This window comes from Eublepharis macularius, chromosome 7, assembly GCF_028583425.1.
Source record: "Eublepharis macularius isolate TG4126 chromosome 7, MPM_Emac_v1.0, whole genome shotgun sequence".
In the NCBI taxonomy this organism is placed as follows: Eukaryota; Metazoa; Chordata; class Lepidosauria; order Squamata; family Eublepharidae; genus Eublepharis; species Eublepharis macularius.
In genome coordinates, this window is record NC_072796.1 from 27,069,048 (window position 1) to 27,141,136 (window position 72,089).

The window sequence follows — 72,089 nt, forward strand, 5'->3', positions numbered from 1 at the left end:
CTGCGGCGGGCCGGGGGCCCCCGGGGGTCGCGGCTGCGCCGCTCCCCCCGACGCCCCCCGCCCCGCCTGCGGCGGGCCGGGGGCCCCCGGGGGTCGCGGCTGCGCCGCTCCCCCCGACGCCCCCCCGCCCCGCCTGCGGCGGGCCGGGGGCCCCCGGGGGTCGCGGCTGCGCCGCTCCCCCCCGACGCCCCCCCGCCCCGCCTGCGGCGGGCCGGGGGCCCCCGGGGGTCGCGGCTGCGCCGCTCCCCCCGACGCCCCCCGCCCCGCCTGCGGCGGGCCGGGGGCCCCCGGGGGTCGCGGCTGCGCCGCTCCCCCCGACGCCCCCCGCCCCGCCTGCGGCGGGCCGGGGGCCCCCGGGGGTCGCGGCTGCGCCGCTCCCCCCGACGCCCCCCGCCCCGCCTGCGGCGGGCCGGGGGCCCCCGGGGGTCGCGGCTTGGCCATGCATCAGCCCTGCATCAGCACCCACCATCACAGCACCCACCATCACATGCGCCGCTCCCCCCGATGCCCCCCGCCCCGCCGCACATGCCCCCCAGTCTCTGCAGTTCAGGGGTGTGTGATTTGGGGTCATCCAAAGATTGTTTGGGGGTTCAGAGAGCTTATATTTTCACCACTTCCTTATTCAAAGCCATGTCTAATACTTGTATCCAGACTTATATCCAGAACCAGAGACTGAGGGCCAAGCTACACATCACGAATGACACTTGAACAGCAAGTTTATTTCTCCCTGTTCACTTGCCCTCCACTCAATCCACTTGCCGTTCAAGTGTCATTCGTCATGTGTAGCTTGGCCCTGCATCAGCACCCACCATCACATGTCCTCTTTTAGGGGACTGTCTCTCCAGTTCAGGGGTGTGTGTTTTGGAGTGATCCAAAGATTGTTTGGGGTTTCAGAGGGCTTATAGTTCCCCATTTGAAGTCTGAAGGGGGGGAGGGAACGAGCACTGCGGTTGCAGCTGCTCAGAGAGAACTGCGTCCGAGGCCCGGGGGGGGGAGGAAGACTTAATTTGGATTGTAATCTGTATTTTGCAAGGTCAACCACTCCATCAATATCTTACAAACTTTTAATTTTTTAATAATGGCAGTATGAAGGGAAAGCATTATTTGTAGTGTAGTGTTGTTATATGTTGTTGTTTTTTCTCTCCTTCCCCTGCCCCCCTTCTTTCCCTCTGTATTGTTAGTTAATGTAGGTAATAAAAAAATAAAAAAAATTCAAAAAAAAAAGAATTTTCCCCATGTCAAAAGAACACGAGGAAGGGTCCCCTGTTTTTACTGCTCCACGTATATAGAGTACTCCACATGGAGCAGAAAAAACAGAGACACCCCAACTCATTATTTTGGATAACAGCTTGAGGGGGGAGCCTTTCCTCTACCTACAGCAGTGTTCTGAGGCCATTTGGGCTCTCCTTTATTTTTAACAGCCATTCCCTACAGCTCCTGTGTGGTTGCTGGGGCCCAAGTTGGGTCCATTTTCCTGTAACCAGGATATGAATGAGAAGAGTGTGCCATGGGGTTTAACCCTTGTTTAAGAAATGTTGTTTTATACTAATTGGAAAATGTTAGAGTTTGTTTGATGAAGATTGCATAGAACAAGCATATTTTAATCAAAATAGATTTATTTCTATGAAAATAAAGCACATAATAGGTTTTGCAGTATTCTTACTCCCAGTACAACAGCTTGTCCCTGGGATTAACGTGAGCCTGCCCAGTGTGGTCATATTTAGTATTTCTTTCTGTATTCAGTGCTCAGTGTCTATCTTGTGTTTTCTTATCCGGATATCTTATAGCAAACTGGCTGGCCCCTGTGTGGATAATGAAGCCTGCAAAATCGGTTGATTTCACAGACAAGGTAAGGAATTCTCCATACTTTAGGTATGCAGACATGCAATTAAAATACTTCCTCTGTCAGCCGCAAATCCCAGGGGCAGTGCACATGCCACTCCATGGTAGATTCCGCCTTTCTCCGCAATAGAGATAGTATGTCAAAATTGTCAGTGCTGATGTTAATCATACTTGAACATGTTTTCCTTTTTATTTAGGATCTGAATACTCTGCCAAACAACAGCAAAACAGAACTATGGGCATCCTTGTGTCCCCTACCCCAGTGACCCAAGTTACCATATTAGCAAGAGCAGCAACTCACCATAAGGGGAGGCAAACATGCATGACTTGCACCCATTGCTTCCTCCTGTGCTGCCTGCAGCTCCAAAAGAGACACAACGGGATTTTCAAATCAAAACAGTATGCTCATAACATTTGATAACATCACTAAATCTGGTTGTAGAATTGTACAGACATTGAGGTAAAGTCCCAGTGAGGTGACATCATAAAAGACTTGAAAAGAACATGAACGAGAGAGGGACCACAGATTCAGTACACAGTCATCACTGCAGTGACACAAACTTGCAAAAAAGAAGTACCAGGCAGAGAACTCATGTTGGGGTGGGGAGGATATGGAAGGGTAGAAAAGCCTGGCAAAAATTGTGTTTCTGAAATGGATAGCTAGCAGCAAAACTTCTGGGGAAAAAAATCAATCTTCATATCTTCCCATTGTTCTCACCGGGAAAGCAGTAGAGGCCTGGGATGTGTGGGACCGAGCAATCTTGATGGGGCATGAAATGAATCCATTCCTTTCTGTCCCAACTCCAAACTGGATTACACCATCCAGAAAGGATTTGACCATCCAAGGCATTTTGCTTATATTTTAATAACAACAGTATGTATACAGAAACACTTTATGGATGTAAGAAATACTACTCATAGAGTATCTCAGTAACCTTTACAACAATCCTGCAAGAGAGGTCAGACAGATGTGATGAAGATCATGCATCTTAGTCCATCTGTGAAATGCAAATTGCATGTGTAGCCTCAAGTTTCCTTACAGGCGTGCAGGGAAATGAGAGAGGTTTTTAGTTTTCAACCTCTGCTTGGTTTGGTAATCAAAGCTGTGCTCCTGGTTTGCTATTTCAAGGGGGACATATGTTTGAAGGGAGGAAAGTCTTCTAAAACACAGTTAATAGTAGCAAAAGTAAGCAGGTTTCAATGACTGGAACCAAATACAGGTTTCTTCCCAACATGGCACCAAGGAAAATTGAGGCTGAATGAGCCTGCAATTTGTGTTTTGTAGATGGTTGAAAATTCATGATCTTTGTCTTGCCTGAGCCCTGAGAAATGGTGGCTCAGATGTTGGATTTCAACCAGCTCAGCTCAGAGTTGCCATCTTATTGCACTGGCATCCCTATTTTTTTAAAAGGAAGAGAATGCAAGACTGAAAGAACTCCTTGTTATCAATGCAATCACACATTGCTGATCCAAGCATGAATTGTGCTAAGTGAATCTCCCTTTTCAAAACAGGACATATTTCATCTGAGTTGAACTTTTCATTGTCATCCTTCCTAGACATGAGATATACAGGCTTACTGTGTCAGATAGGCAATTTCAGTCTCACACGGTATTGTATGCCTGTCACTACGAAAGACAGTTATAGAAATCCTTGATGCACTTTGTATGCCTTCAGTGTCTTTTCACTGCTTCTTGGAGAGGCACTTTTGCAAGACAATCAACAGCTAAAAACAGGGCCCTGTTTTGCAATTGTCCAGGCAGCACTTTGATAGCAGTTATAATAGGCAAGTGAAAAAATGAAAAACGGATAGCTTTGAGCCAGAACTGAAGGAGGAAGAGAGGCAGGTTGAGGTCAACAATTGGATTCATTTGGGCCTAAGCTAACCCGATAAGGGCCACCAGTTACCAAAAGTGAGGAAAAGGTGGTTCAGATAGTAGTAGAGATGGTGATAACACAACACCACTTTCTACCACTCTCCCAATGTGGCCCTTGGGTGCATCTAAATGTTGTCTCAGGGTACATAATGCTCCATTTACTTATTTTACCAATCAAAGCACTGGGATTTTAAAATACTATTCTGATGAAAGGCTATTATGATGAAAGGGAAGGATTGACTATTAGGGTTGCCAGGTCCTCTGCTTCTCTAGGTTGGAGGGGGAGGGACCCAGCACCTGCCTTCCTGATTATCTAGGGATGTTCCCCCACACTGGCACAATGACATCACTTCCAGGAATTGACATCATTACGCTTTACAGTGGGACAATTTGGCCCCCAAATTGGCCAAATGGGGCCCATTTGGGGACCAAATCAGCCTGCAAGTACAAGAGTGTTCTCAAGATAGTGCAATTATGTCAGATACATCATCACACCAGCTCTGGGAGCGTGCCCGGGAGGCCCATTCCCTGTCTCCCCCCCCCCACTGGCCAGGTAAGCAGTGGCAGGGTGTGAAAAGTGGAAGTGGGGCACCCCACACTGAGGGAATGAGATCCTTATTATATTCAGGTGTAGGAGAAAAAAAACAGAGTCACAATTCCTTCTTATAAGCTCACATCTTATAGTATGCTTACTCTCTGCAGGTGTGCACTAGCAGTAGATCCTTCCCAGCTCCCCCCCCCTAAAAAAAAACAGCAAGAAGAGACCACAGAGAGAGAGAGAGAGAGAGAGAGATTCATAAGGCATTGAAACTCAGTAGATAAGGCTCTATCACCCACACGTTCCACTGTGCTGGAACATGACTGCCTGATGGGAAAAAAATCACATATACACATCCCCTTTGCTTCTACCAAAATATGCACTTCCCCCATCCCTTTAGTTGGTTCGTTCTATGTAATTGTTGAATGTTAGCATAAAAAGAGCTCTGCTGGATCAGAGTAAATATCATCTGGTTTGGTATCCTACTTCCCAGAACAGCAACCCCAGATGCCTCAGAAGGTCCATTAAGCAACTAGTATTCCCAGGTATACAGCCTCTGAACACAGAGATTCTATTGCCATGAATTTGTGCAATTCCCTTTTGATAGTCAGACTAAACAAGCAGTCATCATGGAAATCCTGTAGCAGTGAGTTCCACAACTTTTGATTATGTTTTGTCTGACTTGAATCTACCACTCATCAACTTCTCTGGGTGCTCCTGGGTGTTAATATTCAGAGAGAAAATTCTTTCTGTCTGCTTTTCAATGCTGTGGGATCATGAGCTGTATTTTATTGCTTGTATGTTTATGACATTTGCTGTTGTTTTGAGAAAGCGGGATAGATTTTTTTAATGATAGATTTGTCCCAAGGCAAAGTAAGCCGAAAAACCTAAAACTTTATGGTGAAAAGATCACCTAACTTCAGTCAGTGAACAGACATTGCCAGCAAATCAGCAAATTATTTCTCCCCTTAATGAAAATGTAAGTGACCAGTGATTATCTCAGTTTCCTTGGCAATTATGTTTTACAAATACAATGCTTCAAACAGTTTTTCCTCTTCACTGTGATTGTCCTCCGGAGAAACAATGTAATGAAATCTAGTGGAATAGCCATGCCCACTATAGTTCCAACCAGGTGCTTAGCCAAAGTGATACACTCACTGTCGTATACTCTGAGCATGATAATGCCGTGATGAATACCAGCAGCCCTATTTTTGGATACTTTACCAACTGTTGACATTTGTTGTAATCACGCCTCCAAGTTAAAATCCTATGGAGAGCAAGAGGGTGTAATTCACACTTCGTGCTGCTTTTGTTTAGACACAGGATGTCATCCGTGCACAGGTTTCGGCAATCTGTTCACATCTGAAAAAAAAAGTTGTTTCCAGCATATGGACTAGATACTCAAATCTTCCTTCAACAAGTAGTTTCGATAGGCAGAAGATGGCAGCCACGAGGAACAATACCAGCTCGGTGAGCCAAATCCATTTCAGCAACACATTTTTTCCACCTTCGCAAATTGTCAAAACAGCATCCAGTCTCACCAGTTTTAGCGAGGCACAACAGTAGCCCAGCGTTACAGGGTTTACAGCAAAATCATTTCTACTATGAAGTTCTCCCCTTGGAGGCAGAAGTAGAATCCCTTGTAAAACTCAATTCTAGTTCCTTCTTCTAACTTTTAATGACTGGCAGAGAGGGGGGTGGGGAGAACGGTCCACTGTGAAAGTGTACATTATGTGCAGTGTGCATTTTGCACATTTACCCTGAAAGCCAGTCCGATGTAGTGTTTAGTGTGTTGAACTAGGATCTGGGAGAGAAGCTTGCTGGGTGACCTTGGGCCAGTCATACCCTCAGCCTAACCAACCTCACAGCATCGTTGTGAGGATAAAATGGAGAAGTAGAGAGACGATGTACACTGCTTTGAGTTCCCACTGGGGAGAAAGGTAGAATATAAACTATGAGAAGAACCACAAGTGACAAAAGGCACAGATTGGACACTTGTCAGCTTCCCTCAAGTTTTGATGGGAAATGTAGGCAGCTTGGCGGAATGTTGGACAAGTGATAGTTGAAAAGTCCATTGGACAGCAGTCAGAGAGCGAAGATGTGAGACCAGGATGCCTACATTTCCCATCAAAACTTGAGGGAAGCTGACAAGTGTCCAACCTGTGCCTTTTGTCACTTGTGGTTCTGCTCTAAGGAAAAATAAAAATAAACACTGCACTGTTCCTCCCATATGGAGTCTGTATTGGGATTTGTATTGGTAGAGGCGAGGATCCCCACTCTCATATAGTGGAGATTTTGGTCCCATTGTGCTTTGTCTTCAAGTTTTATTTTTCCTCATAGAAGTGAATGCTAGTCATATGATTATGGGATCCAAATAAAGGAGAGAGCAGAGGATCGATTTAGTAGGCACTGCTGTCACAATAGTTCAAATATGAAAACGGGGCAGGGCAGAGGGAAAGAGTTAGTCTCACTGGGCGTCAATGTCACAATGACTCAAGTGTGAGGAATGGGAAGAAAACAGGACTGGTCTAGCAGCCACTTATCTGAGAATGGTTACTGGACCAGCACCCCCCTCCAATTCTGCAGTCACTTCATTGGCTACCTATCAGTTACTGTGCTCAGTTCAAGGTATTGGTTATCACATACAAAGCTCTTCACAATCTTGGTCCGGCATACCTACGGGACCACCCCCTTCCTTATGTTCTTCCATGGCAGCTTCTCGCATCTGAATAGGGTTTTCTGCAGATGCCACCCTGCAAATCAGCAACCCGTACTCGGGCTTTCTCTGTAGTGGCCCCTACCCTGTGGAATGGCCTGCCTGAAGAGAACTCGTCTTTCTGCAAACAATGCAAAATTGAATTATTCAAAAAGGCTTTTGTATTGTAGGGCAGGGTCTCAGATGCTTTGCTAATGAGTTAGGGACTGTAGACTTCACACCACTATGTTGCCTTATGTACTTACTATCTGTTGTCTTAAATATGTGCTCCTATGAGTTACTGCTTCATATTGTCTAATGTCAGCCCTAGAACTGCTTATGTTCTATTTCAGCATTTCTTCAGCTCTGTATTGGATTCTTGCTAATGCTGTATCTTGTAAACTTTTGTTTATTTACCCTCTGGCATTGTTTATGGAAATGTCCTTGAAATTGACTGTACTAATCTCACACTGTGTAATCCGCCTTGAGTCTTATCGAGAAAGATGGACTACAAACAAACAAACACAGGAGGAGACAGAAGGGTTAGTGGCTGCTAATGTCGCCACTCTTGAAAGAAACAAATAGGTGAGAGGGCAGACAGACACTACAGGTCTTGTGGCTGTCCAAACATGCAGCTATGGGAAAGACAAGAGCAAGAAGACTGGCCTAGTGGCTGAGAGTGTTTCCTCAATGTAAAAAGCTTAACAACTACTAGAATCTGGGGGAGACAGGTTTGAATCCCCACTCCGCCATAGAAGCTCACTGGATGATCTTGGGCCACTCTCACACTCTCAGCCTAACCTGCCTTACACGTTGGATGTTGTGAGTATAAAATGGAGCAGGGGAGAATGTAAAGAGAAAAGTAAGGTATAAATGTATAAATAAATAAAAACTTTATGAGCAGAAACAACATAATCATTTTTTTAAAACAATGCAAATCCAAACCTATTAAGGAATATTGTATTTGGCTGATACTTATTTCCATATAGGTGTATACTAACTATAAAAAATAACATTCCTGGCTTTAAAAAAATACCAACTAATATATCTAACAGTTTAATTGTAATCTGAGTCTCAAAAAGTGCCCCCCCCCCATTGAAGATGTGTACATTTTTCTGTGAGCTCCTGGTATCTTTTTTGTTCTGTACATGTCACCCACATATTAAAAAAGAAAACTATGAAAAATATCTAATTTGCTAACAGATTTCTTTTTTAAATGGTGCATTTTCACATGACTGTTGCTAGGTAATCCTTTTCATCTGAAAGACAAGGGAAGCAAGGTGATTTTTCTATGACATCTTTTCACAATACAGCTTTTTAATTCAAAAAGAGACGCTCCATGAGTCTAGAGATACAGCACCATAAAATGATTATTTTATAGAACAGAATCCTGTAATTAACAATGGGTGCGGGTTGCCACTAAAATGTTCTCTAGCAAAACTAAGGTGAAGGTTCTTCCTTATGGGAAAAAGGGATTATTTTAAATTTGTTATGGGGGCAGAGGTATCTGTCTGTCTCTTTGTCAGTGGATATCACTTAAATTCTTTAAAAATGAAATAAATGTGGAGTTTTCTCTTGAGGTAAAATATATTTTACCCCACTCTTCTTTGAACTTAGACAATGTACAGCTCCCTCTTCTATTTTATCCTCACAACAACCCTGCTGTGATTGTTTAACTGGTTGAAGGTTGCTAAATAGGGGCATGCATAATGGAAAAAATACACACGGAAATCTCTGGTTCAACTTGTTAAAGCAGCTTCCAGAACACTGAACCAAATCCAGGAAACTGAATTATAAGTCCTTCCCACCTCAAAGTTTGTGTGTTTCGTTTCGTACCTTCCAGCAGCAGGCAGGCACTGGGCTCACCTCACAGAGAAGCAGCTTGTTTTTCCTAAACAGTATTCACTCTATTGGCGGTAAGGGGGAATAAGAAGAATGTGCATGAGTGCATCTCTCCACCCACACTCACCCCATAACTATGGGGAGCTAGCATTATCTCCTTCCCTGCCAATTGGATCCTTGCAAAGAGAGATTCCTCCGATGGTTATTGTGGGTTTTCTGGGATGTATTGCCGTGGTCTTGGCATTGTAGTTCCTGATGTTTCGCCAGCAGCTGTGGCTGGCATCTTCAGAGGTGTAGCACCAAAAGACAGAGATCTCTCAGTGTCACAGTGTGGAAAGGATGTAGGTCATTTGTATCTACTCAGGAGGGGTGGGGTTGAGCTGAGTCATCCTGTAAGAGTTTCCCAGGGTGTGGAATGCTAATGGCGGGAGGCTTCACTGTATCCTGAGGAGGTTCTTTTGCATATGGATTGGTACTTGATGTGCTAATCTTCTCTGCAGGGCTATTGTCGGGGATAGAATGTTTTGTTAGCCTGGTGTTTTTCAGAACTGAACTTAAGAATGAACAGAGCATGGTTTCCAGTTCTGAAAAACACCAGGCTAACAAAACATTCTATCCCCGACAATAATGGTACTTGATGTGCTAATCTTCTCTGCAGGGCTATTGTTGGGGATAGAATGTTTTGTTAGCCTGGTGTTTTTCAGAACAGGAAATCATGCTCTGTTCATTCTTAAGTTCAGTTCTGAAAAACACCAGGCTAACAAAACATTCTATCCCCGACAATAGCCCTGCAGAGAAGATTAGCACATCAAGTACCAATCCATATGCAAAAGAACCTCCTCAGGATACAGTGAAGCCTCCCGCCATTAGCATTCCACACCCTGGGAAACTCTTACAGGATGACTCAGCTCAACCCCACCCCTCCTGAGTAGGTACAAATGACCTACATCCTTTCCACACTGTGACACTGAGAGATCTCTGTCTTTTGGTGCTACACCTCTGAAGATGCCAGCCACAGCTGCTGGCGAAACGTCAGGAACTACAATGCCAAGACCACGGCAATACAGCCCGGAAAACCCACAACAACCATCGTTCTCCGGCCGTGAAAGCCTTCGACAATACAGAGATTCCTCCCTTCCTATAAACTTTGGAAACTCTTGGAAGGGAGACTTCACTCATAGGCTGCAATTCAAAAGAGACTTCTCCGGGGCTAAGCACTACAGAACATGGAACTTACATCTGAGTAGATCTGTTTAGCCTTGTGTCCGTAGACATTCAGGACTCTCTCTAAGTCTCATGGCAATCATGTATCTTCTCTGCCCTTTCAAAAACAATCCGGCCTGTCCTCACAGCGAAAGGGAAACATATGGGAAAAACATGTCTGCTTGGGGGTGTGTGGGGAATTCAGCCAATCGTTCTTCCTGCCTGCCTGCACTGGGGCAATGGAGAAGATCAGAAGCAAGAATGTCCAATTTTGCAGGGAAATGTTGAGCATCAAAAGAAAGGGTTTGGATTCACCCCTCATTGTGGGAACAAAACTACAATGCACAAGGAGACATGAAACTAACAGGCAACAGCAGAATGCAAAGATAATACATTATTGGCACCTTAGAAAAAGGCAAAAAGTGAACATGAAGAAGGATTGTTTTTAATGTTGCTGCACTGCACTGGTTGGAATGTTCTCCTGCTTGGGAAGGCCCTGCTGCCACTGCCTCACCCACTAATGCTCACCTTCTACAGGTCTGTTGTTTGTGTGTCATTGTGCTTGAAGAGAAACTCAGTGGATCAATGGTTTAGATGAGGAGAGGGACAAATGATTTATGCAATTTTGGGTTAAGCATGAAAATAGCTTTTCCAGATCCTCGTTTTCCCATCTACCTTGAAAAGAACACTGTGCATTTGTGTATGTGCGGCCAATGCATGTCTAATGGAATAAAACTCATGAAAATGGAGAGGGGGTGGGGGAATGGATCAGTTCTGAGCTGGCAGTGACTCACCTGGAAAAAACTAGTAATAGAACAGAATTATTCCAGAACCACTGGAGGAACCAAAACTGAAACAGAAATTAATTGGTGCACACCCCTATTTCTAAATGAGCTATGTGGCAGAGTGGGTGGTTGAACTGGGGCCTTTGTATCCTAGTCCTATGGTATAACCACTATATCAGACTGGTTATGGAGGTGTCTAATCTTAAAGTTTTATTAAAAACCAGGACATTTTCTTAGGAGGGTTTCATATATCCCAAGGCCTCTCACAACCATGACAAAATCCTGTGCTTTATATGCCAAACGAAACCTTTCATAAATTGCAATTTTATTTTACAATCCTTTGCATTTTGAATGTCAGCCCTCTAAGGTATGGTACAGGAATTCAGTGGTATCAGTTATGTTCTTGCCGACTTTGTCTTTTGTTATGCAAAAATCTCCCTGTGCCTCAAAATGCTGCATAGCAGACACTTGCTAAGTAATTGGGCTTTGGTTCCTAGTGGGTATTCCAAGATTGTGGATTATGATGCACCCTAGATAGAAGATGGAAAGGAACGGACAATGCTGACCAGGGACGTTTTCACACTACTAACCTGCTTCCGTAACGTTGTGAAATGTTGGGCAAAACCCGTGGAAGATAGCATCTTCTCGCAAGAGTTTTGTGTGATGTCGCGCAAAATTCTCGCGAGAAGACACTATCTCCCGCGGTTTTTGTGTGACGTTTCGCAATGTTACGGAAGCAGGTTAGTAGTGTGAAAACGGCCCAGATCTGACAAGCAAAAGAGCGAGAAAGGGTCTCACCACTCAAGTGACAGCTGGCATGTCAAGTCTTGCAATGTTACCTGGGAGCTGTCATTTTGAAAGAACCGCTGGATGAGATGACTGTGGAGAGAGAAGGATTCACTCTTTTAGTAAAAAAAAAGATTTGGGAGGGAGGAGGGGAAAAGAAAATAAACTTTTGGCTAGCTCCCTTAACTCCTTCATTGCTGAACTACGCAGTCTCTCCCCTCCCCTTGGCAGATTCTACCCAGAGGGGGCAGGGAGGGAGAGACTGTGTAGTTCATCAATTCCTTTGGGTGGAATCTGCCAGATCTTAAAATAAAGGTGATGGGGGAAATGTGTAGTTCAGCAACTAAGGAGTTAAGGGCACTTCTACAAAAAGAGTGAACCGTTCTCTATCAACAGGTCTTTTAAAACTACAGCTCCCAGGTAAAATTGTGAAACCTGACACTTAATGAGCACGTGCCAGGCATCACTGTGTGGTGAGACCCAAAGTCTTTGGATCTTGGATGATTACTTTTGGAGACCAGGGGTCTAGTTACATGTGCACGAAACTCTTGTGTGATTGGAGGAAACCTCAACTCAGCTCATATTTAATGTGTGACTGCACTTCAAAATGGTTTTGGGGGAGGGAAAACAGCTCCCTTGTGTGAGTGCAGGGACAGGGGTGGCTTCATTTGTCCATCATTTCCATGAACCCCTCCGACAGCCCCCAGACTCTGACTTGGAGAGCTCAGAGGATGAGCCTGAGGAACCAAGGACAGAGAACCAGGAGGATCAGTGGGATCAGGGAGGGCCTGATGCTGCAGAGGCACTGGCTGACCATGCCCAGCAGTGCCAGAGACAACCTCCCAGAGCCTGCAAGCAAAGCCTTGGCCAACCATGTTGCAGCCATGCTAGAATCCACCCTACCAGACTCTGCAAGCCAGTCCTTGTCACCTGCCCCAGAGATCATCACTAGGCCCCCCACCAGGTAGGTCCCTCAGAACCTTCTCCCACGCTGTAGCAACAGTGACTGTGAAAGGCACAGAGAGGGTGCAAAGTGCAAGGTTGGCAGCACATCACCTCCCCAGGAGTGATAATTCCTCACAGGATCCTGGCCAGAGCACAATGCAGCCTCCTGACCTCCAATACGTGCCAGCACTGAGGTTTAAGAGAGCTGTGTTGCTGGATCAAATGGCCCACTAGGCACAAGCCCTGTGTTCTAGTTTCCAAGCCTTGGCGCCCAGCCACTGGCCCTGCTCCTGAGTAGCCCTGACCAAGTGAGCCTGCAGTGCAGGACAGGGACAAAGCCTCTCCTGCCTCAGTGTGTAAGCACAGGAGCACTTTTCCATTTTGAATCTGAGTTCAATCATACCTTTCATTCAAGTTAAGTTGAGGTTTTCCCCAACCACATTTTGGCTGCTTTTGCACATGTTGGATAATGTACTTTAGCAATTGTTGGCAAGTGGATTTTCCTGTTTCACACAGGGAAAGCCAGTTGCACAGAGGAAAATCCAGTTGCAAATGATTGCTACACTGCATTTCAAGTGGATTGAAAGCACATTTTCCAGTGTGTGTGAAAGGAGCTATGAGTTTAGCAAATGTGTATTTGGATCCTAATGTTGTCTTAAGGGCTTGTGCTGCTCAAGTGCCTTGGCAAAAAATTGATCCTTTGCATTTCCAATCCAGTAAATCAAAAAATTGGTCAAGAGAGATACCGAGGTTCATAGGTTTATATAATCAGGGCTGGGAATCTACAGGAAAGCAGGGAATTTTAAAATTGTGATAGGGGATACAGAATTCAAGTTCCTGAGACAGCTTCCTTAATGTTCATGATTTTTTTAAAGCAAGCATAGCCCTGTGGGTATGAAAGTTTGTTTGTTTGTTTGTTTGTTCGTTCGTTCGTTCGTTCGTTCGTTCGTTCGTTGGTTGGTTGGTTGGTTGGTTGGTTGGTTGGTTGGTTGGTTGGTTCGTTCGTTCGTTCGTTTATTTATTTTATAAATAAAATATAGGGGATACAGAACTCAGGTTCCTGAGACAGCTTCCTTAATTTTCATGATTTTTTTAAAGCAAGCATAGCTCTGTGGCTATGAAATTTGTTTGTTTGTTTGTTTGTTTTATAGTACACATTTCTCTCTGAGGGCCAAGCTACACATGACGAATGACACTTAAACAGCAAGTGTATTTCTCCCTGTTCACTTGCCCTCCACTCAATCCACTTGCCGTTCAAGTGTCATTCGTCATGTGTAGCTTGGCCCTGAGTCCCAAAGCGGATTGCACAGTGTAAAAGAATGCAATTACATAGTGTGAGAATCATTTCCTAATCCATTTCAGCATTGCATCAGGTAAACAACCTTATAAAACTGTACAGGGTTACAGAACCATTCAAACTGTTAGTGGTTCTAAACGTATGGGGCAAGCTTCCACGCAGAAATCAGAGAGCTGCCAGATGGAGTGTAAGCTCTTGAGTGACTCTGTTCCAGCTGGTTTCCAGAATGGGTCCACAAATAGAATGGCAACTTATCCCCTACTCTACAGTAGGAGAAAGGCCATGCTGAATGCAAGTCAGCACTTGGGCTGCAGTAATAGAAACACTGTGGCCAGATCATGGGAAATAATACTTCTATTCTGTAGTCATCTGAAGTACCGTCTCCACTTCCAGGCACTTCCTTTGAAGAAGGATATTAACTAATCCACTTCTGGAGGAGGATAACTTGGATGGTAAGGGATCTAGAAACAGCTCTGTGAGGCAATGTTGAAAGAAGTGGGTGTGCTCAGCCTGGAGAAGTGAAGATAGAAGTGTTCAAATATCAAAAGGTCTTTCAGGAAAGAGTTGCATCCTTGGGTTCTGCTACTCAACAAGGAGTCTGTACATATTACTAAATACTTAGGGATACTCAAGTGCATGATTGTATGTGTAATCCTCAATTCCCATGCAGGCTGTTCTTGCTCATTGTACATGAATGCTGCTTTCACAGGAGCTTCCTCTGTGTGACTGCATCTGCAAGTGATTCCGAAGGGCAAAGCATCAAATCTGTTTTTTGCTGTGAGAACAATGACTGTAGGCTCCTTTGAATTACCAATTTACATTTCTCAAAGATATGAGAAAGTGTCAAGATCTGTATTTCAATGAATGAATGTGGGAAAAACTGGGATACTTCTGGCAGTTGAGGAGGAACTAATATGAAACACATGAATGTTCTCACAGGGAGCAAACTGAAGTGTGACTGTTCAAGCAAATGCATGGAAAGTTGGAGGGGGGACATGTGAAATGAGGTTCACTTGAGCATCCCTAAGTACTTAGTTGTCATGGGCTGGGCCCGCCCAAGCTGGTAGTCCAAGCACCAACACAAAGCCAAGGAGTGTTCAAGAGTCACAAGCCAGGTCCAGTCTGTAGTCAGGGCACAAGGTAAACACCAGGGGTGTGTCCAGAATCCAAAAGCCAAGCCAAGCCAAGTCCAGTCCTTAGGTCAGAGCACGAGGGTATCAAGTCAAGGTGCAGGCAAGAGCAAGACGCAAGGTACCAGGAAGCGGTTGCAGGTAATCAACAAGTTGCTTCCACGCCTGGCAGTCGCTCCAGACTGGCTTTTATAGCCAGTCTTCGGCGTTGTCTGCGACGTTCTTTGGGCATGGGTGAATTGGGGGTGGGGGGAGGCCCTTGGCTGTGCTGCACTTGTAGCCTGGGATGTCCCTGGCTGAGCTTTCCCTGTGGTATTGGGGCCAGAGGATGCTGGTGTCTCAGCTGCTGGCTGTAAGCTCTGATCGGCCAGCAGCTGTTGCTCCTGATTGCCGGCTTCTGCTGAGTCAGGGCTAGGGCTGGTTACACAGAACTCCTCTTCTCCTGAGGAGTCCTGGCTGGCTACACGAGGTTCCTCTCCTCTCGAGGAGACCTTGCCCTCAGACTGGGCCATGACATTAGTAATGTGTAGAGAGACTCAAGGTTGCTCCACGTTCTCCTTCTGAAATATATGAATCTCCTGACAGCAAATAGTGCTGGGACCTACAGGGGGTACTTGATGGGCTACAGGGGATCCAGACATTTTGCCTTCTCCTCTGAGTCCAGGCTTTTAGATTTAAGTTCTGGTCAGTCATGGTACATGACAGTTATATCCAAAAACGTTGTTTCTCTGACATCAGAGCTATATGCCGATACACAGATTCTCTTCACCAGAGGAAAGTGCATCCTCTTGGCAGTAGATGCCAGTCACTGCATTCAGACTAGAAATGGGCACGAACCAGAAAAAAAATGAACCATGCAGTTTGTGGTTCGTCACGTTTCACAAACCATGAAACATGAACTTTCATGAACATGCCCCAGTTCATGAATCAGTTCATTTTGGTTCATGAAAATGTCACTTCCAGGCCAGCAAATCACCACTTCCAGGTCAGCAGAAGGTCTGCAAGAAGTCCATCTCCTGTTGCCTAGGAAACTGATTGATCGGTGCCAGGCAGTCTGCAGTGATGAACTGAAAAATGAACAAAATGAACCGGCCTAAAGTTCATGGCAGTTCTTCAGAAATGGGATCTGATGAACCGCTGGTTCAAGAACCACAAACCGGCCTGGCTCATCATGAATTTTGGTTCATATTTCGGTTCGTGCCATCTCTAATACAGACCAGTGTGTCCATGCATGCAAGTCATTCTATTGTATTTTTTCCCATTTCCAACACATGTATTTAATCATTTCTGAATACATTCTCAAGGAGCGTCCCATGTTATAGCATTATTGACTTTAAAAAATGTGCAGAATGAGCAAATGGAAAATGTACACTCGCTGGCATTTATGTCTTTGAACTGTTAATTTGAACCCTATTCCCTATGTTCATATAGAATTAATCTGCTGAGTCCCTATTCAGATTAATTAGTTTCACATCAAGTATGAAAGGATGGGAAGATTAATCTGTCTTCAGCCTGTTAGCAGTAATGGCAGACAAATTAATTCATTATAACTTTTGACCATTAATACAGATAATTGGTTCAGAAAGCATTAACCTGGTGGGCACTATGTCTCTTATTCCACGTAGAAGTTAATCACATGGAAGACGTTACTCCAAAGAAATAAAGTCACTTCAAACTCTTATGGATACCCCTTCATATGGTTGCTAAAATTACTCTCACAGTTATTATGTGCTATTCTCATATTGGCTTACATAGCTGAGGCAGTGATATATTATATAATACTGCAAGAACACACTAGATTGATAACTAAAACATCCTGTGTTCTACTGTATGATGCAAGCCAATGCATTTGGATTTCACTATGGAGAAAAAGAGTTCTGAAGTGGGATTGCCACAAAAATGGGATGCTGAAATGAAAGAAAGAACAATGCACCAAAGAAACATAGCTGACATAAAGTTATATATCTGATGGGATTCTATGTGATCCCACACTTAAATTTCTTCAGCTCAGCATGGCTCATTTCATATATTCACCACAGCTTGTGGCTAAGGAAGTTAAGCTGAATGCTAGACCTGCTGCAATATTTGTATTACATTTTTACCTCACCCCTCTTCCAAGGAGGATATAGACCCACCATTTCATTCCTCCAAGCAACCATTTGAAGGAGATTAGATTAAGAACTAGTGACTAACCCAAAAGTCATGTAGCTAGCTTCACTGCTGAGAAGGGACTTAAAACCAGCTCTGTCCATTGTATGCCCAACACTTTTCATTAAGCTACACTGATTCATATTATCAGTATATATATAGACAGTGCAAATTAAAAGCCTTTGCCCTCTGGGCACTGTTTTTGGGTTACCACAGCAACCCAAAATGGCATACAAAACCTGTATGGAGAAGGCAGCAACAGTGAAGAGAAAGAGGTAAAGAGAAATGTGGAACCAGAGTTACTGGTGAGGAACTGCAGTTGCAAGCAAAGAGGAGGGGAAATTATTTGCTCTATGTGATTCTCCCCCCATCCTTGCATTTCTAATTGAAAATCAAGATCTCTCAAACCTATGAGTATTAATTGACATTTCACTAGAGGATTTACTGTGATTGTTATGGCAGCCATATCAGCAAGGTAATAAATGAATTAGGCTACAGGGGGTAGCTCCTCTAGTGGACTACAGCCTCTATCCTAAGCAAAATTTGAAGCCTTCCTTTCATTATATTGTTGCTTTTCAAAATAATTATTTCTGCATATCAAAGGAATAAATATTATTATATTTTCTAATTAATGGAGTTATGTTTCCCCCCTACAGATTATTACATACAGTAATATTGTAGGAGTCTTCCACTGGAATTCAAGCTGGTCTATGTCTCTTTTGAGGTTTTAGACATCTAGGGAAACTGCAGGAGAATTAAAGGAAAGTTGAAGAAAGCATACTTTAGAACAGGGGTCCCTAACTTTTTAAAGTCTGTAGGCACTTATAGAATCTTGAGAACAGGTAGTGGGCATCCCAGACAGTTGCTGTTTTAATTGGGACTAGAGATGGGCACGGACCAAAATATGAACCAAAATTAAGCATGAACCAGGCCGGTTCATGGTTCGCGAACCGCAGTTCATCAGATCCCATTTCTGATGAACCACCACAAACTTTAGGCTGGTTCGTTTGGTTCATTTTTTGGTTTGTGGCTACAGACAGCCTGGTGCCAATCAATCAGTTTCCTAGACAACAGGGGATGGACTTCCTGCAGACCTTCTGCTGACCCGGAAGTGACCTTCTTCTGGCCCAGAAGTGATGATTTTATGACACGGATGTGATGTTTTCACGAACCAAATGAATCGGTTCGTGAACCAGGGGCAGGTTCGTGAAAGGTTCGTGAAAGTTCATGGTTTGTGGTTAGTGAAATTTAACAAACCACGAACTGCATGGTTCAGTTTTTTTCATATAACTCCTGTTATATGAGTGAATGGCAACCATTTATTTTTATGGTAGGTGAACTCAATGGCACTGTTTGGGTTAGGACTAAACTTGCCCGAGTGTCACTGGCAAATCCAGTGTATGTAATGTGGGCAGAAGATGTGTCCTCATCATGATAACCCACATTGCCGAGTTTGTTCTGTAGAAATCAAACAGAACCATCAAGAACTGAGACTTTTCCATGTGGGCAGTCCAGCTTATGTTTGGGTCCTTCTCTGAAATGCCAGATTGGGACAAAATATTGAATTTCTAAACAGCACCACAAAAATAATCTTGCAAATTAGCTATACAGAAAGCTAGGACTGTTATCCAACTCAGTACTTAAAGCAGCTCTCCAAAGCAGGTCTTGTGTAAGAAAACTGTTTCCCATTCTTACATAAGACCTTTAACTAGATACACTAGGGACAGAATCAAGGAACTTGTACATACAAAGGGTTAGATCTGGCCAGTTTTTTCACACAGTCTCACCTAATTCCCCTCTTTACTACAGTGCCTCACCCCGTGCCAAATGCCATGCATGTCTCCAGCATAACATTTTTGGTGGTTAAAGTGTTATCCTTTGATCTCTTTTTTCACCAGCAGAAAAGCAGGTTGGATCCAACCCAAAATATGTGCCCTACTTCTGAGCTGTGGCTCTTTCCCAACAGAGCATTCATTAAACAGAGGCCAATGTTGAAATGTCACCCACTTTGCATTTCAGAGGGGATATTTTAACAAGAGCTAAGGGGACAATGTGAAATTGCCATTGCTGTGAAAGAATGGTCAAACTGCCTTCATTTCTTCTCCTAAGCTTCAATAAGTATAATAGCCTCCAGCTCTCCTATTTAGACATAAAAGTCAATAAATATGACTGTAGCTAATACAGTAATTCTGTACAGCACAAATCTATAATGTAGCCACTGACTCATACTGGAAGAAATAACTGGCATACAGAAGGTATACCAAGACATGTCCACGACTTTAATTATAGCCTTGATTTAAAGAAGTTAATGGAGTTGGCAATGGACTTCAGTTCTAATAAGTTTGAAGCATAGGCCTATAACTTTTCCTAAGGCCAATTCTGGCTGTATGTTAGACACTATGAGAATAAAAATGATTACTGCACCTTCTATGAGCTCCCATGACATAAATTGTAATAGGCAAAACGGAAACTGTGGCCTGAATCCTGAAAGCCTCTTCAACTGGCACAGAGGGAAAGGGGGCCTAGGAATAGCATGAAGTAGGAGTTTCTTTTCAGCTACCCAAGCCACACGACTGATGTAAAAGGATGTGTTGCTCTGAGCAGTAATCAATGCTGTGCATTGGAAATGGGGCCTAGTAAACATCAACTAGATTTTTCTTCTTCTGAAAAAGCTCCAGCTTGTTCAAAGGATTGGATAAGTCGTCTCATCTATTAAAGAGATTTTAGCCCTGAAGGAATGTCTGTTCCAGACGACCCACCAAAGCATTCCATACATTTATAGTATGGTAGCAACATTTAATCGATTGTTCATCAGCTCAAATAAAGTTGGGATGACCACATGTGTAAGACAGAGCTACTGTATGTTAATAAATTCAGAGGAAGCTCTGCTTTTCCTATTTTTAACAAATTGCTGAAGTCCACTCATCAACTGCACAACTATCATATGTGCAGGAGCTCTGGTTCCTGTGATATCGAGTCACCCAACCATGAGTCATGTAAACCCTTCTGAATTTCAGAATTTTGCAGGGCTCAGGGGAGAGCTATGTTTGTTGGACCAATGTGACTCACAAATTACTGCACACCCTCTCTGAAAATACGCCTACAGCCAAAAAGGGATGCTTTGGAATGAAAATAAAGGCTCCTGAGCAATGAAACTCTATTACATGTTACCAGTTACAGGTGGCTGCTACGAAAAAGTCACCAGCGGCATGTCTTATTTTCCTTTCTTCTTTGTAGCATTTAGTATGACCACTTGCAATGCTGTGATATTACTTGTTTCCCCACTACCCCTTGGTCTTCGCTGTCAAGGGTGATGAAATGGTCAGTCATGATAACTCCTTCCACATGGCAAGGATTCTCCATCATCTTTTCCTTTCCAGTGTGCAGAGGCATGCACAGGGCCAGCGCGCCCATTGAGGCAGGTCCGGCCCCCGCCTCAAGCGCTGAGGTGCTGAAGGGGGCGCCAGAGGGGCACTGGGGGTGGGGGTGGTGCACTGCGAAGCAGGTGGCAGCAGTGCTGGCGGCTGAGCAGGAGAGATGGGAAGCTGCTCGCGTGCCGCCTGCCATGCCTGGCCCGCAGCTGCTGCAGACTGCCAGCCCTCCCGCTCTCTGCTGCCACCACTGCCAACACACGCCCCTAGCCAGGCACAGCAGCCACTGGCCAGGTGCAGCAGGCATCCAGGGTGGCATGCAGAACAATGGAGCGGGAGGGCTGGGAGAACACACATGCACCTCCCAAGCCACCCACCGTGCCAGACTGGGAGCGCGGGCAGCCTCCGTGCGCTGTCCTAGCCACGTGCCACACCAGTAGGGCCGGCTTGCTGCATGATGATGTCACATGCAGTGACATCATCACGCAGTCCGGGGCACCAGCAACAGACCTGACGCTGCCCCCAGCCTCAGGCGCCAGAAACCCTGGTGCCGCCCCTGGGCATGCACACTGTCAACACAGCTTCCACATAGGCATCTTCCATAGACTTTCCTCCATCAGCACTTCACAGCTGCGTATTTCCTTACATTTTCCCCTGTTGAATCACCAAAGATTGTTTTTCAAAGAAGGCAATTGTTATAGCACTGTAGCATAGCATTATGCATGGTGTGGTGGAGGAAATGGAGATGATGGTAGGGAAATAACATTGCTGTGGGTGAGACCATTGAAAATGTGTGCCTTTCTTTCCATACATAATGTTCTTGGACTGTGCTCTTCTAAATCAAATGTTGTTGTCATCATCATCAACAACTATAACAATAACATCAACATCATCAAAAATATCAAAGCAAAGCAAAACTGAGAAAGAGGGCATTGAGGATAGGGAAAGGTCAATTACGGCATGATTAAACCATGATGTCATATTGATATTCCAAAAAACCTCCACAAAACGATTCCAAGTTGGAAGCCAAAGCAGAGAAGACCTTCTATGTGAAAGCAACTGATGGCACAACAATATGAGATAAGTTGTATGAGAGTGGAAATGAGACACACAGCTGCCATTTTTGGCAGAAGTAGTGTTTCAGGTAACTTGTAGTTTGAGCATGAGAACTGAGTAATAACGGTTAGTCGACAAGAATCAATGATGTAACCAGATGAGTAAATAAAACTAAAATTAGGATATTATGGACCTAAAAACAACCCCCAAAGCAGGTTCACTAATCTATGGGACAGATAATGTTAAGATTTTAAAAGACTAATATGAGAAAAAAGTTTTAGAACCAATAAAGTATAATTCTATCAAATCACTGTATACTTCATCAGAACATCTCTAATATATAAAAAGCAAGCCGTATTGCTGATGACTCACCTTTTATCCTGGCACAGGTGCATTGAGAGGCCTGCAGGTGTGCCTGTGCAAAGCCTCTGAGGACCACAGAGGTGGCAAGGAGCCCCAGCTCCCGGTGCCACCCTCTCAAAGCCCTGCAGTGGCCATGGAGGCAGTGAGGAGGTCTGTCACACCAGCATGGCCCTCACAAGGTCCCACAGTGGCTGCAGAGGTAGTGGGGAGGCCCGGCCTGGAGGCGCAGCCCTCAGCAGGCACCACAATGGCCTTGGGGGCAACAGCAGGACCTGGCAAGGAGCCGTGGCTTGGGAGGCTACTTGCCACCTGGGAAGGATCCTACCAAATACATTTTCTAGAGCCTGTTGTATTTGTTCACATAATGGGCTTGGTTGCTAGTACTAAAGATATTAGTGAGAAATACTATGAAATCAGATGAACTGAGAGCCATCAAGGTCAACATTATCTGATCTGACTGGCAGTGACTCTCCAAGGTCATGCACATTACCAGCTGCCTGATCCTTCTAGCTGGAGAGGTCACACACTAAACCTGGGCCCTTCCACTTGTGAAGCAGTAGTAAGCCCTATCCCTACCCATCAGCATCTCAAAACTCGTACACCTGTTCACAGAGACCAAAAAATAATTCTTTGTGGATATATCACATCCTAGCTTCTGTGATGACTTCCTTCATCTTTCTCTTAGCACTGTTTCTGTGGTGTACATTAACTATTTCTCAGTTTCAGTTGCATGGCAAAAAAAAATAACATGGCTTTATTCCGACCCAAAGCAATTGTAAAATTTTTGAAAACAGATATTTTTATACAGATATTTTAGTTTGAATAGAATAGGGGCAATAACATCCTGAAGTATTCATTGCACTAAAATTAGTTAGCGTGCATTATCATTTTCTATGACATAGTCCTAGACATTTCCTTTGTTCTTAGATATGTACAATTATAGTTTTCATTCACCAAAAACTCATATACTTATTTACATGGAGAAAATCTCATTCTTAAACAAATTCTCTCTGTGATAAACATTTATGTAGGAAAAAATCCTAAGAGTTTTACAGACTACGTTTGGCCATCTTGCTCCTTTCAAGTTTGGTGTAGTGGTTAAGAGTGCAGGACTCTAATCTGGAGAGCCAGGTCTGATTCCCCACTCCTCCACTTGAAGCCAGCTGGGTGACCTTGGACTAGTCACAGCTCTCTGGAGCTCTCTCAGCCCCACCCACCTCACAGGGTGTTTGTTGCGGGGATAATAATAACATACTTTGTAAACCGCTCGGAGTGGTCATTAAGTTGTCCTGAAGGGCGGTATATAAATCAAAAGTTGTTGTTGTTGTTATTATCGCTCATTTTCATTTATAATCCTTGTCCTCGGGAAGACATATTTTAAAAGTTTAAAAACAGCATAAAGTTATACTTCATGGTATTCTAACTTGTTAAGTATGATATGTTTTGATAAGTCAAATGTTTTGTCTTGCACAAGTTTCAAGCATCGTAAAAACAAAAGAATACAAGTGTACACCCATTAAAACAAAGAATACTTAGAAGGCCACTAGAGCTTTCCTGAATGGCATTTTTATATGCAAATTCCACTCCCCTCCACAATCTTGGCTGTATTGGTTCTAAATTGAAGAAAAGTATGTATATGAAATCTTTTTAAAAAATTCTTATCATCATCTTATATACTAATAGCCAATCAGCTCCAATCTGTGGATACTTAAATCTGCAGATAGGGCAATTTAGACGGAAAGTTTTCCTGTAAATTTGGGGGACCCTTTAGGCTTGCAGAAGAATCTGAAAACTTTTTCAAAATGGAGGGGAAGTTTACATCCCCCAAATGAAGAAGCATTGTCTGTGCTTGCACACTTAATGCACCTCTGCAGGCCTTGCAGTCTCCACCCTCCTCACCCTGTGTGGTAGACGCTGGAGGAGGGGAGCCACCACTTGAGCCAGATTAGTGCAGGAAAGCAAGGGGGAGGAAGGAGCCCCACACTGCCATTGTCGTTCCCTGAACAACAAAGAGGAAGCAGCACTGAGGGGAGGGGAGTCTTGTGGATGGTCACAGTGGGTGGAAAGGCAGGGCGAGGCGTGTGGGCAAAGTGTGGTGGATTGCTGGGGGAGCACATAAAGAACAGCCTTCAATGCTGTGATGGTGCACAGCAGTTTCCCATTTTCTGCCTGACAGGAGGTCAGGGCAGAGTAGGATAAAATTATTTTGATTAACAAATAGATACATAAATTTGAAGGACAAAATGGAGGAAAAATTAGGAACCTGAGGTAAAGGCAAGATGGAAAAAGAAACAGCCTGTAGGAAGAGGGGAGGCAAGGCTTTTGTGGAAGAGAGAAGAAACCAGGGTCAGGAACACAGGCCAGGAGACAGTGGGCCAAGCTACACATGACGAATGACACTTGAACGGCAAGTGGATTGAGTGGAGGGCAAGTGAACAGGGAGAAATACACTTGCTGTTCAAGTGTCATTCATCACTTGTAGCTTGGCCCTGTGTTGCTGCAGAAAACAGGACAGTGTACACAGGAGGCCGGGAAAGAGGGATCTGAGGGGAAAAGATGGACGAAGAAAGGAGCAACCAAACAAATGGCACAAATGTCACACACAGCCTGCAGACAGGAAGGCTATCCATGCTTTGCAGGACAGACAGAGAAGATTTGGGAATGCCAGAAAGGAAATCTTTAGGGACACTGAAGGTCAAGGAACAGTGCAGGGGTGCGTGTGTGTATGGAATTTGTTATCTTGATCGGAATTACCCAGCTAATTATTCTGGCTGCAGACTTGACCTGCACTTTTAATATTTTAAACCATCATCTTATTCCTCTGCTACCTTCAAATTGGCTAAGAGCCCCCAGCTGGCCATCTGCCTGGTGAGGACTAAAGGACTCCAGGGACATCCTGTTCAAGGAAGAAACTGTATTGAAAATCTCAGTACTGACATTTTAGAATGTTAAAATTGTTACCTTGTTTTATTATGTAAATTGCTTTGAAAATGTTTTGCTGAAAGTTGGTATAGAAATATTATAAATATATTATTTTTTAAAAAAAATCAGTATCTTGTATCTGTCAAGAGAATACAAGGGCTACCTTGTCCTATAAAGACTTTTTGTGTCGAAGGGAATGATACTACCAGATTCAAACACTTCTAGACCATATTAACTCGCCCGTCAAAATCAATGTGCATAACTTTGGCTGGATTTATGCTCTAAAATTGATGCAATAAAGATAAAACAAAATAAATTCTGAAGCATCAAAATAATAGTAATAGTAGTCTCTCTGCACAACATGTCTGAAACATGAAGAACATGTGTCGGGAGATCCAATGTTAGCCAGGAAGGGTAGTTTAAAAAGACAGAGCCAGCAGCAGGGCAAAGACTTTGCTATATACTGGAGCTGTGTGAAGGGGCTGTGAAATTCCAGAAGGGAAACTTCAGCCCATTATAACCTCTCCAGGTCTAAATCTGGCTCTGGAAGACAGCTCTAGCCCATTTCCATTCCTTGCTGCCTTCTGGTTGGGATCCCACACAGTTTTAGACTGAAGTGAAATCAACAGAGCCTTAGGGGAGGTGAAGATGAAATTAACAAATCCTCTGAGGAGCGATCTCTGTTGGCTCTGCCTTTTTAGACTACGCTTCCCAGCTAACATTGCATCTCCCTACACTTGACCAGCATGTGCCAAGGCATCTCATGCAGAGAGACTCACAGACATTTGCTTCTGTGCTCAATCTATAGTGCTGGTTTTTAACTTTAAATCCCTTTACAGCCCACACAGTTATGGAACTGTCCCTCCTAATATGAAACTTAGACCAATTACACTCTTCATAACAGCACCTTCTCCCTGTGACATCTCCTAAGATGGTTAGAATAGCCCATCATGGCTTTTCTGTAACAGCTCTAATCCCAGTATGCCCCCCTATTACAGCTAGAAGGTTTATCTATCTTGCTGGCCTTTAGTAAGGGAAGTAATATGATCTTATTTTGGAGAGCAATCAGTTAAAATGTTGGCAGCTGCAGCTTTCACTGTTGATTTTTCTACGAAAAGACTCACTTGTAATGGGCTGTCATTTGCTTTTTAAAAAAAGATCAGTTTTTTATGTTTTAGAGGGTATGTTAATTTGCGAGTTGCTTTGGATACCTTTCAAGGACAAAAATATTTTGATAAATAAATAAAAGTGAATTGATACTTCATGGATTCCATCCAGACTAAAGCAGAAATTTCCACGTCTCTCTCTTGTTACGGCACATCTCTCCCCCCATGCAATTCCTCAAGGTCCCTTAACTTCTAGGAACAGCATTTGGTGGAGACCAGTGGGCTCTACTGGGAGAAGAGAGCCAGGTAAGGTTCGTTCCACTGTTGGAAAATTTGCTCTGGATCCAACCCCATGGCTTCATGAATAGACACGGGCACGATCCAAAAATAAATCCCGATCAAGCCAATCATGGATCAGGGCTGCTGCCGAATGCAGGTTCCTGATTCTAACTGATCAAGTCTCGTTTCCGGGACAAAATTGGAAATCGGGGAGGCCAGCACCCAGAGCAACCGCAGTCAGGCTATTGCGCATGTGCGTGCATGCTCCTGAGTCACCCCTGCCCACTCAGCAAGCCATTCATCCCAATGCGCTGTGGAGATGGCAGCAGCGCGAGTGGCTTGGAGGCTGCCCGCGCCATTCACCTGCCCCACAAGACAAGGGGCGGCCGGCTTGTCCACGTGCCCCTTGTCCTGGGGAAAGGCAAACGGCGCAGGCAGCCTCCCAGCCTCCCGCGCTGCCTCTTGCCTTTCCCCAGGACAATGGGCAGCTGGCTTGCCCACGTGCCCCTTGTCCTGGGGAAAGGTGAACGGCGCAGGTGGCCTCCCAGCCTCCCACGCTGCCTTTTGCCTTTCCTTTGTGCCCACCCCCTTCCCCCTCCCTCCCCTGGGTTGCTGCTCTGTGTTTGGAAGGAAGCCTGCTAATCAAGGGAAGCTGGGCTTCCATTCGAGTTTCGAGGGCAACAGAAGGAAGGCAAAGGGAGGCATTTCCCTGACTCCGTTGCCCCGGGAATTAATTACTAGCACCAGAAAGTTTGCAATTGCGAATTGAAACTGACCCATCCGATCAAGTGCCGAACTAGCAAACTCCCTACGGCTGGACCGGTTGCCATGGGCAGAACTGATCAGCTGAGTCATGATGGTGAAAATGCCAAAATCAGGGCATTTTTGAAATCGTAATTCAGATTGTGCCCATCTCTATTCATGAATGGTAAGCCCCAGGTTGAAATCCTGCCTTGGACATGAACTCACTGCGCGGCCTTAGATGGGCCAAATATTTCTCAGCTTCAGTCCCTAACTCTAAAACAGAGATGGTGCTAATAATATGAGTCTGCATTACAGTTGCTAAAGCCATGTTAATTGTTTTAAGAACAACGTATATCATGTAATATCTTGAGTGTATGGTTTATCAAAATAGAAGAACAATTAGAGGTAAGGTCAGAACTGGTTCCCTGCCCAAGTGACCCACGAGGCTACTTGGGATCCAAACCAGTGGAGGGTGGAGATGTGAGACAAGGCTGTAGCCTTGGGTCCACAGCAGACTGAAGAGGTGATGCCTCTGGAGCCTATCTTAGACCTTGCAGTGACAGCATAGGAGACCCCCCCCTCCATGCTGTTACACTGGATCTCCCCAGGGTCTCTTGGGATGGAGCACTGTGTAGGTACCTCAAAGCATGGCTTTCTATTTATTCCCATCACATGTGCTCAGAATACTCCACATCCCCCCCCCCCGAGAGTTATGTAAATAACTCCTGGGGGAGCATTTCAGTGTCTGAAAACAGCCCGGGGGGGGAGCAGGAGCCCCTCTCCACCCCCAGGCAGCTGTTCAAGCTGGAGAAAAAAACCTCCCTCTGATTTTTAAAATGACATTCCTGCAGCTGATGTGTGACTAATAGGAAAACAAGTTGGGTTTGGGAAACCCAGTATTGTGCATTTTGGTTCATGTACTGTAGGTATCTGATGAAGGAACTTCATAACTAATGAAATTATTCAAGACAAATAACAAGATCCAGGTCCAATAGTACCTTAAGGACCACCAAGATCTCCATGGTATGAGCATTTGAGGTACTATTGGACCTGGATCTTGTTATTTGTCTTGAATAATTTCCTTAGTTATGCTGAAAATGAAGGGAGGAGGTGACTGCTTTTTCCCCTCTCCAGTACAGTCCTTGGTCATACCCCCCAACCAAGAACAACTTTGCACTGCTTCAGTCTTCTGGGGCCATCTCCTCCTTTACCTAACCAGCTGCTGCATTCAGGGACCCTCTTAGAACAAGACCTGTTGTGGATTAGTTTTTTTTTCTGGCTCCTTGGCTAATTCTGCACACGTTGGATAATGCACTTCCATTCCTCTTTAGAGATCATTTGGAACCGAATTTTTCATGTGTGAAACAAAAAAATCCACTTCCAAATGATTGCTAAAGTGCATTGAAAGTGCATTATCCAACGTGTGTGGAAACCGCCCTTGTTTCTTAGGGGGAGTATTCTAGAAGAGCGGCATATGCATTTTTGCAACTGGAAAACATAGTGGTGCAGATGATGCTGGAACATCAGCCTCAATTAGATTTGCCAGTTTACAGGCTATGCTGAGTAGACATTGGGTGCACCCCTGGTATGTGTCACTAAACAGAGGTCTGCTGCATGATAGCATCCAAGAATGAAATGAAATGTCAAAGACAAGGGGTATTTTTCCAAAGTACAATGAAAAAGCCCTTATAGGCAACAGCTAGAAAGACAGAACATCATTCAAATGAAGAGGTGGCATTTTGTGACATATGTTTACCTGGCAACCATGAACATCTTACAAGAGAAAGGCACTGAAACACCATTACAAGTTTACTGGTCATCTACTGGGCGGAAATATTAGAGAATAAGGAGGTTACCATGAACAAGGTTGAACCCTGGAAGAGATGAGGAGCTTTCAGAGCCTAAATGTGCTTTTTTAACACATAGCAACTTCTGCTCCAGAGTAAGATAAAGTTCAATAAGAGCCACCTAATCTGCTGTGCTTGTAATGAACAAGATGTGTCTGTTCTCCAAAATTTCCAAATGTACATAAAGGTAAGAAAAAACCACAGTGTCCCTGAGAGAACCAAGTTGTCCAAATTTGTCTGATGTACATTGCAAGCCAATACAGATTTACTGGTTTCAACGGAGTCACCCTGCATAAGATGGCACGGTCTGCTTCTCTAACTAGGTATTATTGATCTTTCAGCCTGGTCACACTGTGGCCCAGGAAGGAAGTCACAGAGAGGGCAAAACAAAGGAGGCTCTGAGCAGCAAACATCACTTTTATTTATTTCACTTTTATTTCACTTCATTTTTGCCCCACCTTACTCCCTAATGGAGACCCGAATCAGCTTACATCATTTGTCTTTCCTCCGGGTTATCCTCACAACAGCCCTGTGGGGTAGGTTAGGCTGAGAGTATGTGACTGGCCCAGGGTCACCCATCTAGCTTCCAAGGCTGAGTGGACCACCCAGAGCCTAGTCCATCACTCTAGCCACTACACCACACTGCCTCTCTTGAAGTGAGGAGAAATGAGGAGATCCATATATATATTATAGTAAGACAAACATATTAGATATATTCTAACAAGAGGAATATTATAGCAGTATTTATAAGAAATGCGCTTTTCATCCAAATTCCTTTTAATTCTACATCCGTCTTTTCCTCCTTTATTTCTTAAAGCTTTCACAATTGTTTAGATTAATGGCAAACCATAAAGATAACATGTACATTTTCATCAATATTATTGCTTTCATGCATGTGAAATTTAATCATCTGTTGAATCGATTGACTATAATTCATAGTTAATTGACTCTTAAGATATCTTTAATTGAGTGTCTGCTCTACTAAAAAAATCAGCTTTATACATTACCAGAGCAGCATAGATTAGTTACAGCTGCTGACAGACCACACCCATATAACCATTGTGGCCTGCTGAATAGTACATAAAATCGTTGTATTCAATTCTACTTTCAAAAATATATAGAAGGCGAAAAACTGTAAGAGATTAAGAATATGCCTATTATGTTTGTTACTGTTTTTACTTTGTAGATTGATTTGTAGGCCATTCTTGGCCCTTTGTAGTTGTCTTCTTGTTATGTTCCACTTTTGTTCTCTTGTTCCATGGATGGGTAGATGTGGGTGGGTAGATGCTTAAAGGGCCCCGCCACAGCTTGCAGCGAAGCTTAAAGGGCCCCGAAGCTTTCCGAAGCATTACGAGTGCTTCGGAAAGCTTTGATTCGGGATTTCCGAATCGGGGCCAGCATGCTGGCCCTGATTCAGATATCCCAAATTTTTACGGATTGGGTCCAATTCGGGTATTTTAACCAAATCGGAAACCTGACGCGCACATCCCTACTGCTTACCCAGTGCTTTCCCCCCATGACATTTGGTAATGCCTAAATTCAGTATTCGTATGAAACATCAGTATCTCTATGCAGCTGACTGCCATGGAGGCTGAAGCTTCTGTGCAGTCACAGCCGGAAAGAGTCCTTGATATTCAGCCATTAGCTTGGATCTTACCAGGGCACATTTCGAGGGGGAACACGCAGGAACACAGTTCTGGCAGTTCCCCAAAGAGGTCACATGTCAGGTGGCCGCACCAACCTGACTCTCGGCCATTTGGGGCCCGTTTCATCCTGGATTGGGGCCAAAATGGCCCAGATTGGGTCTCTGATGGGTGGTGGATCACTCTTCTGCTCAGCAGCGGCCTGATCCTGACTATTTTGGGCCCCTTTTTGGCCATTTCCAGCCCCTTTTTGCCATTATGGGCCCAATTTCAGCCCTGAATGGCCAGGATTGGGTCCAAAACAGCCAGGATAGGTGATGCTAGGGGGTGTGGTGTATGCAAATCAGTTGTGCTAATGACACATTTCTGGTGATGTCAAGGGGCGTGGTATATGCTAATGAGATATGCTAATGAGTTATGGTAATGAGTTCCTCCAGCTCTTTTTCTATGAAATGACCCCTGGATCTTACAATACATCTCTGCTAAAGGAAGGCATTTTTGTAACTGGAATGAGACTTTGCTGCCTCTCCCCTCTCTCTTCAGCCCAAAATGTCACCTGAATTGCTGCTCCTTGAGGACAGGGAATCCTTGGGAACAGCATAAGGGAACAGAAGTCTTCAACCTCTCTTGGTGGTTGACTGCTGCATGAAGCAGGATGCTGGATTAGATAATCTACCGGTCTGATCCAGCAGGGCTCTTTTTACACTGTTACAAAAACCTGATTCAAGATACTAGCCAAGATCAGCATCCGTCCCATTAACAAAGATGCAGGATCCAAGCCTTAACAGAGCAGCATAAAGAGGAAGCCTGTAATTGCCATCTTCCAGGTGGGGTCTAGAGTTCCACTGGAATTACAATGAACCTCCCGTCCACAGAGATCAATTCCCCTGGGGGGAAATGGCAGCTTTGGAGGGCTTTGTGTCCAAGGCATCATATTCCTTTCTCTTCCCTCCCAAAAGTCTACTCCCCTCAGGCACTGCTCCCAAATCTCCAGGAATTTCCCTTGCCAGAGTTGGCAACCCTAGCTCAGAAGCCATTGATAGAAAACGATGAACCAATCCTGGTAGCTCAGACTGCTGATGTGTTTGACCCGCATTTTGTTGGGTTACAAACAGGAAACTGTAAGGAGCAAATGCATCTATTTGCCTTGGGGAAAGCCAGCCAAACCTAAGATAAATGACTCATTTGCTATCCATGACCTCTCCCTGAAAGACTTAAAATGGTACACTAGAGCTCTGCTGCGAGAGTGCTGGGAAATCACTCTAAGCTGCCCTATTTTTCTTTACTGCAATTTCCTTCTGTTCCTTTTAGTTTCCCAGAGGTTGATGAGGAGAAAAATTGGACTTAATTAACGAGCCTATTGCATTTTACTTTGAGCGCTTAGCTACTATTGTAATTAAGGGGCTTTGATGGTATCAGCAGCTGTCCTTTTCCCTTTGATGGCCTCAGCCATTTGGCAGAACTGCAGGATATCAGAGGGGGGAAAGGCATAAAGGATGCAAGCCGTTCTGATGCCAGCTTGTTCCAACTCATCCCTCAAAGAGAGCTCTCCTGCCAACTCCCCTGAAGACCCATTTCAATCTGGGGCCAGAACTTCGAAGCCTAATCCAGAGAGATGGAGCCATTCCCTGGTTGAGCGCCAGAGGGGAAGCATAAACAAGGTCAAGGCCTAGTCTAACTTTCTTTAATAATTGGGAAGTATGGACAGACATACTTAGAGATACAAATAAGTAAAGTAGGGAGCCAGCATCTTCACCCATGAGAAGAATTGTGTCCCCCCAGCTTAACTATTCTTCTTCTCATGATGATATGGGCAACTGATACAGCCAATTAGGTATCCCATATGATTGTTTTCCCTCTGCAATAACAGTACTTGTTTGATGGTGATCTGTATTCACTCACTATCTTGGCTTAACACACAGGGGGTCTTTCATCCATATAGAAGCAATGGCTGAGCTATTTATTGATTTAAGTATTTATATACCACTTTTATACCTTAGGTGACTGAAAGACAGCTTATGACAGCAACAAGCAAATACAATTTAGGTAACCCAAAATAACAAAAAATAACAATATGGCTTGTTGGTCAGGACTCATTTGTTGATTCATCCACAGCTACCATTTGGGCTATAGGCTGAGAGTCTCTCTACACGAGACATCTTACACAGGGATGCCCAACTGTAGAGATGCAATGTTAGCCTGGAAGTGTAGTTTGAAAAGACAGCAAGCGAAGATCACTCCTCACAGTTTTTTTTTTTTTAATTTCATCTGTCTCCCTGAAGGCTATGTCAATTTCATCTCTCTACACAAGGGTAGTTTTAAAAGACAGAGCAGGCAGAGATTGCTCCTAGGAGGATTTGTTAATTTCATCTTTGCCTTCCCAAAATTTGCTTTCCATCCACACTTATTGCCTTCAAATCCAAAAGAACCATTTGCCCCTTGGCAAAACACACTCCATCTTCCTCTTGCCTCTCCCTCACTACTCCCTCCCTCCTCTCCCATCCCTCTTGGAAAAAGGAGAGAGAAACCCAGAAAAGAACCAGGCAGAGACTGAAGCCACGTTTCCTGAATTTATCTCCATTTACCTGGATTTATCTGGGGGCCTGAATCTGTGGAATCCTGGATTCTCTTATTTGATTCTAGAAAGCTGGATTTAACCAGGGTGTGTGTGTATGCATATGCATGCATGCTTGCATGAAAGCTCAACCATATCTGCAAGAAACCTACTGCTGACTGTCCTATAAAGACTTCCCAAGTTTCAGGAAGATTGGATCTTGGAATCCAATTCTATGGGCCCCTGGGTGTACCCAGCCACTTTCCATTGTTTCCTATAGTGAAAAAAAAATGCCAACTTGCTATCAGGCAGAAACACACAGGGGTAAGTCTGCCAGTGGTGAAAGACACACTCCCCAAATGATCCAGAGGAGTTAGCCATGTTAGTCTGTAGTAGCAAAATCAAAAAGAGTCCAGTAGCACCTTTAAGACTAACCAATTTTATTGTAGCATAAGCTTTCGAGAATCAAGTTCTCTTCCCCAAATGTAACCTCAACACAGATAAAACTTAACATTCCCAAACTGGAGCAAGGGAATGGAAGCAAAGGAACCAGCATCAAACCAGCAAATCATGTCACAACAGTGAATTCCAACCAAACTGTACTGAAGCTAGGGACACTGTTGTAATTTAGCCCAACTGAGCCAGCATCACTCCCAGAAGTCAGCCAAACAAATAGAGCTCCTGCAAAAAAATGACCACTCACTAACCCCTCCCTGCTTTCCTCCTTCTCCCTTCCCTTCTTCCCCTACCCTCTTGGGTGGGGGGGACATGGGGGATGTCGGGGAACCCGCCAGCCAAGAGGCAGAAGCTGCATTTCCTGGATTAACCCAGATTTATCCATGGGCCATAATCTTGGACCCGGATCAGATCCAAGATTCTCTCATTTGATCTGGGAAAGCTGGATTTGGTCAAGCAAGCAAAAAATTGGCTTCTTACAGCTAGTTTGCAGACCTGTGTTGCAAAGCTCTGCTCATACATGCATAGCATAAGTAGGAGTGATGTAACAAGTACCTTTCAGTGATCCTCTGAGACCTGGGCCGAATGTTGTTCTAACCCCTATAAGAAGGGATTTAAAACACTATTAGAATACTTCCTTTGCAAGGATGCAGCTGCATATTAGAAATGTCAGTTTTGTGGGAAGAGTCAGAATAATCATAGAGCAGGAGCTTCAACTTTTGTATTTTCCTATGACACAGAAATGGCCCCTCTTGGCAGCACTTAAAGCAGCATGGGAACAGCTGCCCTGTATTGTGATTATTCCAGCATGTATGTGAGTTCCAGTATAACATTGACAGGGCTAATGGCATGGACCGTTCCTTCTCAGCTGTTGCCCTGGTAGCAAACTACTGGATGCTAGTGTTAGGCGGCAACACTGGGGATGTCCATCGCCTCTTTGCTTTGTTGGTTGGTGGTTGGCTGCTGACTGAAGCAGGATGCCGGACTAGATAATCTACCTGTCTGATCCAGCACAGCTCTTCTTGTGCTCTTACAAAAACTTGATTCAAGATACTTGCCAAATGGCACAGCAGCTGCTCAAGTATCACATGCCACGAGAATAAGTGTGCCACTTAGGAGAGATCAGAAACCCCAGATTACATGGGAGAGGTTTACAATGCTGCCTATCGAAAAACTGAGGCAGTGCAGGCATGGGAAGAAGCTCTTTTATGAACCCCTCCCAAGAACCCCAGAGTTGCTGATGTTGCCCCAGCAACATGGAAAACTGATGAATTGCAGAGTTCTAACATCACCCTAAGTATTCTTCTGATTCTTCGTGGATCTTCTTGTTTTCTTGGAGTGCCACTTGCAGAATTTGGAGTGTCATAGCCAGCGTTTGAATTGACTTATCAACCAAGTTTGAATTGACTTATCAACCAAGAGTCAACAACGCAGCAATTAAATGGTGTAATTAATCCAGTTAATCTGCTTGCTTTGCGGCAGGGAAGTAAGGATGGAGGCTAAACTGATTTTTTTTAAAAAAAATGGTTGTTGGTTAGGAATGATTGTGCCAGATACTCAAAATGATTTCAAAGATGAAGATTTCCTAATGCCATTTTTTTTTAAATGTCATTGGCAGGGAATACCCTGTGATGAAAAAGCTTTCAGATAAAAGTCTAGCATAAAGAGGACCTGTTTTTATTTATGTCGAAGGCTTTGACGGCCGGAGAACGATGGTTGTTGTGGATTTTCCAGGCTGTATAGCCGTGGTCTTGGCATTGTAGTTCCTGACGTTTCGCCAGCAGCTGTGGCTGGCATCTTCAGAGGTGTAGCACCAAAAGACAGAGATCTCTCAGTGTTGTAGTGATAGTGACTGTGACACTGAGAGATCTCAGTCTTTTGGTGCTACGCCTCTGAAGATGCCAGCCACAGCTGCTGGCGAAACGTCAGGAACTACAATGCCAAGACCACGGCAATACAGCCCGGAAAATCCACAACAACCATTGTTTTTATTTATATTTATCCACATAATATTTGGTCTGTCAGGCAGTTGCTTGCAGCATACCTCATTAATCTGTTTAATTTTCCTCTCCTAACACTGAGAAACTACAATGTTAGAACTAATAGAGCTTTAAGTAGTGAACAGGAAACACAGTCAATGGAGTTTTTCTTCTTTCCTTCCTCACTTTCATTCTATGATAGAAAAAACTATACCTGTCGATTTTCTGCCTCTCAGGCATGTGTGATAAATACACAAACCCTCTCTCAGGGAAAGAAAAAAGATGGCAAATCTACTTGTATCAGTCTCTATTAGAGGTGTATACTGGAAAAAAAAGTAATTTCAAATCTGGTGTTTCTGAATGAACTCTTTTCCATTATTTGGGGGAGGTAGGGTGTTTGAATCTAATCCATTTTCCCCCATTAACATGAGATTTGGCCCCATTCTTTTCAACGAGGACCTCAGGGCTCTTTGAGGAAGCTGTTTTTGTTTTTGTTTTTTCATTTAGCAGTACCAAAATTGCACAGAACACACTGCTCCCTGTAAACCATAGACCCACCAAGTGTGAGCACGTATAACAATGGAGTTCTATGTTTATGAAAAATGCTTGGAGAAGGGCATCAAGACTAGTGTTAGGTGGCTGTGCGTGTGCATGCTATTCTTTTAATGAGGGATGGGTTAGGGGGAGAAGCCAAGGCTGTGTTTGCACATGACTAAAAACTGCATCAATCTTTAGTCCCCCCTCCTAGTGTAAACCGTTGATCCACTGAGTTTTTCCACAAGCACAATAACCACAACACACACAGCGACACAAAAATGGACCCTGAGGAAGGCGCTTGTCAGCAGGTGTACACTATGTCAGGAAACTAACCAGCACAGCACAGTGATGGCATTAAATTGAAATCCTGCTTTATGTTCCTTTTTTCCCCCTTTTCCAAGTGATGACTGATGATACTGCCAAACTAATACATTATTCTTACCCTTGTGTCTGTTGTGTGTTGTTGCCATGTTTCCTCGAGCGTTGCAGTTTTGTTCCCACAGTGCGGGGCAGGTGGCAAATGCTTCCTTTCGATGCTCAACATTCCACTGCAAAATGGGGTGTTCTTGCCTTAATCACCACCAATCTCCATCACCTAAGTTCAGGCAGACTGCCTAATAACTCTCCTCTGCTCCCCAATACCTAAAAGTTTTCATTTTGCTGTGCAGGCCAGGCAGGCAGAGATGGAGTAGGCTGATGGCTCACAGGCAGGCCATGGGAGAATCGGATTGTTTTGACAGATCCTGGAACCTGAAGAGAAAACTACATTGGTTGATGCGTAGGTGGGAACTGTGAACTAACTGAAGCTTCATTGATTTACATGTTTGCCATTTACACAGAACGAGAGAGAGCGAGACATGAAATACTAGACTGAAGTCTTCTGGGGCTTTTTCTCAAGTTGGATTGATTGAACACAGACAGCTTTTCACCCTTCCCAGCAGCACTGTTCCTTACAGTGATCAACTCACTGGTCCAGGTGCTGTGATGGGGGGAGGGGAGACAGACCAGCACCATGGCGCTGCTGCATTTCTTGTCAATCTGTATCTTCCCTCCAGTAGACGTTCATTCCAGACAGACCAGTCCAATACAATTCTCTATGATTTTTTTCAGGCAACAATTTCCCCCTTTATTAGCATACTATGATCCTTTGCATTGAGCTCTTATTTTTATTTATTTATGTCATTTATAGTCCACCTTTCTTACTGAGACTCAAGGCGGATTACACAGTGTGAGATTAGTACAGACAATATCAAGGACATTTCCATGAGCAATGTCGTGGGTAAATAAATACAAATTTACAACGCATAGCATTAGCAAGAATCTAATACAGAGTTGAAGAAAAGCTGAAACAGGACATAAGCAATTCTAGGGAAGACATTAGACAACATGAAACACAAGTAGCTCATAAGAGCACATATTTAACAGATAGTACATAAGGCAACATAGTGGTGAAGTCTATAGTCCCTAACTCATTGGCAAAGCAGCTGAGACCCCCTCCCTACAATACAAAAGCCTTTTTGAATAATTCAGTTTTGCATCTGTCTAGCAGAGCCATATTGAGCCCAATTGAGTACATTGGTTCAGGCTTCTAAGATCTCACAGGCCCAGTTTTGGCTTGTCACTCTGGGAGTGGACTGTGCACCTCAGTTAATTAAGTGCACCTGTGAGCAGTTGCCCACGCAAGTTGTCCTTGAGACACAAGGGAGTCTTGGCTCCACACGTCCTCCTTCTCTGTTCTCAGGCTAGCAACGCTGATAGCAAGTGGGCCCTGATTGGCTGATGCTACTAAAAAAGACAGCTCCTCACTGTACTCACCACCACATTATACTCTCGCACTGAGGGCCAAGCTACACATGATGAGTGACACTTGAACGGCAAGTGGATTGAGTGGAGGACAAGTGAACAGGGAGAAATACACTTGCCATTCAAGTGTCATTCGTCACTTGTAGCTTGGCCCCTGAGACTTCGTTGGATCATTCTATACTATCTAATTCCATCGGTATGTGAGATGCTTTGCTCTATGCCAGGTCTGAAATGACCAGACCCGCCTGGCATGGTTTATGGACCTTGTTTGTGAGTATGAGCCTCAAGCATCTTCAGAGAAATGCAGGTTAGCAAGCTTAAGTTTTTAGTCAGGTTTAGTAAAGAACAGACAAGTTGTTTGTTATTTCATTGCCTTCTGCTTGTGCCTTAGTAGAGTGGTTCCTGCAACCCTGCATACACTCTTCTAAGCTAATAAACAACCATTATATATAAGCCTGAGTCTTGAGTGACTGACCAGCTGTGTGCAAATCCACCCAAAGAAAGAACCCAGAGACTGGCGAGTCTCAAGTGAAAGCAGGCAGGTTAAAACTCCAGGAGGGCTGTTCGGGGTCTGAGTGGCTGTGAGCAGCTCTTGGAATGGTGGCCAGGGGGTTAAATGCCTAGACAGCATTGCTTGCGGAAAGCCAGGAAAGTGGGAGCTCTCCTGACCTCCTCAGGCGGGCTGTTCCACAGGGTAGGAGCCACCACAGAAAAGGCTTATGTATGTGCTGCTGTTGATTTCACCTGATCTGTTCTTCTTGACTTAATAAGGCCATATCTTAAACATGACAGAGCCCATGGATAGATGGGTGCCATCAGATCCAATAGGGAGGACGGGTAGGGGGTAGGGCAGGCATGGCCCTCTTTCTTTTCTCTATTTTTTACTAAAAGCGTAACCCACTGTTGAATGAGGAAGCAGGAGTTGAATAAAGTTGTGTTCTAGCCAAAGCCACAGTCTGAGTAAAGAAAATAAACCTAGCCAGATCAGTCCTTCCACATGGAGTACTGATTTGGAAAGATTTGGGTGTGCACAGTGCAACTGTACACAGCACTGCTACCTCCATTGTGCAACCTTCCCCACTAATGCCCAGGGATGGGTTTCTCCCACCCAAAATGATGGGCACGAACAGCCATATGAACCAAAAAAAACCTACAAACATCCCAATCTGCTGTTCCCAAACAAGCTGTTCGTGAGGCCCCATTCTAAACGAACAGGTAGTCATTGCAAGCTTTGTTCATTGCTGTTAGTTGCTGTTCGTCAAGCCAGACAGTCTGGCACCTGCAATCATTTCCCTTGGCAACCGGAGGCAGGGACTGTCTGAACTCCTGCTGTTGCCCTGGAAACCCCAATCTAAGCCCAATTTTGCTCGATAGACAGGTCTTCCTTTCAAGTGTGGAGCTCCAAATTTGTTACAAGGGAGCAAAGGGCAGGGGGAGGGGGGCTCCCAGCTCAGGCTTAGTTTGCAGACAGCGGAGAGGGAGAGACAGTTGCTGTTGGCATTTTGATAGAGTCCATTGGAGCTTGAATTTTCTTTGTGTGCGGTGGGATAGGGATCTACCTCTTCAAGTTCCAGGGCTGCTGCCAGGCTCTAGGGCCAAGCTATTATTTATTATCGGTACCTTTCCTGGTGCCTGCTCAGGACAGGTTTCTGGGAGTGGTTTAATAGGGATCTTGACCAAACTTGGATGATGGCTGGAGGAGAGCCTGCTGGCCCCCACAAACAGCCAACCATGAACATGTTCGTGAACAGGACCATGTTCGTGGTTGTTCGTGAGTCCCTGTTCGTGCATGGCAATGAACAATGGGCATCATGTTCGGGTTTTTTTCTGTTCGTGCCCATCTCTACTCCATACGTATATCAGACTTGGGAATTCACTATGTAAATAACCAGTTTGGTGTAGTGGTTAAGAGCGCAGGACTCTAATCTGGAGAACTGGGTTTGATTCCCCACTCCTCAGATCTTTGGAGCTCTCCCAGCCCCACCCACCTTACAGGGTGTTTTGTTGTGGGGATAATAATGGCATACTTTGTAAAATGCTCTGAGCGGGTGTTAAGTCATGCTGAAAGGCGGTATATAAATTGTATGTATGTATGTTGTTGTTGTTGTTATAATGAATTGTGGAATTCATTACCAGTGAACATAGTGATGGCCATTAGCACAGGTGACATTAAAAAGGAGATTTTTCAGATTCATGGAGAATTGGTCCATTAATGGTTATAGCCATGGTGACTAAAGGGAATCTCCATATTCAGAGGCAAGAGATCTCTGAATACCAGGGTGTGATGTATAGGACTGGCTCCAGCTCTGCCTCTCCTGAGAGACCGCCTATAGGAGCAGGTGGAATGCTGAGCCAATGAGATTTAGTGTCCTTGGGAGAGAGAGAAGGCTTTTGAGAACTACTGCAAAATAAAAGGGTTTTGACTCCGCTGAGGACAGGCAGCAGAGACGTTGCTGGCTAATTGCAAACCTGTTCTGTTGCTTTGAAACATTCTCTGTTTAACTCATGTTTGTTTATTAGTTTAAAATCTGTTCACTGCTATGTTCCATCTTGTAAATAAAGTTCATTTTTGTTTTTTTTACCCTTGGCTCGCTTGAAAACGTTGGCTGAGGGAAATTATCCCACACACAGACCTCAAACACTCTGGTCACGTTAAATAGGCCAAGTTTAAATGGTGGCAGTGAATATCAGGAAAATAACCTCTATGTTTCCTTTCCCCAATAGCCCTGGGTTGTAGCTGGGTGAGGGGAGGGATCTACCAGGACCTGGCTGCCTGTCTAGCGGAGCCTCTGGAAGAGGAGAGAGGGGATGCTGTGAGGATTGGGTCAGGCGTTCTATAGTGGAAGCTAAACAAGGGGCGTGTGGTGATCTAGCCTTTACTTGCCTGGGAGGCCCCAAACCAGTGAAGGGTGGTTTAGGGTGAGTGGCAGTGTATGAAAGGCTGAGGGGACCATCACCATTCAGGGTTAGGATTGCAACATGAGGAGAAAGCCTTGGACTCTATGCGCTACCCACAGCAACTGGTTAGCCACTGAGTGAAACAGTTTGCTGGCCTAAATGGACCACTTTTCTGAACTAGCAGGGCTCTTCATCTGTTCTTATGTTTGTATGTTTTAAGACATGGGGGGAAAGAAAACTAAGTGCCCATACTGTGTCTCTCTTTTTCTTCCTCCAGGCCTTAAAGCAGACTGGGAATGGGGGATCCTCCAATTGGGGAAATGACACAGGAAAGAAAAGTTCCATTCCCTAGCACTGCCACCCAATCCACATCTTCCCATTGTTGTTCTTGTGCCTCAATCCAAAGACAGATCTTCGGTGACATGTGTGAGTTTGGTCTTTAGCCACTACAATACATTACCTGTAGTGGCTGTAGTAGCTACAATATATTACCTGTAGTGGCTTCACATCTATGGTGCTCAGTTTTAGCATCTGACAGTCTGACAGGAAGCTAGTGTTCTCATGTTGGCGCTGAATCTAGAAGGTGCCCTGTCAGCATGAACAGCATTTGCTAAGGTAAGACACATTTTATTCTCTGCCTGCAGCTGGCTTTGTCACTGCACACCCACCCACACAAGGGAAGTGGCTTCTATTCAAGATGTGTACGAAGCATGAGATTTAGTCAGCTATCATTCCAAAGAGTAAAAGAAGGAGGATTTCATGTTTATGCATTGCCAATGCATGTTCAAGGAAGAATGTTAGCGGAACTGAATGTATTCCTGCTGACAGTGCAAGACCACACATTTCAATTGAGCACCTAGTCGCTGTTTGCAAAATACAGACCCGCTTAAAAAAGAGGTACATTTGCATTTCCAGAATTCCAACCGTATCTAATTCACTATTTGTCTCAGGACCCATATTAATTAGGAAGCAGAGCTAGAAGAGAGCGAGGGAGCCATATTTTACTCACAAAACACATGTATTAAACAGACACACTAGCATTTTAATTCAATATAAGACTGTTGTAAATTAAAGCCACCTAATACGCTGAACCTGAGTCACTGAAAAATAATTGTCAGGATAAGAAGGTTTTGTGGAATTTCCAAAAGTATTTACACCCTTTGAGTCAGGCAAGAAATTGCAGTGAGTAGTATAACCATTATCGTGTGTGCAATCCAGATCTCATTTTACAACCAGTAGAAAGGCACAAGGAGAAACACGGTTAGTATTGTCTGCTTCGACTGGCAGCTAGGGTTGTCAACTGGCTTGAGGAAAATATCCTGTCACACTAATAAAGTTTAATGAGCTGGATCCAACCAGCTTTTCTACTGGTAAAAAAGGGTCCCCTTTGACTACCACAAAAACTGGGATCATAGTACCTGCATGAGCAAAAGTCATATGGGATGGGGCTGTAAAAGGGAATGGGTGAGACTTGAATAGGCTGGATCCAATCCTATGTATGGCAATGGGCAGCTGAAGATTTACATGGCATGGAGGAAAATAACATCACCTGGCAAATATCATCCCATTAAGCCTCTATTAAAGGGACAGGACATTTCCTCTCCGGCCTGTTGGTAGCCCTACTGGCAGCAGTTTTCCAGGGTCTCAGAGCTAAGCTACAAGAGACGAATTACACGGGAACGGACATGTGAAGGGAGACACAATGTTAGCTGGGAAGATGAGTTTTAAAAGAGATCGTAAAGCTCTTTCAATTTCCCCTCCGTACAGAGCCAGGGAGATCGCTGCTCAGGAGGTTTGTTTTTTACCTCTTAGGAAGTAAAAATGACAGAGCCTTCTGGAGGCAAAGAGGAAATTAACAAACCCCCTGAGCTGTGATCTCCTTGGCTCTGGAGAGAGAGGAAACTGACAAAGCCTTTCGATCTCTTTTAAAACTCAGCCTCCCAGGTTGCTACTCCCTTCACGTACTCCTCATACAATTTGCCTCTTGTAGCTTGGTTCTCAGAGGTGTTTCACATCACCTGCTACTTGATGTTTTTAACTGGAGATATTGGGTACTGACCCCTAGGGCTTCTGATCATCTCCCCCTGAGCCATGGCCTCTCCACTGCATATTTTCATTGATTCTTCCTCCCACTGCAGACATCTAGATTGTTTCCAGTAATGTTCCTGCACAGAAACTGTCTAGTCTGGCCAATAGAAGTGGCAGAATGACAGGTGCTGGCAGATGATGACGTGTTGCATTAGAGAATATGCAAGTTAATAGGCTCTTTGTGGTACAGCTGATGTTGCTGAGTATTGTGATAGTGTCACTCACATAGATAGGGAGACAGAGCTGACAACAAGGTGTTGTGGCAGGGGCTAGTTCCTGTGTTTGTATTTCATTTGGGTGACTCGTTTCATGTGAGCACTTGGTTCAGCTCATGAGGACTGTATGTAAGCATCCTGCCCCCCCCCCACCCCCAGGCTTGTTCTGTGGAAAGTGACCCCTGGGTAATCGTGTGCAGTTTTGTAGACTCATCACTTCTCTGGGTGGATGTTGCAAATTTTGGAATGATTGGTACAAATCTTAAAGTTGCTTGTTCTGTCTGAAACACTTGTGCAAAATTAGTTATATCCATAAGCCTTCAGCTGTAGCCAACGGATGGCAAATGCTCTAGATGCAATTCTGTACCTTTTAGAGTTAAGCTATAGAGAACCTTGGGATGTGTTATGTCATTATTCTTGATAGTATCACATGGTGGAATGTGGGGTGGGGGGAGGCAGACAAGAGCAAACAAATGATAGATGCAATAAGACCCATACAAAGTGATGTCCTTACATGAGTACAATCCAGTTCATTGTATACTCAGACATAAACTCAACACTGTTTTTGTTTGTAATCACTTCCATGTTCATACATTTAATCAATCTTCAGTGTAGAGTAGTCACTGATTGCACCACACGTGGAAAGTTATGTGAGCACTGGGGTGGGGAGGATATCTTCAGTGAAGTTCATTCCCTGGGAGACCACATTTATGTAATTTTCCTGCCCCCTTCCATTTTCAGGAAGGAGAGCCTTTATGTATGTGAACCTGGACAAGTTTCAGATTTTACCCCTATTAAGTATCACACATGGAAACAGAAGCCATGTTAAGATATTTAAAAATGAGCCAAGCATAAGCATTAGAAACAGAATCTCCCTTGCCCATATTTATAAGGAGTAAAATCTCCCAAGGATGGTTTAGAATAGGACTGGAGGGCTCCATTTTCAAATAACACCTCATTTGTATTCTGTGAATTTCACAGATAATAAAGAAAAGGTAAACTGGCTTTTGCTAAAAGATTAAGAATGCAGATAAATTTGTAACTGATGAATACAAAATGAAAAACAAATTAGCAATGAATGAGATAAAATAAATGTGATGCATTATATCACTGGGATACATGTGTTCCAATGGTCCCCATTAAAGCAATCTTGATTTTTCTGGTACCCATCTCTAGCGAGTTGTTTTCCATATTTTGACTTCTGGGAAGATTTGGTGAATGTATTCTAAAAATGATGTTAACGTGTTGCTTGCTAAAGCTGTTTTTTTTTCAGATTTCAGCCTCCTCCACCATTGTCCTAGAAGTTAAACCTTGCATTTTTACTCTATTGTACATGTGGGGCAGTTTTAGGGATTCTGGGGCCTTGGGAAAAAGCCAAGGAGGGAAGTCCCCCCCACCACTCAAAGGCAGTCTCAGGGCCAAGCTACACATGACGAATGACACTTGAACAGCAAGTGGACTGAGTGGAGGTCAAGTGAACAGGGAGAAATACACTTGCCGTTCAAGTGTCATTCGTCATGTGTAGCTTGGCCCTCAGGTATGGGTCAGCCTGTGCAATTGCCAGATGATGGTATCTTTTTCCACTGTACTCAGCTTAAAGACAATTGTCAAAAAAGGAGAAATGAGAAATATTTATTGTAGAGAAAGAAAGGCATCTGGAGGTTATAACAAGCAGGGCATAGAGGCTAAGAGCCAAGCTACAAGACTTACAAGAAGAGGAGCATGTGAAGGGAGTTGCAATGTTAGCCAGGAAGCTGAGTTTTAAAGAGATCGGAAGGCTTTGTCAATTTCCCCTCTCTACAGAGTCAGGGAGAGCACAGCTCAGAGGGTTTGTTAATTTCCGCTTTGGCTCTGGAAGGCTCTGTCAGTTTCACCTCCCCTTCTAAGAGGCAAAGAGGAAAATAATAAACCTTCTGAGCAGCAATTTCCCTGGCTCCGTAGACAGGGGAAATTGACAAAGCCTTCTGATCTCTTTTAAAACTCAGCTTCCTGGCTAACATTGCGACTCCCTTCACGTGCTCCTCCTGTAATTTGTCTCTTGCTGCTTAGCTCTAATTCCTTCCTCAATGCTGTCTCTTAGCACTGATATCTACAGGTAACTGTTTGATTTCATTGACGCAAAGGTCTAACATATAACGTAGTATACATTGGCAAACACACAATATGTAGGAAGAAAATTTATTCATTTGAAATGTGGTGCTGGAAGAGAGTTTTGTGGATACCATGGACAGCCAAAAAGAGAAATAAGGGGGTACTAGATCAAATCAAACCTGAATTCTCCCTAGAAGCTAAAATGACAAAACTAAGGCTATTGTACCTTGGTCACATCATGAGAAGACAAGATCCTCTGGAAAAGTCAATAATGCGAGGAAAAGTGGAAGGCAGTAGGAAAAGAGGAAGACGTAAAACGAGATGGCTTGACTCAATAAAAGAAGTCACGTCTTCCAGTTTGCAGGATCTGAGCAAGTCTATTAATGATAGGACATTTTGGAAGTTTTTCATTCATAAGGTCGCCATAGGTCGGAGGTGACTTGATGGCACATTGCACACACACATGCAGGAAGAATGCCCATAGCCAGTGATAAGTAAGTGGTTTCTGGTGGATCTCTTCAGCTGCTCCCAAACCAAAAGTACAAAGAGGAACTGGGAAGGAGAGGGAGGAACGCTGGTGCAACAGGTGCTGTGTGTGACATTAATTTCATTCATTTATTTAAGATAAGTATACCCTACTTTTATCCCCAGTGAGGAATCAAAGCAGCCTACATGATTCTCCCCATCTCCATTTTATTCCCACAACAAGGTAAGTTAGGTTGACAGAGAGTGACAGGCTTACGACAGACTGAGGGCCAAGCTACACATGACGAATGACACTTGAACGGCAAGTGGATTGAGTGGAGGGCAAGTGAACAGGGAGAAATACACTTGCCATTCAAGTGTCATTCGTCATGTGTAGCTTGGCCCTGAGAATGCTCACCTGGATTTCCAAGGTCCAAATCCAGCACTCTAACCACAGTGCTTTGCTGGCTCCCTATCCCCATCACAAGGCAGGCTCTGAAAAGTGGGTAAGGAGCCTTCATCACCCTTGCATTTCAAGAATCTCAGTTCCTTACGTATCTCCCCACACCAGAGAGTTGTGTGACATCATGTTGTGCTAGTAGAAAAAACTGAAATTAAGCTACATTTTGCTCTTAAGTGTTTGACAATGAATCAAAAGACCCACAACAGTAAGGACTAGGAACTTAACATAAGTTTTTGACGGCAGCTTTTTAAAGTCTGATCTAGTGACTGATCAAAGGCTGATCTAGTGGCTGATCAAGATTGTTCGGCAGGACCTGGCTAGGCACCCAGTCTTGTCTAATTCTTCAAGAATTTTAAAGATTGTCTGAATCAGTGCGGTGCAGTAATTTATGGTCATTAGCCATAGGCCATCACAAGATTTTTTAAAAAAAACATGCTTCATCTAAAACACATCCAGCAGCATAGTTAGAAAAATTAACAAGTTTCCTAACTTGCATTAGCAGCCAGGAAGATCAGACCCAAGGCTTCTCTGAATGGAGTATCCTTATGACCAGTATGATTCCTCCTACAGTCCGAATCACACTCAGCCACTCTGAAAAGAGGCTCAAGTTCTCCCCCTTTTAAAAGCTCTCCAAGCTTGGGGGCATCAACACATCATGTGGCACTGGATATTTATTTATTCATTTGTTTTGTCTCTGTTCAGTTTAATTGGATGGAGAAATGACTTACTCAGTGCCACAGAGCCAGTTTGGTGTAGTGGTTAAGAGCGCGGGACTCTAATCCAGAGAGCCGGTTTTGATTCCCCATTCCTCCACTTGAAGCCAGCTGGGTGACCTTGGGCTAGTCACAGTTCTCTGGAGCTCTCTCAGCCCCACGCACCTCACAGAAAGTTATGTTGTGGGGATAATAATAGAATACTTTGTAAACCACTCTGAGTGGGCATCAAGTTGCCCTGAAAGGCGGTATATAAATCTGTTGTTGTTGTTGTTATTACAGTGGAAGAAGGACTTGGTGGGCAATTTACTCAAGGCCAAAGTGGCACATGGAGGGTGGGGCAGCCACCAGCACTGCTTAGCTAGTTATCTGTTTCCCTCATTCATCTCACCATCCAAAGAAGAGTGGAGGAAGAGTGGGCTCAAGATGGGCACCAAAAAAACTCTCCCTCCCTTGGGCTTGTTCATGCAAAGAGCAGCTGCTGCTGCCCTGGTCAGTGACAAGAGGCTATGAGCAGCTGTGCAGGGCAGCTTTCTGCCTAGGACGGGACTGGCTGTGACCCAGCACCCCTCCTGTCCTCTCTCATTGGTGCACAGAGCTGCAGACCCCAACAAGCAACAACAGAGACTTAGAGTAAACTTGCACAGTCCAGCCAGGATAATGGGGCCCCAAACAGGACGCTGCCCAGAGAAGTTGTCGTGGTAGCCCCATAGCTGAGGCCACTAATGATAAAGTCTTACACATGAAGCTCCATGTACCATCTACAGCATGTGCTGCTGTGGCTGGTGAGGTTCATTTTCAACTCTTGCACATGATCATGCACAATTGAACACGATAAGCATATTATTGGTCAATTATGTTTTTGTAATACATTTGAACCCAACAAACAATACTTTGTTTTTCAGTCAGTTCAAGTGATGCTTTTTCAGGGTAAATGAGCACAGTGAACCTCAGGTGGTGATGTGATTTCATCAGTGGGTAATAGAAGACCAGATAGTGAATCTGAGGGCCAAGCTACAAGTGATGAATGACACTTGAACGACAAGTGAACAGACTCAGGGCCAAGCTACAAGTGACGAATGACACTTGAACGGCAAGTGCATTTCTCCCTGTTCACTTGCCCTCCACTTGCGCTTCACTCAATCCACTTGCCGTTCAAGTGTCATTCGTTACTTGTAGCTTGGCCTGCACATGTATTCTCCCTGTTCACTTGCGCTCCACTTGCGCTCCACTTGATCACATGGGTGCAAGTGGAGTGCAAGTGGGGCACAAATGAACAGGGAGGAATACATGTGAGTCTGTTCACTTGCCGTTCAAGTGTCATTCGTCACTTGTAGCTTGGCCTGAGAGGCGGAACAGGAGTGTTACATGTACCCAACGCCTTATTTTCATCTATAATATGTTTTGTCTGTGAAATGGCTTATCTGTAGGAACCAGCCTCAGCAGTCTTTCAAGTAGTGCACACCTCTCCTGCCCCTCTGCTCAGGAGAGTGCAGGGAGCACTCTAGCCCAAGGGATTCTAAAGCTTCTTTTTAACCATTATATCTGGAGTCAGTCACGTTTGTTGCTACATCTGAACGCAGCCATGACCTCCAGTTCCCACTCACCCCACGTTTGTTCTTACATTGGCGTGTGAAGAAGGGCTCTTCCTCTGTCTACCTGCTTTCCTACCTGCCTACCTATCTATGCATCTATATACACAAACATAAGCATACAAACCCCTTCCATATGAAAATAAGACACAAATGTAAGCACACACCATCTGTCCACATAATTCAACAGACTTTACTTGTTGTAGATCTACCTGTCAAAGCAGAAGAAAGGTTAGCAAATATATTAAGTACACCTTACAAGCTCTTTCAAAGCACTACAGAAGAACAGAGAAATGTGTACGCTTCAGGCTATCCAGTGCCTCAGAGAAAATGTCCACCTCTAAACTACACTTCAGTAAATCCTGGTGTGAGGAGAATGTAAACACTGGTACCATTCCAGCTATCGATATTCTATTCACTTGCACTATACAGTGAACACTTCTGCAAACGCATTTTACTTCTGCCTGAATACTTTGACCAGAAGGGTCTAATTAATTGCCTTCATGATTCCACGTTTGGTCCATTACATTTTCACTTGCTCACGGTGTGGAACTTTTTCCAGTAGATATTATTCATCCCCTGATAATGTTTTCTTATCTTCATTTTGCTGGAAGAAAACATGAGGAAGAAATATATATATATCTAACAAAGCAGGCAATGTTTAGGGGTATTGTGAGAATGAAGTCTTGCAAGGAAGCAAGGGCTAAGCAAAGTCTTATTTATTTATATATTTATTTATGTATTTATGTCATTTATAGTTCACCTTTCTGTGAGACTCAAGGATGATTGCATAGAGTTACTCAATGGCTGGACCATCCCATAAATAACACAATAGGTTACAACAAAAATCAGTACAGTCTGCAGTCCCTATCCCTTTTCCAAAGTAACTCTCTGAACCATTTCAATACAGTACAGCCCTCCTACCTGCATAAAAATGTCCTCCAAAATAATTTTGTTTTGCATAGTTTGTGGAAAACCAGGAGAACAGGAGCCTTCCTAACCTTATCAGGCAGGCCATTCCACAAGGTAGTGGCCATAGCAGAGAATGCACATGAACTGACAGTTGTTGATTTTTTTCCATTTGCAGGCTGGCACCTGCAGAAGGCCCCCCTGTTCAGATGAGCAAAGCTGACATGGCAGAGCATAGGGAGAGAGGGGCTAGTAGATAAGAGGGAGCAAGGGCATGAAGGTGATAGCTATGAGATAGCTAATACCTTGAATTGAGCCTGGTAACAGATGGGAAACCAATGGAGTGACTGAAGAATGGGAATAATATGCATGCTCCAACTTGCTGTTAATGATAACTGAACTGCAGCATTTTATATTATTTAGAATCTCTGAGTTGACTTCAAGGGGAGACCTATGTAGATTGAATTACAGTAGTCTAGTATTGATGTTACTGTGGTGTGGATCCAGGTAGCTAGATCGGCCATGTCCAAGTAGGGGGCCATCTTCCAGTCTAGACTGAATTGTAAGAAGACTTTTTTTTGTAGTTGCATTGATGTGTTTCTCTAGTAGCGGTATAACCCCCTAGGGCAGCGATGGCGAACCTATGGCACGCGTGCCACAGCTAGCACACAGAGCCCTCTGTGGGCACGTGAGCCAAGTTGCCAGATCGCTAGGTCCAGGGCTCATTTGGAGGGGGAATGCTTGGAACAGCGTTCCGGTAGCTCTGAGCAGAGATCACATCGGTTTTGGCCCTGCCCACGTGATTCCTTTTCCTCAATGCTGCCTCCCTGCTGCCCCTCTCTTTAGCAGTAGGAAGTGGAGGCAGCAGCCGGGCTGCTGGGGGCTGGCTTTCTAAAGGAGAATAAGCTGCTTTGATTTAACTTGCTTTACTTTCATTCGTGACTCCTGAGTGAGTGAGAGAGAGAGAGACACTGACTGACTGCAAGCCGGGCTGCTGGTGTAAAGAAGGGCAAACTGCTTTAACTTGCTTTACTTTCATTCGTGACTCCTGAGAGAGAGAGAGAGAGAGAGAGAGAGAGAGAGAGAGAGAGAGAGAGAGAGAGAGAGACTGACTGACTGCAAACTGGGCTGCTGGTGTAAAGAAGGGCAAACTGCTTTGATTTCACTTGCTTTATTTTCATTCATGGTGAGTGAGTGAGAGAGAGAGAGAGAGAGAGAGAGAGAGAGAGAGATGTTAATTAGTTTGGACAACTGTATGAGTTGTTTTTTCTTAACTAAAACCTCAGTATTCAGGTTTGATTGCAGTGTTGGCACTTTGAAATAAATAAGTTGGTTTTGTGTTGCAGTTTGGGCACTCGGGCTCAAAAAGGTTCGTCATCACTGCTCTAGGGTATTTACTGAGTCAGCAAGGGTCAATTGAACCCCATTGAAAGGGGAGAACAATGTCCTTCAGGAGCTCTGTTCTCTGGCATCCAGTTCCAAACCTACTAATTATTTCCTCTAAAGGCTTTACATATAGGTTGAATAACATGGGAGATAAAACTGTGCCCAGTGGAATCCCACAAGATAATTCCCACACTGAAGATAGTTTGTGTGTGTGTGAATCATATTTTCCAAGAGTCTCTCTACACGAGACCTTTTCCATGAGGAGGCTCGTAATGTTAGCTGGGAAGTGTAGTTTAAAATGACAGAGCTGGCAGAGATCACTCCTCGGAGGTTTTGTTAATTTCATCTTTGCCGCCCTGAAGGGGAACAATCATCTGTGAGCCAAATCCTGGTTTCAAAGCATAATTTAAATCATAATCATAATTGAAATAAACCATGGCTTTGCATTCAACCCCACCCCCCCCGTGGGTTTCCCTTTATATTGTTAACTTTATTTCCATGCATTGTCCACATTTTATAGGTTTCAGGGCAGAAGCAACAAGGGAAACTAAGAAAAATCAATATTTAGCAAAGTTGTTTAGGGTTATAACTTCTTTAACAGAAGCCCTACAGTTTTCAGATCTTCATGATGGGCTGAAATCCCACAGGTGCATCTTGTGCCCCCACTTCTTCAGCTAGATATTTTTAATGAACTTGTAACTTATCTTTCAATTAAAAGAAGGGGGAAAAAAACTTTCAAGGCATTTAAAAATCAATTAATGTCTACCAGCTTTCTGCAAGCATAGCCTGGTAAGCATTTAGCTTTTCCCACATAATTAGGTACCTTTATACATGATTGTGTGGGAGAAGTAAGCAGAAATAAATTAACATTAATGAGACTGACTGAAAACTAAATATTGTTTAATTAACAGGTATTATTTATCTATTTAGCTGTCCTACTAATATGCTGCTCGCTTTAGGTATCATTTCTATAAACCAGATCTGTTGATCAAGGAAATTTCCCCCTTAATCCCATCTTTTAATCTATTAGGCTATATCCTGTGTCACTGCCCTACTGACCAAGTGTTTTGAAGACCAAAAGTTGGCAACTTTAATCCAAAATTATCCAATGAGAGAGGGAAGTGATTAAAATCAAGGTGATTTAAATCACCCCCAAAAGCTGATATAAACAATTGATTTAAATCAAGCATTTGGCATTCTAATTCATTTATTCCTCCATAAAGAGGAATACCAGCTGCTATTTTAAATATGCTACAACAATTATTGGTATGTAACTAAGTGTACTTTCAGTATCACCCTACTCAGAATCCACTCAGGTGGAGCTTACTCACAAGAAAGTGTTTTCAGGGCGTCACTGTTAGAAATATAATCCCAAACCCTTGACTATTAATATTTGCCCTTAATTTCCCAATTGCTGCCTTAGAGATAAGGGAGCAATTGGGAAATTAAGAATTTCTATTTCGCTCTGCCAGAACTTCCCAGAAATAAGGGCTGGTAGCACAGGAAATGCAAATTTATAAAGCAGTTCTAAGCATGTTTAGTCAGCAATGAATCCCAGAATTTCAGTGAAGCTTACTCCTTTGTAAGTGTGTATAGGATTGCTGCTTAAATCCCAGTGTCCTTTGGCCTGACAGACACCCCATCTCCATCATCAACTCACTGTTAAATATACCAAGTGGCTACTGCGTGGTATTTTACCTCAGAAGTCAGATTTCCACCCCCCCACCCCCCTTTCCTGGCTCAGCAGAGAAAAGAAGGCTTTAATTTAATATCGTTGACAATGGATTCAATTTTAAACACTTATGAGTGTAGTCTTCAACATGTTTGTTTGTATTATATTATTTAATTTTGAAAATCAGATTATTTAAAGAATGATGTTTCTTTCCTGTAAAAAAATCAGTTTAAATAAATATATGATTTCAATCAAAACTTCATTCTCAATTTATTTTTCCTCAACATGTTTTCCCTCACAGACAACAGATAAAAGAGTTACAAAAAGAGAACTGTGTGTGAGATACAGCAAGGGAGAGGGAGGAGTGAAAAAGGTTGGTTTAATGGGGAAGGGATCTGGACAGAGGAAGCAAAGTGTGAATATGAGGGTTGATAAGGCTGCCAACAGGCCTGGAGAAAAGTGATCTGTCCCTTTAATTGAGGTTTAATGAGTCACAATGTCCAGCAACCAGGCCAGACTTGGGAACCCTCTCAGAGCCACACCCAGAACCCAGACTGGCAGCCTCACCATCCAGCCTTGCCACCATTGACACTCACCTGACAAGGAGGAAACAAGCAGCAAAGGCACCAACAGAGAACTGGAACGCCAAAGAGGGCCCAGGTGTTGACAAGCCCTTGTCAGCAGGAGGCAGGCTAGATGGCCCAGGTGCTGACAAGCTGTTCTCGGCAGGAGGCAGGTGAGATGGCAGCTCCTGGGTCCTAGCCACTGCCAGCTTCCCAACCAGGCCTTTAGAGCAGCCCAGCCTAGCTGGAGGAAGAGGACACAGGGGCAGAGACAGACAGCCAATGCCACCACAGGCAGCAGAACAGTGGCACAGGGCCTTACCTCAACCCAGTGTCAGGCACAGGAAGAACTACAGCCCAGCAACCCAGCAAACAGGCTAGAGGGGATGGAAAAGGGCCAGGAGAGGCTGGGGGCAAAACAGGCACAGCTGTGGCTACCTAAGGCAGCCAGGGTAGCATCTAAGCTGTTGGGGGTGGGGCTAAGAAGTGGTGCCTAGGAATGGTGAGGGGATAAAAGGGAGATCCACCCACAAGTGGGGAAGGGAGTCAGGAGCAGGAGCAGGAGCAGGAGCAGGAGCAGGAGCAGGAGCAGGAGCAGGAGCAGGAGCAGGAGCAGGAGCAGGAGCAGGATTGTTTCTGGAGTGGAGATCAGTCTACTCAGGGTTGTGGAGGGGCCCCTGGGGAGTATCCAGGGCCCAATCACTCCACTTCTGAAACCTTCAGGAGACAGTATCCCTGCAGCTAAGAGGGGCTAGTGGGCCAACAGTGGTGGAGTGGACCCAAAAGCCAAGAAGCAGAAGTCATGCAGGCGGCAGGTGAGTGCCACCACGGCAGAAATAGACATGTGAGGGGTGGGGCATGCCTGAACCTGACACACACACAGAATCCATCTGCTCATTACCACACATTAAGCCCTTATTAAAGGGGCAGGATAATGTTCTCCAAGCCAATTGGCAACCCTAGAGTTAGGACAAGGAAGTGTGCTGTAAAGAAAAGGGAAAGGATATTAGGAAAAGAAGGGGAGAAAGAGAGGGGAAGGGCACATTCTCATTGATATCCTCAGTTTAGTTGAGTGAAATTTCAGGCAACAGAGAAATTTACTCTTTCTGAGATGAAATGTATGGGATTTTCTTTTTTCTTCTCAGCTGGCTTGAACTGAATTCTCTGAACAGCCTAAGTGAGTTTACACATCCACGCAGCTGGATATTATTTTTTTCCGGCATAATAGGGATGCTAACTTCTCTTGTCACCTTGCATATACCTGGCTGTCTCAGCTGACAAGCGCATGGGAGGGGGGAGGACCCTAACAGCTGTGCTGTGCATTTTCTTAAATTCTTCAGCAGGGAGCCATCTTTGCACTGAGCTCAGAACATCATTTGATGTTTCCCCCATTAGCTCATACAAGCAGATGTCCCTGATGGAAATAGAGACACGATGACCTGGAACTAGAGACATTAGTTTACAACCTGCAGACACCAGCATGTTGTTTCCTAAGCAAAGCCACTCATGTCAACAACTTTTATTGTCTCTCTGCAGCCATCACCCTTTAAGGGGAAAAAATCCAGAGAATGAACACTGCACCTAACCAAAATTACTTTAGTTATAACAACAGCAAGTTGCCCAGTTTTGTTTTGTTTTTAAATCCCTGAGATATTTCCAATCAACATGAATAGTATGATTAAGACTGATTGGTTTCTGGGACTCACAGTACAGGATGCAGGTGGGTGACCAACGTTTATGAGGCAGCAATTTCTAGAAAAAACAGAAGTCTTTCAAAAAGTGTGATCAGACAAGAGGTGATGATGTGGAATCAACAGGACTCTGAAGGGTTGCAACAAGCATGTTTATCACCTGAGGATTGCAATATCAAGTAATGAACTATATTCATGAAGGAGCCTTCATCACTGCAATGCCATTGATAGAATGCCAGTAGTACCTTTAAGACTAATCAGATTTATTGTTGCATACGCTTTCAAGCATCTTGCATCTAACGAAGAGAGCTGTGGTTCTCAAAAGCTTATCTTACTTTATATAATTGAGTAAACGTGTTTCAGACGACTCACTTTATACCCTGGTCACCACCAGAGGGCGCTGCTGCAAAGGAAAGCCCAAGTAACTCACCATATCGCTCCAGAAAACATGCTGTGGTGGGAAGCCCAGGCAGGGAACAGGAGCGGAGCAGGTGACATTGCCGTCCCTGCACCTTAACCCACTGGTATTAGGTGTAGAGCAGGTGGCAATGCCCACCCTCCACCTTAGCCCAACTAATATTAGGAGCGGAGCACAGGGTAATGCCTGTTCCCTTCCAGCCAGCTGGTATTAGGAGTGGAACAGGTGGCAATGCCCACCACCACCTTAAACCAGATGGTATTAGTGCCAGAGCACATGGCAATGGCCGCCCCCTTCAGGCAGCTGGTATTAGAAATGAAGCAGGTGGCAATGCCTACCCCCTGCCTTAACCCAGATGGTATTAGGAGTGGAGCAGGTGACAGTGCACACTCCCTTTCAGCCCGCTGGTATTAGGAACAGAGTGGGGGGGCAATGCACACCCCGTCTTAATTCAGCTGGTGTTATGAGTGGAGCAGATGTCAATGTCCATTGCCCACCTTAACACAGCGGATATTAGGAGCATAACACCTGGCAATGCCAACCCCCACCCTAAGCCAGCTAGTGTCAGGTGCAGAGGAGTTGGAAATGTCAATCCCCACTTGAACCCTGGCGGTGTTAGGAGTAGAGCATGTGACGATTCCTGCCCCCCCCCCAGCCAGCTGGGATCAGGAGCAGAGCAGAAGGTAATGCTTGCCCCTGCCTTAACCCAGCTGGTATTAGGAGTGAAGCAGGTGGCAATCCCCACCCCCTGCCTTAACCTAGCTGGTATTAGGAACAAAGCAGGTGACAATGCCCACCCCCTTTCACCCAGCCGGGATCAGGAGCGGAACAGGTAGCTATGCCCACTCTCTGCTTTAACCCAGCTGGTATTAGGAGCAGAGCAGGTGGCAATGCCCACCCCCCATCAGCCAGTTGGTATTAGGAATGGAGCAGATGGCAGTGCCCACCAACTGCCTTAACCCAGCTGGTATTATGAGTGGAGCAGGTGGCAGTGCCCATCCCTCACCTTAACACAGTGGATGTTAGGAGCAAAACATTGGCAATGCCCACTTCCACCCCAACCACAGTTGGTATTAGGAGTGGAGAAGGTGACAATGCCCATCCCCATCCTAACCCAGGTGGTATTATGAGTGAAACAGGTGGCAATCCCCCCCCCCCCCGTTCAGCCAGCTGGGATCAGGAGCAGAGCAAGTGATAAAGCCCGCCCCTGTGTTAACCAAGCTGGTATTAGGTGCAAAGCAGGTGGCAATGCCCACCCCCTTATCATAACTAGCAGTAGGAGTGGAGCAGGTGGCAATGTCCACCCCCCCACACACACACACCTTAACCCAGCTGGTATTAGGATCAGAAGCAGAGCAGGTGGCTATGCACACTCTCTGCCTTAACCCAGCTGGTATTAGGAGCGGAGCAGGTGGCAATGCCCACCCCCTTCTCCCTGGTAGGATCAGGAGCAGAGAAGATGACAATGCCCGCCTTCTTCACCCACCTGGGATTGCGAGTGGAGCAAGTGCCAATGCCTGCCCAGTGCCTTCACCTGGGTTGGATCAGGCACAGAACAGGAGATAATTCGCTTCTTCTTTTCACCCAGCCAGGACAAGAATTGGAGCAGGTCACAATGTCCACCTCCTTCAACCTGTTGGAATAAGGCACAGAGCAGGTGGCAATGCCCATTCCATCTTCACCCTGTTGGAATCAGGCACCAAGCAGTCAGTAATCTCCACCCCCCCCCTTCAACCTGCCGGAATCAGGAGAAGTTGGCAATGCCCGCACCATCTTCATCCGGTTGGGATCAGGAGCGGAGCATGTAGCAAAACCCACCTCCAGCCTTCGCCTGTCAGGATCAGGCGAGGATCAGGAGGTAGTGCTAACTCCTCCCTTCACCCAGCAGGCAACAGGTGGCAATGCCAACCCCCCTTCACCTAGCTGGGTCAGGTTTGGAGCGAGCAGCAATGCCTGCCCCCCTTCACCCAAACGTAATCAGGTACAGAACAGAAAACAATGCCCATTTTCTCTTCTCCCGGATGGGATCAGGAATGGAGCAGATAGCAATGCCTTCCCCCCTTTACCTAGCCTGTATCAGATGTGCATCAGGTAGCAAAGCCCACTACCCCTTCACGTTGCTGAGATCAGGTCTGGATCAGGTGTCAATGCCCAGCCCCCTCTTTCTCCGACCGGAATCAGTGATGGAGGAGGAGGAGGAGGAAATGCCTGCCTGCCTGCTCTCCCCTTTCTAGAGCCAGTTGTATTTTCCTCTACAATGGGCTTTGTTTCTAGTGCTACAATAAAGTTGGTCTTAAAGGTGCTACTGGATTCTTTACTGTTTTGCAACTACAGACTAATATGGTTAACTCCTTTGGATCACTGATAGAATATTCACCATGCCTAACCACAGTGCCAAGCTGAAACTCCTCCTCACTTAGAATGTATATTTTGACTTTGATGAAAGATGCATCTTCACTTAGGCAGTTAAATCCCTCCTTTTTCTGCATATGAGGCCTTTACTGGCCCTGGGGTCTTGGCTCAGCTGAAATCACAGAGGCAGACATGGAAGGTCACAGCTGTCATGGACTTCCTGTAGCCCCACAGTCAAAGAAGGACAACTGCCCGAGCTTTTCAGTGTCATCCTGTAGCCAGATTTTCTTGGTTCTGTCAATCCATGTGGTTTTATTTACTTATTTCCAGTAGTATCATCATGACATGGGCAAAGCTATGATATTCTTCCATTTCCATTCATTATATGATTCCTAAATGTGTGGGATAATCCATGTGATTAGGAAGGCAGAAGACAGGACAGACAGGAGAAACACTAACCTGGAACAGTATCCAAGAGAGGTGTCTGTAAGTATTATAATTGTTGTTGTTAATTTCATTTATATCCTGCCATTCTCCCCAATGGGGACACAAAGTGGCTTACATCGTTCTCCTCTCCTCCATTTCATCCACTCAACAACCCTGTGAGGTAGGTTAGGCTGAGAGCACGTGGCTGGCCCAATAGTGATATGCAAAGTGGTCGTGAACAAGCTGTTCGTGAGGCCCCATTATAAACAAACAGGTGGTCCTTGCAAGCCTTATTCATTGCTGTTCATCAAGCCAAACAGTCTGGCACCTGTAATCAATTCCCTGGGCAACCAGAGGCAGGGACTGCCTGAACTCTGTCTGAACTCCTGCTATTGCCCTAGAAACCCCAATCTAAGCCCAATTTAGCTTGATAGGCAGGTCTTCCTTTCAAGTGTGGAGCTTTAAATTTGTTACAAGGAAGCAAAGAGCAGGGGGGAGGGGGGCTCCTAGTGATAGTTTTGCAGACAGTGAGGGAGAGACAGTTGCTGTTGGCATTTTGAGAAAGAGACAGGGAGAGTGCATTGGAGTTTGAATTTTCTTTGTGGGGATCTACCTCTTCAAGTTCCAGGGCTGCTGCCAGGCTCTGGGCCAAGCTATTATTTATTATTGGTACCTTTCCTGGTGCCTGCTCAGGTAGGTTTCTGGGAGTGGTGCGGTAGGGATCTTGATGTCTGGAGGAGAGCCTGCTGCCCCCCCCCCCGAAAAACGAATATGTTCGTGAACAGGTCAACAGGTCATGTTTTTCAGTGTTCGTTGTTCATTGTTCGTGGATGGCAACAAACAACGAACACCAGTTTGTTTGTTTTTTCTGTTCGTGCCCATGTCTAGTAGCAACCCCATGAAAGCTAGTGAGGTGTAGTAGTTAGAGTTTCAGAATAGGATCTAGTTCAAATCTGTACTCTGTCATGGAAGCTCACTGGGTGACTTTAGGCCAGTCACACATTTTCAGCTTAACCTACCTCACAGGGCTACTGTGAGGATAAAATGGTGGAGAGAAAAATCATGAAAGTTTGTTTCCCCATGGTAGAAAAAATGCTGAAGACAAAGGTGCTGTATAAATGAAGCAAATAAATACCAATGTATGTACCTGAAAATGGGGCACATGAAAGGTAGGTTCATGGGTGACTAGGAAGGAGAAAAAGAATCTGGGAAAGATGAGGATCTGGGAGCTGCTATCAGAAGGGAAAGAGGAAATAGTGTAGGGAGGGGCATACAAGAGAAAGTGAGATACCCCTTGCAAAGCACCAGAGAATAAATTGGACATAGGTTTCCTGGGTAGAGGCTGCAGGAGGGAGGGAAGGAGATGAACCCAAAAATGGGGGCATATAAAGATAGGTTAATTGGTGGATGGGAATGAGAGAAAACAGTAGGAAAGGGGAGAGACTATGGGGGCTAGGTTTGCCAGGTCCCTTGGAGCAAAATACAGGGGATGGGGGGTGTCAGGGGGTGCAGAGGAGGAGATGGGGGAACTTAATGCAACAAGGAAAGAAAGGCCCCCTCATCAAATCAGCCCCGCATGGAGGCCTTCCCTTCCTTGTCATGCTGGGAATTATGTTATTCTTGGAATGATAAGGAAGAGCTCCAGAGTGCTTTCTTATCCTCCAGCCAGGTGAGTGATGGTGGGGGTGGAGACTGGGAGTGGGGAATCCCTCGGTCCCACCAGGCAAATGGTAATCTTAATGGGGGCTGCCAGGAAAGAGAAAGAGGAAATAGTGGGAGAGTGATAAATTAGATGCCCTCTGCTTGTATATTACTAATGCTGTCCTCAGTTTAGAAGCAGATCATAAAACAGCTTTAAAAAGTTGGAAGCTTCAAGTTTAAAACCTGGGTAAAAGGAACATTTTAACTTGACATCTAAAGGAAAAGCAAGCAGTTAGCCTCAAAGGGGAGGGCACTGCACACACAATGTGTCACCACCGAAGAAGCTTTGTGCATGTCTATCACTTCTGCAGGAGAGAGCAAACTTGAGAAGGGGATCTTAATAGTGGGCGGGACAGTTACAACTCTTGATTGTGTAAAAAAGAGATGTAGACTTTTGGCAATCCAAGATTACCTGTGGGCAGACATAATATATAAATTGGTGAAGCAGCAAGACTTTTTGGAGGGAGGGGCATTGGAGGTGCCAAGGCTGGAGGCTGGGGGCAAGCAGCCCTCTCTCTCTCCTCTTTCCTGATTCCCCCTCCCACATTCCTATATCTTTGTATACCCAGAGCTCAGGGGGATGCACAGGAGGACCACAAATGGAAAGTAAGTCACTTCAGCTGGATTCAGTTGCAGGTAAAGGTAGGGCTGAGGGGGTGAAGGTGGTACTAGTTCAAGAAGCTATAGCCCAATGGCCGGGGGGGGGGGGCGGGAAGCAAACAAGCTGGTGGCTCTCTTCTCAGGGCAAGCATTGGAAGGATGCTGGGCAGGCTGGGCAGAGGAAAGCGTGGCAGCAGCACCTCCCATTCTCCCTTGCTCACCTGCTTACTGAGCCACTGACTTCCTGGCTCATGCAGTGTTGGGGAGGGGCGGCAGCTTCTGTACTGCTGTCCCCTTCCTTGCCTGCCTGTCAATATTGCCATTCATGGAGGAAGGGCAGCAGCTTCCCCCTCCTCCTGCACACATGGTGGTGGCTTCCGCTCCTCCTCCCACACTTGCCTAGCTCACAGTGTGGTGGGCAGCAGCTCCTGGTTTCAAAAATGGTTGCCAAGATCTTGTGGTCGTGATCTCTGTCTTTAGATCAAAGATAATGTGTATGTGTGTATGCAAACCTGGAAGGTCCCCTGGTTTGTAGTTAAATTACTCTTGTTTGTGCCTGGCCCACCCTCACTGGCACCCCCACTTGAAGGCCTGCCATCCTACCAGTTCTCCAGGCAGGTGTCCTCCAGCCTCAGACAGGCAGGGAAGGGGGTTGCACCACCTTGTTCCTTCTCCTGCCCTGGGAGTAACAGCATGCTCCAGCTTCCTCTCCCTGCAAAATCCTCCTTGGCCTTCACAGGAACCTGCATTTAAAGGCCTCCCCTTGCCCCACCTCCCTAGCTCTGCTCCCAGTCTCCCCTCAGTCTCCCTGACTGGCCCTGCTCCCAGCCTAAAGACTGGGACTGTATGCAAGAATTTTTTTTAAACAACATGTTCATTTTAAAAGGCATCCTGTTAAAAACGGGTTCCACCAGAAATGTTGAAGAGTTACTATTGGTGTTATGCATAACCTCACTCCTCGATACTGTGGTTGTGTGATGCTCCTCCCTCACTGCCCACCCCAACAGCCTGCCATCTCACCAAGCAGGTGTCCACCAGCCTCAGATAGGCAGGGAAGCACCACCTTGCGCCGCCGCCGCCTCCTCCTGCCCTGGGAGTAACAGCACACTTCAGCTGTCTCTCCCTGCAAAATCTTCCTCAACCATCACAAGAACCTGAATTTAAAGGCCTCCCCTTGCCGCACCTCCCTAGCTCTGCCCCCAATCTCCACCCAGTCTCCCTGACTGGCCCTGCTCCCAGGCTATCTGATAGGAGGGCTGAGTAGACTCTGCAGTCTCCTGGCCCCACCCACTCCATCCCAGCCTAGGGCGGGACATTTGGTCTGCTCTCTGCTTGGTTCATCCCCACTGATTCTGAACCTTCCCCAGTGGCTCCCCTGGCAGCTTGGGGCCTCTGCCTGCCTGGCTTGTGCTGATGGCAATCTCCTGGATGAGGTGGAGCCGTCTGGGCAACTGCAGGAGAAGGGTGAGTCTGCTGAGTGGCTGCAGGCTGTTCCCCAGAGTTGTGCCCGGGCGTCGGTTGTGACTGGCCTGAGGGTGAGGGAGGCCTGGGGGTCTGTAGAGGCTCCTACAGCTGAGGTGCTGCCCGAGGCTGTGCTGCAGGGACTGAAGATGGTGTCTGCTGCTGCAGGGCTGGGGTGGGGGGGACAGAAGGACGGCATCACTGAACACCTCTATTAATCTACATGGGCTGTGTGTGGGTGTTCAGAATTAGATATAGGGTACTGGGGGATGCTTACATGACAGTCCATCTCCTCATGTCTGAAGCTGTGTCTGAAAGTCTTATTTTTAATTAAAAACAATGTATAGCTGAGGGGATCTAAAATTTGCCCCGTTTGCATCTTTTTTTGCTGTCTTCCAGTGCTTGTAGTACTTTTCCCCAAGAGTGGAAGTAAGCCAGCTCATGAGGTCTATGATGAAAGAATGGGATGCAGAAAGGGATGGGGAGGGAAGGGGCGGAGTTTATCTCCACTCACCAGCATGCTCCACTTTAATTTAAAAACAGACCCTTCATACCCTCCCATGGGGTGCAGCACTAGGAGAACAGAGTACCTAGGAAACAAGAGCTGCTGCTGTTCAAAGCCCACTCCACAACTCAGTGAACAAGACATATGGTTAGTGTAAACAATACTTTGGAAAAACAGATGTATTAGTGCCATGAATCTCCTTGGCTGTTTCCAGACGGCTTACCTGGCTCCGGAACGTTGCACCATCTTGCGGGGAAAACGTGAAATATCGTGTTTTCCCTGCAAGATGGCGCAACGTTCTGGAGCCAGGTAAGCCATCTGGAAATGGCCCTTGACTGGCAAAATCTGCATGTGACTCTAATGATCGGTAAGCCTTCATGTCAGTTACGTACCTGCTGTCTTCTCTCTCCCTCCTTCTGATCATTTGACACCCAGGTGCAAGAATAATAACCTGACATAATTTTTTATAAACATTACTGTCTGCAGTCAATTATTTCGGGAAGATAGTGGGTTGGGTCTAAACCACTTTTGTGCTAGTGAAAAAAGGAGCAAGGGGTCTCTTTGGTCCTCCAAATCAGCTGTGCTGGGATCAGGAGACCAGCCTAGACCAAAGGTATATGGGATGGAGGGTGACAGTAATGGAGGGGAATTAAGTGAGATTGTGTGAAAAAGCTGGCTGATTCAACCCAGTGTTTCTCGATGGGTGTATATTCATATGAAAGTTACATATTGATTTGAAATAAGCAACTCAGATCATTGGCTATAGTTCTCTAGTGCCGTTTAGTAAATAAAACAAAACAAATCCTCCTGCGTATGGACACTTAAAAACCTGAATAGCAGTTATGGTATATTCTCGCATCAGGCAGTTACAAAATCTCAATAGCTAATATTGAATCACTTGGGAATGGAAGTGGTGATTAGAATCAAAAGGCTTATGCAATGGGAATGTATGTAATGGAAATCCTGCACTGAAACAACCAGAAGAAAATTATATGGTGTGTGTGGTGGGGAAAGCAATATATTTCAATAACATGAACAAGTGGGTAAATGATAGATTACCACAAATCAGTGTAAACGTCCATAGTTTTGCATTCTGCTATTGAACTGGCTTGAAAAAACATGCCTCTCGTAACCTCTAAGTCAAATAAATAGAAATTGGATTCTGCATGAGAAATGAAGGTATATTAGTGGGTAATATTTAAAACATTACTCTCAATAAGAACATAGCCATTTGGCCCAAGGGATGCATATTATATGTATATATTTTTAGACAGGGAAGCAAACCAGTGTGGACTTAATCATTTTTCTCTATTTAACATAATTTCCCTCAGTCCACACTCTCTAATGGTCAGATTTTCTTACAGAAATACTGGTACATGATGCAGTAATCTGATACAGCACTGCTGTGTTTTCACTGTAAATTAATTTATGAAATTTCCTCCTCCAAGACACTCGCTTAGGATGAAAACCTTTAGCCAAGGCAGACATTAGTTATTGATGGGAGGGAGGAATAGCCACAAGGGCCTTCTGGGCTTTCTTGGGGGAGATCTGACTGACCAATGATGAAAAAAAGAATAGTAGGTATTTGTCACATTTGCAACAGATGCATTCTCTTGTTCCTTTTTCTCCAAGATAATGTGCGGCATGTAACCCTTGTATGAGCAAAAGACAATACTACTGGTGTTTCCATGGAGTTTCCATTGAGTCACAGACCATTCTCCAAGTCTGCATTCTACATTTTACCTCAAAAGGCCCCAAGCCATAAATAGAGATGGGCATGAACCAAAAAAAAGCCACAAATGCCCAATCTGCTGTTCACGAACAAGCTGTTCGTGAGGCCCCATTCTAAATGAACAGGTGGTCATTGCAAACTGTTTGTCAAGCCAGACAGTCTGGCACCTGCAATCAATTCCCTTGGCAATTTAGGCAGGGGTTGTTTGAACTCTGTCTGAACTCCTGCTGTTGTCCCAGTGTAGCAGTGGGTAACCACATAATGTGATATAACTGTATGCTATGCTTAACGAAACTATATCAAGAAGGTTGCTTCCTTATGCTGGGACTCAGTTCTTTGTGACTTTAGTCGCACTGGGTCCTGCTGGCAAATAAACTTCCATTCCTTCCTAAAATCCTGTCTGGTCTCAATCTTTGGTGAACCCCAAATTCTGCTACACCAGAAACCCCAATCTAAGCCCAATTTAGCTTGATAGGCAGGTCTTCCTTTCAAGTGTGGAGCTCCAAATTTGTTACAAGGGAGCAAAGGGCAGGGGGAGGGGGGCTCCTAGCTCTGGCTTAGTTTGCAGACAGTGGAGAGGGAGAGAGTTGCTGTTGGCGTTTTGATAGAGTGCATTGGAGCTTGAATTTTCTACCCCTTCAAGTTCCAAGGCTGCTGCTAGGTTCTGGGCCGAGCTATTATTGTAAGGTGAGTAAGAAAGATACATTCTGGGAGCATAGCTCTACTTGTGGTTCTCAAGGCCCAAAACAATGTGTCACTGGTCTAGCAACTAACAAAATTTGGAGACAAACCAATCATAGACTTGGATCCAACAGAATGATTCCATGGAGGGAAAGATCTCTAGCCCAGTTCATATGTTACAGTGAATGCATGCACCTTCTACAAGAACATGTGTAACCCTGCTTGCAAGAGTTTACACAGTTTTAAGATTGGTGTAGTTTTGCCAGTTTGGTGTAATGGTTAAGAGTGGCAGGACTTGAATCTGGAGACCCCGTTTTGATTCCCCACTCCTCCACTTGAAGCCAGCTGGGTGAAAGGTGTATGATAGGAAATATAAACAGAAAATGGCATTTAAAAGAATCAGGGTTTGATTCATACAAAGCAGAAGTGAATTTGGGGGGTTGAAAAACAAGGATTGAAAAATATGAAGTTCATGAAGACCAGTACCCAAACTGTGTTTTGCAATGCGTGTTAAATCTAACAATAACAACAACAACAAAATGGGAGGCACATTTTGACTTGCATGGCCATGCTCATGAAACAAGGCAAGCAGCTTGGGTTCAGCTGTGATTATAGGGTTGCTGGGTCTCCCTGACAACCAGTGTCAATTCTGGAAGTGACATCATGGCACTGGCCACAGGAACACTCCTGCACTTTGTGCAGAGCTGAATCTTTAAGAATTAGCCTTTGGGGTTGAAATTGGCCCTGCGTGAAGCATGGGGGCATTCCTATGGGCAGTGCAAGGACGTCACTTCTGGAAGTTACATAGAGCTAAACTACAATAGACGAATTATACGAGAATGCTCATGTGAATGGAGTCTCAATGTTAACCAGGAAGCCATGTTTTAAAAGACAGATCAGAAGGCTTTATCAATTTCCCCTCTCTATAGAGCCAGCAAAGTTAGCTCCTCAGAGGGTTTGTTTATTTCCTCGTCTTCCCTTGAAGGCTCTGTCAGTTTCACTTCTCCTTCTAGCTAATGGAGGTGACCCTAGTTTAGCAATCCAGAGGGAAAGAAAGCATGCATGCATGGAACTTGGCCACAGTGGTTTCAGGCTTACTCCATTAGAAAATGTCCATATTTTTTCAGCTTTATTATTTGGACAGAAAGAAAAAAAACTGGACTATTGAGCAGAAAATGTGACACCTGGCAACCCTAGTTTTTACTTCGCTGAGCATTATCAGGATCAGTTCTTTATGCAAGCCAAAGCTTTTGATGGTAACAGTTTTCTTAATTTAAAACAAAATCTCCACCTTGAAAATGTACATGAGAAGTAATGGATAAAACAGTGCTGTTTTTCTTTCATGAGTTTCTAAAAGTAACTGCTCCATGTCACGTTCAAGCCAATGTTACATAAATTATATTAAGTTGGTGTGCTATAAATATTAGATAAAACTGTTTTCCAGAATGCTGGTTTACAGCTCTAAAGATCTCTCACTTATCTGCAACGTAAAAAAGAGAGCGAGCGAGTGAGTGAGAGAAACACATACTAAAAAGACCCAGGCAGATTGCACACAGAAAACCTCTCATTTTCCTTTGCATATTTTTGACAGGAAAAGCCTTATTACATAGCTTTTGTAAAAGAAATGTTTACAAATTTCACTTTCCTTCTCTTAAAAGCTATAAAATGATATGTTTAGTATTTCTGCTAATTTGAAAAGTGATAAATACAGAGTCTGAATCTGAAAATGTAAATAGGTTCTTTTCCCTCAGATGAAGACCACTAACAGTGCAATTCTAAACGGAGTTACTCCTTTCTAAACCCCTTAAAGCCAATGAGCTTAGAAAGGTGTAACTGAGTTTAGAACTGCACAAAATCCTAAGATGTCTTCATACATTTTTATGAAGAATTTCAGAAATGGAACTTGTAAATGTAAAGTATGCAGGTCATTCATTCGACATAGAGGTAAACTTTCTCTGTGGAAATTCTGTTTGCAATGAGCTAGAAATTACTCCAACACCACCAATTTTCCTTGATATGGAAAAACTGTTTCTGTGATCTCCTTGCCTTTTTGCTGTAGGCTGACCACATTTAAGCTCAATCTTATGAACACTATTCTGAGAGTAAGCCCCATTGGATAAAATTGGATTTACTTCTGAGTAGAGCTTCTTAGGTTTCTTCATGGCCACAGAAGGAAAATATCCCAACTTGAGATACTATCAAGTTTCACATCTTCTTGTTTAGACTTAACCCCCCTCCCCATCCCATTTGGCATATAATGGCATGTAATGGGTTTATGAGGTAAAAAAGCCATAAAGAAAATAAATACTAGCAATGAAAATGAGCAACACAAAGACTCAGAATGGCAACATATTAAAAAATCCCAACCCCTGATGCCAACACACAACAAGCCTTTGGAAAGTACTTACAACAAATATGCTATTACATGACACACCTTTAGACTCAGGGTTAAGCTAAATGAGATGCCAGGCAAGGGTTCATTCCAGTGTTTATTTGATGCAATTTACCTGAGAACTGTAGTATTCAAAGACATAGCTGCATAGGATTATTGTGGGAAAAGGATTCCTTTGCGGCCCTCCACCACCTCTGCTGGCTGCTTGGCCGGCTTCCTCTCCCACCCCCCATCTACCTCTCTCCCCTCCACTCTAGGTGGCAGCACGGTGTTGGCCACGTGTCTGGGGCTGTGGGCTACCTTCCTCCAGAGTGTGGGGAGAGGGAGGAAAACAATCAGCAGAGGCTGCGGAGGGATGGAGGGAACCCTTCCTCTCCCTCAGAGATCCCACACAGTTCTATCTGAGGAGGTCAGGAGAGCCCCCACTCTCCTGACTTTCCGCAAAATGATGCAAAACCAAATTATTCAAAAAAGGCTTTTCACTCACATAGGAGGTCTGTATTGTAGGGAAGAGATCTCATATGATCAGCTAATGAGTTAGAGGAACCATAGACTTCATCACTATGTAGTAGTGGATTCTTGCTAATGCTATTTTTGTGAAGTTGTATCTATTTACCTTATGGCATTATTTATGGAAATGTTCTTAATACTGTCTGTACTAATCTCACACTGTATAATCCGCCTTCAGTGTCAATGAGAAAGGCAGACTATAAATGAGATAAACTTTTGAAAACCACAGTTCCCAGGTAAAATTGCATCACTGGACACTGGAATGAACACGTGCTTGGCATCTCGTTTAGCTTGACCCTGAATCAGGTCTATCAAGGGTCATTGCTATTCACTTTGACTGGCAGTGGCTCTCAAGAGTCTTTCACGTGACCTCCTACCAGATCCTTTTTACTGGAGGTTGCAGGAACTGAACCTGGAATCTTCTGCATGCAAAGCTGTTGCTCTACCACTGAGCCACAGCTGCTCTCAATTTGCAAACTGTATTCCTGGGCAGAATAGTGCATTAGATCAGATCTCAAAAGCTAAGGGGGGCCACTTGGTTAGTCATTGGATGAGAGACCTCCAAAGAAGACCAGGATTGCAGAGGTAACAGCAAACCACTTCTGCTAGTGTCTTGTCTTGAAAACTCCAGGAAGGGTTGCTGTAAGTCAGCTGTGACTTGAGGACACTTCCCACCACCACCACCATGCCTGGGCAGAGTAGTGTATTAGAAAAAAATTATTAGTATGTCATATGAAATAAATTAAATAAATGAGGCTCCTGGGAGCCCAAACTATCCATCCACATGTGCTGACTTGCTGAATGATTTACTTGCTTCTTTCAAGTTAGACTTCACTGAGGGTGTGAAGTTCTGCCACCTTTATACCTCTGCTGTAATGGGACCATTCAGCTGCACTTAGTGCAGAGACTGAATACAATTACTTGTTTTCAGCGGAGGCTGCCTGTTGTGTCTCTGTGTGAATTGCTTTGCTGGATTCCTTCTTGGAATCAAAACATGTGGCCAGATTCATGCATGCACTCAGAAGGTGAGTCTCTTTATGAGCTGACTTCTCTTATTCTTCCTTTATAAAGTAACCTTTTGGGGGAGGTTTATGAGTGAAGTGTACTTTTCTATTTTAATTCAGAAAAGAAAAGGCATGTTTCAGCTATCAGATGTCTAGAAAGCACTTCCGTGAGCTAAATTCGATTGGACTAGGTGAGTTACATGAACAATGGAAAAAAATTAGCTACTATTTTTAAAGTAGATAGAATGTTGGATGGCAAGGTTTAGAGGTGCCATAAAAGCATACAGCTCCCGAAATGGTCAGTGAGGAGGCTGATAGAGGAATAGAATAGAGAACACAGTGGTTGCTTCCTGCTTTGATGCATTACAATCTGTAGGAAGACATATTTGATGTTTGGCATATTGAGCAAGAGAGCTGTTTCCCCTTCCAGATTCCCAGCAAGAGTATTCCAAAATAAGCAGTAATAAGCAGTAAGATTATATCAGGCTTATAACAGAAAAGGAAAAACAACTAACCAGAAACCGTGGAAATGACATGTCTATAACCCTCATTACCTATGTGGAACATCCTCTGTCTATCACTAACAGAAAAAATGGTGAAAATCCAATTGATTGAGGACATTACTGCTATTAACATAATATCTTCAGCACTGACCCACTTAGTATCTTCCTGTCTGGCAACTACTAAAGACTCAGAAGTCCTAATAGGAAAAACATTATTCATTTACTTCATTTATATCCCTCCCCAATAAGGACCCAAAGTGGCTTACATCACCATTTTATCCTCACAACAACCTTATCATGTAGGTTATGCCATCAGTGTGTGTGACTGGCCCAAGTTCACCCAGTGACCTTCCATGGCAGAGTGGGGGTTTGAATTGGGGCCTCCCAGTTCCTAATCAAGCATTCTAACCATTCCAGCGCAGTGAAATATAAGCCAGAGAGAGACAACTTTATTGGGACAAGCTGTGGAAAAAAACACATCAACACGTGAAGATGTTTGTCTGGCGGAGAAAATAGCAAGGGAGAGATGAGGGTTGTACTTCATTAAAGACACAGCCGGTGCTTCGGGGAATTACCTTGGGGTGACAATGGACATAAACTCTGCCCATAGCTTTCTCCCATGTCACTAGCCCCTGTAGTATTGTTATTACTTCAGGAGTTCACCTCAGTTGCTTGGCTGGAGACCTGGCCCTGTGTGCTGAGCGAAGAAGTACAATATGCCATTGTTCAGCACACAGGGGTTGCCAATTCTTGCCCTAAGGTTTTTTTTTTTTAATCTAGTAAAAAGACTGGCCCAGAACCTGAATCCAGATTAGCTACTTTTTACTGCTTTACTGTCCTCTGTCATTAGGGGTGAATTTTGCCAGCCTTGCATAGCTTTGACCCATCAAGCCAAAATTAAACTCAACCACCCCCCAACCCTTCAGTGGTTCTATGGGCTCAGTAAACCAACTATTTTCCTTGTTTGCCTTGGACTACTGTAACAGAGAAGATTGCCAAGCACCTGGCAAGCTCATTTGTGCCATTAGCTTGGTGAGGTAATGTGTGGGCTCAGTTTTGTGCCGATCTGCTCACTCCCTAATCCTACCCATATAATAATATAAACCTATTTGCTGTTGTTTATTATTCTCTGCCTAGCAAGACATCTAGTGGGCAGTGGCTGAGTCATTCGAATTGCTTATTAGTGCTAATCAAACAGTTCACATTAACTTATCTTTCTCTAAAGGACTTGCTATTGGCTGAAACAAGGTCTAAGACTGCTGATCATAGGGTTTACCAAATGAGGCTAGCCAGTTAATGGCATTGCTGATGCTTTAGTCCTTGCGCTATTTCGAAGTCATTAATTCACTTACTAGTGAAAGTCTCTTGGCTTTCCCCTCCTACTCTGCTGCTGAGATTTGTGATTTAGGATTCTTAGGCTAGAGGTGAGCAAGGAATAATGCAAAATAGGTAAATATGTTCTGATTTATGTCAGTATTTTAGCACAGATATGGAGGCTTCCTTGGTAAACAGTCTGGGCTTTGATTTATGTACGGGTTGTTTTTCTGGCATACAGTGTATACAGTCCTGTATTTGGGGTTTCCAGAGTTTTTTTTTTTCTTGGCAGGGCTCTTGTGTCTTTTTGAAGCAGATGAGAGCTACTCCTGCAGGTGCCCAGCCTCTTATGCTGCTTTTAAAGGCATAGAAATCTCGCCAGTAAAAAGCTGGCAGCCTTGCCTACAAGTAATGCTGTCACCCTATGACTGTATCCACACATCATTCATAAATGGATAATCTGGTGTGGACAAGCCAATCCAGTTGCAAATAATTGCTATAGTGTAACCAGGGAAAAACATCCAATGATGTGGAGATGCAGCCATGACTGCTTTGGCAGCTCCCTGCATAGAAACTGATGAGTAGTATACCCAGTTGCAAACTCAAATTGTCCCTTGGCACTTCTGTTGAATGGCAAACTCTCTTACTCACTTGACAGCAGAATATTTGCCTGTTATTCAGTCAATACATTGAGGAAGTTGTTGTGGCCTTCATACTGCAAAGCATTTGGTGGAGGTTAAAAGGTGAAGTATTCTTGGTATTGCTCTTCTATGTAAGAAAAGAAATCATTGAAGAGACTGTATTTTTTTGTGCTTGAAGAATGAAATGAAAGCATAACCCCAGCTGGTTGAAATAAAACAGCAGTAACAACACATGCCACCACTAAATTGTATGGAAAACAACACAATTGTGGGCTACATCTGATTAATGCTTTAGTTCTGCAATGGCCATCTCTAATTGGTTCACATATGCACCAGTTTCTTATCACTTAATTATTCAGAAAGTTCTAGTCCACACATGAATAAACAATATATCACATTACTTGATTCTTCTACACTAGGTGACTTGAAAATGATAGTGAGAACTAGGAGCTCACTGTGGGGTTAGCCAATACCTTTTTGGTGTTGCATCAATGCCATGGCATCACTTTCAGAGCTATCAGGAAGTCACAGCACTGGACCAGGGTGATGCATTTGCCCCAAACTCTGTGGTTTAACCATAGAGTTTTAGGTGAATGCTAGTATGTTACCCAATGCAACATGTCACTTCTGGGTACTCCTGAAAATGACATGCTGATGCCTCCCATCCTCCAGCATTTCCCCTTGCTGTCCAGCTGAGTGGCAGCAGGCAGAGATGGCAGTGAGTGGGAAGTCTCCCACTGAAGTGGTAGACCTGTGAACTGATTCTACTGAAAAATATTGAATGGTGGGACAGAGGCTGAAATCTGGAAAGGGCAGGTTGAACACTGGATTTCTTAGATCTGCTCACTCAGAGCCAAACTACAAGTGACGAATGACACAGGTTGGATGCTTGTCAGCTACCCTCAAGTTTTGATGGGAAATGTAGGCATCCTGGTCTTGCAGCTGTAAAGGAGAGCCAAGCTGTAAAACCAGGACACCTACATTTCCCATCAAAACTTGAGGGAAGCTGACAAGTGTCCAACCTGTGTAAGGCATCACTTGTAGCTTGGCTCAAAGATTCCTTTTCTTCTGCACCAATTGTCTCTTGCAGCTTGGCTCTCCAACTGTCCAATGGACTTTTCAACTGTCGCTTTTCCAACATTCCGCCAGGCTGCCTACATTTCCCATCAAAACTTGAGGGAAGCTGACCAGTGTCCAACCTGGTCAACCCATTTATCACTTGTAGTTTGGCCCTCAGACTGGGCGTAGACCTTCTGAAGAATCTGTACTGATCCTAAGTCGATCAATTTCAATCCTGTTTCTCTTATGATCCTTCACTCCCTACTAGTTTGGATCCTGCAAAAATTTCCAATAACAG